Source organism: Hordeum vulgare, chromosome 2H (assembly GCF_904849725.1).
Source record: "Hordeum vulgare subsp. vulgare chromosome 2H, MorexV3_pseudomolecules_assembly, whole genome shotgun sequence".
Lineage (NCBI taxonomy): Eukaryota > Viridiplantae > Streptophyta > Magnoliopsida > Poales > Poaceae > Hordeum > Hordeum vulgare.
The window spans coordinates 63,478,835-63,550,923 of NC_058519.1; the positions used below are offsets into that span (position 1 = coordinate 63,478,835).

Genomic DNA, 72,089 nt, shown 5'->3' on the forward strand with positions numbered 1-72,089 from the left:
GGTAATCATGAATTTTCAAAATAACAAGGCCAAAAGAAAGTTATCCCTACAAAAGCATATAGTCTGGTTATGCTCTATCATCATTGCACAACGAATTTAAATCATGCACAACCCCGGTATTGGCCAAGTAATTGTTTCACACCTTTACTTTCTCAAACCTTTTCAACTCTCACGCAATACATGAGCGTTAGCCATGGTTATAGCACTATAGATGGTGTGGGGTGTGGTGGAGGTTGCAAGACAAAAAAGGAGAAGATAGTCACATTAACTAGGCATATCAATGAGCTGTGGAGATGCTCATCAATAGATATCAATGTGAATGAGTAGGTATTGCCATACGAATGATGCACTAGAGCTACGAGTAAGTGGAAGCTCTTCAAAAGAAAACTAGTGGGAGTGCATCCAACTTGCTTGCTCACGAAGACCTAAGGCAATTTTGAGGAAGCCTATCATTGGAATATACAAGCCAAGTTATATAATGAAAATTTCCCACTAGCTATATGGTGGTGACAAAACGAGAGACTCTCAATCATGAAGATCATGGTGCTTAATATGCACAAGTGTGGAAAAAGTGGTAGCATTGTCCCTTCTCTCTTTTTCTCTCATTTTTTTAATATTTGGTGGGCTCTTTGGCCTCTTTTATTTCCTCACATGGGAAAATGCTCCATTAATGATGATCATCACACTTTCAACTCAAAACTTAGAGTAACTATGACTCTATATGGAATGCCTTCGGTAGTGTACCGTGGCAATGATCTAGCATGGCATAGACATTAATGGAAACATCTTGCTAGCTATCTTACGATCATGCAATGGCAATGTAGACGTGGTGGAACATGTCATGGTGGTAGTTGCATTGCAATATATCTTGGAATGACTTTGAAAAAGCCATAGTAGGTAGGTATGGTGGCTGTTTTGAGGGAGGCTAATGGTGGGTTTTGTGCACCGGCGAAAGTTGCACGGCACTAAGAAGATAGTGATGGTGGAAGGTGAAAGTGCATCTAAACCATGGACTCAACATTAGTCATGAAGAACTCATATACTTGTTGAAAAAGTTTTATTAGTAATCGAAACAAAGCATTCAACGCATACTCTTAGGGGAAGGGTTGGTAGGTATAAACCATCGCGCGACCCCGACCGCCGCGCAAAGGATGACAATCAATATACTAATCATGCTCAGATTTCATCACATAGAGGTTCACCATACGTGCATGCTACGAGAATCACTAACTTCAACACAAGTATTTCTAGATCCACAACACCTTACTAGCATGACTTCAATATTACCATAACCACAACTCAAAACTAATTGAGATGAATCAAACTTCTCTAACTATTCAATGCACATGAATGTGGAAGTTTTCGTATCCCTTTGGATAACGACCCCTTTTGAGACTACTTTCAAAGCATAGATCAACTACCAAGCCACGCACCGCTGTGCTCTAGAAGGTATAAGTGAAGCACATAGAACAAAAGTGTCTAGCTCAAAAGATATAAGTGAAGCACATGTGAGCTAAATTGTCTACCAAAAGATATAAGTGAAGCTTCACAAAATCACGGTGAGTGCATGTCTCTCTCTCTAGGTGTGCAGCAAGGATGATTGTGACACAACAAAAATAAAAGACTCCTACGATACAAGACGCTCCAAACAAAAACACATAACATGTGGTGAATAAAAATATAGCCCCAAATAACGTTACCGATGGATTGAAGACGAGAGAGGGGATGCCTTCCCGGGGCATCCCCAAGCTTAGGCTTTTACGGCACCCTTGAATCTCTTGGGGTGCCTTGGGCATCCCCAAGCTTGAGCTCTTGCCACTCTTTATCTCTTTGTCCATAAGAACTTCACCCAAAACTTGAAAACTTCACAACACGAAACTTAAACAGAAACTCATGATAAGATTAGTACAAGAAAGCAAACCACCACTTCCTTAGGTACTGTAGCAACATTAAATTCTACTTGTGCTGATGTTGGGTTACTGTAATTTCAATCTTTCATGGCTAATACCCCCCGATACTATCCATAGTTTCATCAAAATAAGTAACCTACACAACAAAAACAGAATTTGTTAACAGTAGACCAGTCTGTAGCAATCTGTATATTTCGTATACCTCTGGTACTTCAAAAATTCTTACAAATTACTACGGTCTGAAGAATTTTCGTAGTAATCAGCAGCAAAAAGAATCAACTCAAAATCTCTTACAGAAAAAAATGAAAATTCTTTTCGTGAGCAGAAAGTTTCTGTCTTTTCCAGCATGACCACACGATCATCCCCAAGACTAATCATAACGGTTTTGCTTGGCACAAACGCAAAAAGAAACACAAAAAACACAATCATAACAGAATTATGAAAGTGTGGAAAACACAAAACAGAAAAAGGATAGATTCGTTGGGTTGCCTCCCAACAAGCGCTTTTGTTTAACGCCCTTAGCTAGGCAAAAAGTGATGGAATCACGTATAGTCAACGTTGGTGCTCAAACCATAAGTATCCTTCATCATAGATTCATAAGGCAATCTTATTTTATTTCTAGGAAAGTGCTCCATGCCCTTCTTTAAAGGAAATTGAAATCTAATATTCCCTTCCTTCATATCGATGATAGCACCAATAGTCCTTAGGAAAGGTCTACCAAGAATAATGGGGCATGAAGGATTGCAATCTATGTCAAGTACAATGAAATCCATGTGTACATAGTTCTTATTTGCAACAATAAGAACATCATCGATCCTCCCCATGGTTTTCTTGACAGTAGAATCTGCAAGATGCAAATTAAGAGAACACTCTTCAATCTCATGAAAACCAAGAATATCACATAAATACTTTGGAATCGCGGGAAACACTAGCACCCAAATCACACAAAGCATTGCACTCATAGTTTTTGATCTTGATTTTGATAGTAGGTTCCCACTCATCATGAAGTTTTCTAGGTATAGAGACTTCTAGTTCAAGCTTCTCTTCAAGAGATTTCATCATAGCATAGACGATATGCGCGATAAAGGCTTTGCTTTGGCTATAAGCATGTGGAGAGTTTGCAATGGATCGCATCAAAGAAATGCATTCAAACAAGGAGCAATTATCATAATTGAATTCCTTGAAGTCCAAAGTGGGAGTTTCATTACTACCCAAAATTTTGACTTCTTCTACTCCACTCTCCACACCTTTACCATCAAGATAGGTGGTCTCCAAATCATTGAGGCATTTTTCAACCAAAGTGAATTCATATCCAGCCCCTCCATAAGTAGGCTTGACACACGAAAACAAAGATGCAAGAGGAGAAACACCAAGCACTTTAAGATCTTTGTGTTTTGCATCACTAGAACGCACCCTTTTAAACCATTCATGTCTAGCGTGAATTTGGGCGGTTCTTTCTTTGCTCTCATTCATGGAGATACGCATAGCTTTCAAAGTTTCATCCAAGTTGACCTTGGGAGGAGCGCATCTAACTTTCAAAGCATCAATATCACAAGACATCCTATCAACGCTTTTAGCCAAATCGTCTATTTTGAGTAGTTTTTCCTCTATGGACGCATTGAAAATATTTTGAGAGTTTTTGAACTCTTTGATATTACTCTCTAGATCAGAGGGTAATTTGTTATGATTTCCATAAGTTTTGCCGTAGGAATTTCCATAATTGTTAGAGGAGTTACTAGGAAAAGGCCTAGGAACATGGTTTCCTCTAAAAGCATTATTGTTGCCAAAATTGTTCCTACCAACAAAATTCATGTTCAAACTAGCGTTGCTACTCTCAATCAAAGAAGATAGTGGCATGTCATTAGGATCTATGCTAGCATTTTTACTAGCAACCAAATTCATCAACTCGTCCAACTTAGCACTAAGCGAGTTAATCTCTTCTATAGCATGCACCTTTTTGCTAGCAGGCAACCTTTCAGTGTGCCACTGAGAGTAGTTGGGCATGATATTGTCTAGGAGTTTTGTAGCGTCTCCTAACGTGATTTCCATGAACGTTCCACCTGAGGCGGAGTCCAAGATATTGCGAGAAGCGAAATTCAAGCCAGCGTAAAAGATTTGTATAATCATCCACAAACTCAAGCCATGAGCGAGACAATTTCTAATCATAAGTTTCATCCTCTCCCAAGATTGTGCAACGTGTTCATGATCAAGTTGCTTGAAATTCATGATATCGTTACGTAAGGAGATGATCTTAGCCGGCGGAAAATACTTGGATATGTAAGCATCTTTGCACTTATCCCAAGAATCGATACTATTTTTAGGCAAAGAAGAAAACCAAGTTTTTGCGAGATCTCGCAACGAGAAAGGAAAATTTTTCAACTTAATCACGTCATTATCCACATATCTTTTTCTTTTGCATATCACAAAGCTCAATGAAGGTATTGAGATGGGATGCGGCATCTTCACTAGGAAGGCCAGAGAATTTCTCTTTCATAACAAGATTCAGCAAAGCTGCGTTGATTTCATACGATTACGCACTAGTGGCGGGAGCAATCGGAGTACTAATAACATCATTATTATTAGTGCTCGAGAAGTCGCAAAGTTTGGTGTTTTCAGCCATGATGACTTCAACAAACAAACAAGCACACAAGCAAGCGAGAAAACCGGCAAAGGCAAAAGAAAACGGCGAAGGAGAAAGGCAAATGAAAACGGCAAATGTGAAGTGGGGGAGAGGAAAACGAGAGGCAACTGGCAACAAAAGTAAATGCAAGAGAAGAGTTTGTGAGACCTACTTGGATAGATCTTGATTTCTCCTCCCCGGCAACGGCGCCACAAATACTGGCGTGTTGACGGGAGATTATTCTTGTCTTGATTTCCTCGGCAAGCGATCCTCCTCCCCGGCAACGGCGCCAGAAATACTTCTGCTACTGCAACAAAAGACCTTCCAATGGCGCCAGAAATAGGCACGTCGACGGGAGAATACTTGGCTTGATCCTTCTGCTGCGGCTACTCCTTAAGGGACTTCCTGGGCAAGTATGCAAAGGATTTCCCCCGTATCCTTGGAGCCTTGCACTGGTGTTCCCTCGAAGCGGAAAGGGTGATGTAGCGTAGCGGTGGTAAGTATTTCCCTCAGTTTGAGAACCAAGGTATCAATCCAGTGGAGGAGTATCTCAAGATCCTGCACAAACACAAAAGCTTGCTCCCAATGCTATGAAGGGGTTTTCAATCCCTTATAGATTGTTTGCCAAGTGAGAACTGAAAGCAACAAAGTAACAAGGCAAAGTAAAAGCGGAGGTGTAAATGATGGATGTGAATAGACCCGGGGGCCGTAGTGTTTACTAGTGGCTTCTCTCATGAAAGCAAGTAGACGGTGGGTGAACAAATTACTGTCGAGCAATTGATAGAACCGCGCAAAGTCGTGACGATATCTATGCAATGATTATATCTATATGCATCACGTACAAAACAAGTAGACCGATACTTTCTGCATCTACTACTATTACTCCACACGTCGACCGCTATCCAGCATGCATCTAGTGTATTAAGTCCATAAGAACAGAGTAATGCCTTAAGCAAGATGACATGATGTAGAGGGATAATCTCAAACCAATGATAAAAACCCCATCTTTTTACCCTTGATGGCAACTACTTGATGTGTGCCTTGTTGCCCCTATTGTCACTGGGAAAGGTCACCACATGGTAGAACCCAAAACCAAGCACTTCTCCCATTGCAAGAATCATAGATCTAGTTGGCCAAACAAAACCCAATACTCGGAGAGACTTACAAGGATATCAAATCATGCATATAAGAAATCAGCAAAGACTCAAATATATATATCATAGATAATCTGATCACAAATCCAATATTCATCGGATCTCGACAAACACACCGCCAAAGAAGATTACATCGGATAGATCTCCATGAAGATCATGGAGAACTTTGTATTGAAGATCCAAGAGAGAGAAGAAGCCATCTAGCTACTAACTACGGACACGTAGGTCTAAAGTGAACTACTCACGAGACATTGGAGGGGCGATGATGATGATGAAGAAGCCCTCCAACTCCAAAGTCCCCTCCGGCAGGGCGCCGGGAAGGGTCTACAGATGAGATCTTGCGGAAACGGAAGCTTGCGGCGGCGGAAAAGTATCTTCGAGGCTCCCCTGATTTTTTGCTGAATATTTGGGAATATATAGGCCAAGGATCTAGGTCAGGGGGAAGCGAGGGAGGCCACAAGCCCTGACACCGCTGCCTCCCCCTGGTGGCGGAGTGGGAGCTTGTGAGATCCCTGGAGCCCACCTGGCTTGGCCCAGAGGCCCCCTGATCTTCTTCCGTTCGGGAAAAAAATCATTTCGGGGTTTTTATTCCGTTTGGACTCCGTTCTAAAATCAGATCTCAGAAGAGTCAAAAACACAGAAAAAAACAGGAATTGGCACTTGGCACTGAATTATTAAGTTAGTCACAAAAAAGATATGAAAGGTACATAAAACATCCAAAGAAGACAAGATAACAACATGAAACCATAAAAAATTATAGATACGTTTGAGAAGTATCAATACACGACCTCTCAAGCCTTGTCGTTTTAGTGCATATGCCGCGTCCCGAGGAACCAACCCCGACAGGTGTGCCGCATTGAAGCGGGTTGACCACCACACCGCCTGGCCTGGCCGCGACTATATAAGCCGCGCTCAGACATCGTGTAGAGCATCAGACCTTCCTCCCCCCCCCCCCCCCCCCCGCGTCTTTCCTTCTTTACATCCTCTACGAGCCAAGCTGGCGGCGAGGCTGAAGTCCCAGTTCTCCTTGCCAGGCAGGCGGCCCTGGTGGGAGCTCGTCGTATGGCGGATCGTACCGCCTCCGCCCTCGGTCACCGGGGCCATCAGCATCCACGACGGCGGGATCCTCCGGCAAGGAGGAGGATCATCCGGAGTAGCGGCGCGTTTGCCTTCAGAGGCAGCTATGACGGACAAAGACTTTGTCCATCAAATGGGTATCATGACGGAGCATTCGATCCGTTAGATGGTACTGGCGCCACCATCATGAGTACGCGTGAAGGACGAGCCACTGTCCTCGCCACGGGTCCGCATCAAGAACGAATCGGCATCCTCGCTCCGAAAGTTTAAGGACGATTCAGCGTCCCCCTCGCGCAATCGCGACCTCCAAATCGACGGTCGCGTGAAGCGGGAGCCTGTGTCCTCCCCCCCCCCCCCGCATCCACCGCGTGAAGCCCGAACCTCCATCACCATCGCACAATCGGTACATGTGAATCGATGGGCCATCGTCGCCACCTCGACGCCCCCGCCCCATGAGGTGCCACCTATGATCGCCAAGGCGTGTGGTCGCATCCTCCACTACCCAGGAGATGGAGGCTTCGGCGGCACCTTTAGCTCTCGAGTCGTGGTGTCCGAGGCCGAGCGCACGATCCAGCAGCACGCGAGGTACGACGGACACAATGTTGGTCGCCGCTCCGCATTCGCCAAGACAGACATGGCACCGGAATGGGTCTGCAACGACCTAGACCTTGCCGCGGCGTGGGCGCTCGGCTGCTCCTTGATCACCACGGAGACGGGCGACATGCGTCTTCACCGCCTTGACAGCGAACTTGCCAAGATAGGCGAGCAAGGGTGGTCGCTGTGGTTGTTTAGCGGCTGCTCCGCCAACGCCGGTCGCTACCAAACTGGCGCTAGGGCTCCAACGGCCATGTCATCAGTGGTCACGTCGGCACTCCGCACGACGCATCAGGAGGCGGAGCGGCTCCTCCGCAAGCGGTAGGCAGCCGACGAACAAGGCTGTCGTGCGGCCCTCCGGCATTGTTCCACCGCTGGAGGGACCAGGACAACGACGACGACGACACGGACGGAGACGACGATGCGGTAGGACAGGGCGGTCACGCGTAGGAGGTGGTCGTCCGATATAGGGTTTAAGTTTTTTTTCTCGTTTTTTAGTTAAACGGTCGAAATATCGAACTTTTTATATAAATTATCTCGGAACTTGAATGAAATCCACCCTTTTCATCGAATTTCCTGAGGTTGGTTTTAATTGTTGGGCGGATGTGTGTGTGGCTACGATTGGATGTCGTTCTTCCGCATCCATATGTGTGGACTAGTCCCCCTATCTGTGGATGGACGCGGAAAAAAATGCCGGTTGTCATTAGACATGCCCTAATACCATACGTTAATCACACTCATTTTATGGCTTGTGGTCGATGACCTATAGGGCCCAAGTACATTCAACACTCATGATCATTTACGCTTGTGTGAATCATAACCATTGAAATGACTAATAATTCAAAACCAAACTTATCCCCTTCTTCATTGCGTAGTCTCGTATCTAGGCATAACTATGGTCATTAATTTAATATCACAAAAACGTGTCACGCGTTTTTTGCGTTTTAGTCGATTCTCAAACCGTATATTTTGCTACAAGATTCGTGCATATAGTGTCCTCAGCCCTTTATATCTCCCGCTCTCTTTCTCCTCCGATCCCGTACCCTCCCTCCTCTCTATCCCTAGCGCCGCCTTTACAGGCACCTGCACGCCATCTGCTCTCAATGAGAATACACGACTAGCCAATCCCCCATCGCGACCTTGCCCCCTCCGCCCTTGGTTGAGCTATCAGGCGAAATCCTGACCTCATCGACGACTATGTGGCGATGGTGGTTAGCGACGGTCTTGACTCTGTGGAGTTGGTGGTCAAGGGTGGTGTTGGCCGTGTGGCTATTGTGGCGACGGCGCCGTTTCCGCCGTCTAAACGGTCAAGAGATGGGTATAGCCGATTCCTTCCTTCTTACTTTTTTCAACCACATACGCAGGATTTTATCACCATGTTTGTCGTCACTCATCACGGTCAATATGTTCTTTTCATCATGCGCGTGTCTACAAAAATTTATGCGCGTGTTTATTGGACCATGGTTGCAGTAGACTGCTTGAAGGAATTCCTCTCCCGATTTCTCCAAGGGGAAAAGATCTGCTTTGCATGCAGAAATTATTTGCTAATCGATGTGCCCATCTATTACTTGAACTATTATTAATTGTCTTCGCTGGATTCTCTTGTGCATCCTCCCTGTCCTTGTTTGGCAACAATTAAATGTTTGCGAGAAAATTAATACGGAGCCAAAACATGGCCGAGGAAATCTTTCTTCATGTACGAGTAAGTTTTTAGCAGATTCAGGTAAGTGTAGCAAAGCTCAGCTAGGGGGTGGGGCGCAGTCAGTCAGAGGAGTGATGAGCGAGGGAGACGAGGCGAGGAACCACGTGAAAAAGAGAGACTTTTTTTGACTACACGAGCGCTCGCCAATCGCCGCGCCCCTGCCTGCCTGCCACCCCGCGCCCGCCCGCTGTCAAATCCACCGCCTCGCTCCTCCCGCCCGCCCGCCCGTCCTGTCCCGTCAACCGACCGCTCCGCCGTCGACAGCCCTCGCCTCGCATGACATCGCCGTACGAGTAGCCGCCGCGCGTGCCGGTTTCGATCGATGGGGAGCGGTCGCGTGGACTCGAGAGAGCTGGCGTCGTCGCCACCGCCTGGGTTCGGCCCCGCCGCCGCGCGGCCGGCTCGGGCCCATTCCGCAGGTCCGCTCGCCCGCCCCTTCTCCTTTTCTCGCTTCCGGCCGTAGTCCGGCTCGCCTTCGTTGCTCCGATCAAATCCTTCCTTCTCCTCCCCGACTCCTCCAAACCCAAACCCCCGTGGCGTGAGCCGCCGCGCCGGCGCCAGGCACGGGTTCAGTTCCGAAGCGGCCGACTCGTTCGGCGTGCGTGACGGACCTAGCTACTGCCCTCCTTTCTCTCGGTTCCTAGGATGCGCGCAAGCTCTTCCCAACCTTTTCGTTTCGCATAATGCACAAAGTTAGTAGTATTTCAAAGTTGGCGCCCTACGGCGAGTTGATGCGCCAAAGGTTCAGAGTTCCTTCCTGTGATGGCATGCTCTACCTTCTGGGAAGCGATAGCCGGGGTTTCCAAAACTGAAATGTGCTACTCTACCTACCCCTTTTACTATTCCTCAAGTATGTATGTAATTCCTAGGCAGGTAGTAATAGCTTGCTTCTGAATAATGGTAAAATTTGATTGGCCCTGACCTCACCTGCTGCCTGTAAATCCAGGCTGCATTCAAATGTTATCATGTAATTACTTCATCTGGACAGAGTGTTGCTTCAAATTATGATGAAACAACGCTTTCAGCTTCATTCTACTCACCGCTTTCATGCTTGCAGGTACCACGTCCGCTGCTCGTACCGGCATGCTGGTCGACGTGAAAATACAAGCCGGCTACGCTGATCTTGAGTCTCTGCGAAATGCTGGGGTACTTTGTGCATTCCTTTCTTCCCTGAGACGAATATGTTCAGTTTTTGACCTAGTTCCTTGCCCTAATCTTGTACTGTTATTTCTGCATAGAAGTTAAACACGGGTTCTGAAATAGCAACCATTTAAAAGAATCGATTGTGTACTCCCTGATGAATCGCATACACTGTAATTCAACACTCTGACTACATACCTTCTTGTTACAGAATAGAAATGCATCCCCTGCGAAAGGCCGAAAGAGGAAATTCGGTGTTGATGCAACCAAAGGTGAATCCGCAGGTGTTAATGCAAGTAACACCGGGGAGCACCTGCGTTCCTGCAGAAAAGGCAAGGGTCAGGGGAAACATGCCAGGTTGGTAGACAAAGAAGGTGCTACTGGGTTGGGGAGAGTTCAAACACCAACCGGTGTATATGAAGATGAGTGTGCTTTCTGCCATTCATTTAGAACCAGTGAGCCGGTAATATCTTGCATATCATTTACATACATCAAGTAAAAATTGATCTGTTCAAGTCTTGTTATTTGTATTGGCACTAAAACATGTTCACTTTTCCTATGTCAGTTGCATGGTCCGATGGTACTGTATCACAATGGAAGGATTGTGTCCGCTGACGACGGCCACCCTACTAACGCCATATATGTCCACCACAAATGCATGGTTTGGTAAGTTTCTTTATACACTATGTTTAACTCTTCATATTTAACTTATTTAGAATCATCATACACAGTGTTCATCCATCCTTTTCATTCTTTACCCATGTCCGTGAAGGGCCCCAAAAGTAAAATCCAATGGGGATACTTTCGAGAACGTGGAGGATGAAATCAAGCGTGGTTCAGGATGGGATTGCAGCAGATGCCAGCTCAAGGGAGCAGCACTTGGTTGTTATGTCAGGGGGTGCCCCAATACTTATCATGCCCCATGTGCATTGCTGATACCAGAATGTCGCTGGGATGAAGTAAGCTTTTGAGTATACCTTGTCCTTGATCCATTTATAAACACTGATGTTCTGACATGTCTAGTTTTGATTTTGAAGGAGAATCGCTATGTTTGGTGTCCCAAGCATGCACCACCTGATGAGATGAGCCCGCCAACAAATGAGAGCGCCATTCTTTCCCCCGTCCTTCAAAAGTACGCGATCTTTCTTCAACCTTCATCTAACTTGATTAATCCTTCATTTTGTAATTCAGTGTTCTATTTGGTCATTTTAGCCAAAGTCTAGCTAAAGAAATTTCCGCCGATTGCCAAATGGAAGATAACCAAATTGATGCATTACTGGGCAATGAGATGAGCTCACCAATAATTGAAAGTGACATTCCTTCCCCTGTCCTTCAGAAGTATGTGATCTTTCTTCAACCTTCATGTAACTTGATTAATCCTTCATTTTCTAATTCACTGTTGTAGGTAGTCATTCCAGCAATTGTCCAGCTAAAGAAATTTCCATCAATCGCCGAATGGAAGATAAGCAAATTAATCCATTGCTGGGCAATGAGATGTGCTCACCAATAGTTGAAAGTAACATTCCTACCGCTGTCCTTCAGAAGTACGTGATCTTTCTTCAACCTTCATGCTACTTGATTAATCCTTCATTTTATAATTCACTGTTGTATGTAGTCATTCCAGCAACCGTCCAGCTAAAGAAATTTCTGCCGATTGCCAAATGGAAGATAAACAATTTAATCCACTCATCACATCAAATTCTCCTTTGCCTGGACAAGTGCATAGGTGTGCCATCTTTCTTCACCCTCTTTGGAGAGGGTTCCGTTCGTTTGATTAATCACTAATATTTCAATTTTTAGTTGATTTGTTGTATTTTTTTGTTCCAGACAATTAGCTAAAGAAGGAATATCCGCCCTTCATAGAGGGCAAAATCTACAAATAGATCAGCCGAACACCTCGAGTTCTTCCTTGCCTCAGGGGTATGCGTGGCGGAGGTTACTAATCAGATGTTCAATCATCATTCATTAATATTCTTCTATAATTTTCTCTGTATTTCGTCATTACAGCCAATGTTCAGACAAAGAAGGAATTTCTACTAATTACCAGAGAGAAGAAAAGCTAGTAAACCAGTCGAGCATCCCTGTGGATCAGTGGGTTTTGCTCGGCGTAGCTTTAAGTGCATCAGAAAAGGTAGTATAGAGTATACTTTCAGACAATACTTTCCTTTTAAAGCTTATAGACATATCTGAACAACAATAGCAAACACCTGTATGAACAAGTAATGCAGCAATACTACTTTATGGTCAAATTTTAATTATACTATATATTTTCCTGGTTTTTGAAATAAGTTCTGTTCCATATCAACCAGGATGCCTTGAAGGAATTTGCATCCTTGACCAGTTCGATCTTGGCTGAGGAATGGGACAAAACCGTGACTCATGTTATTGTGGGCAGAGATGCTGGTTCCGCATGTGGCAGATCACATGAGGTCCTGCTGGCGATACTGTCTGGGAAATGGGTTCTCGCAGCCGGATGTTAGTATTAATCCATCTTACATCTCCCGTGTTTGTACTATTGATGATAACTGTACTACCTCCAAATTCATGTTACATACTACTTAACGTAACAAGCTGTTAGTACATTTGCACTTCCATTTATCCATGTGTCATCTAAAGCTTATCCTAGCTCGGCAGAGAATATTATTATCCCTGCACTAAAGCAGTTCATGTCATATTCCTGTCTTAGGGGTTGTGGATTGCTTGGTGAAAAGGATTCCAGGTCCAAAGCCTTGCTTGGCAAAGCTGATTCCAAGCCCGGAAATTTCTTATGAGGTGAAATTCTTTGATGGTTTGCGCACATCAATTGATGGACCAACGAAAGGAAGAGCTAGAGCTGCTGAAGGGGTATGTATACATGTCTGGCAACAATATATTCTCTATGAATTCTAAATAGTGAACAGAGAGAAACGCATGTGATAAAAACTGATTGTAGTTTGCATAGTCCCGCAAAATCAATCAGCTAGTACAAAATAAACTAACTCTATCATACAAAAGCTACAACTAATTTTATTTATCTTGTATACGGAGCGGGACGGATCCGGACACCACTCTACACCCCTGCTCATGCATAAGTTCAGGGAATTGGCTTACAGTTTTTTTGTGAAAAAGTTTCCTACTGCAACCAAGTTTAAAATTGCATTGAAATGTTCATACAGAGGTTGTTCGATGTCAAAGGCTTAAAGTGCATCTTTAGAGAAATCCAGGTGTCGTGTGGTCAGTATATTCCAAGAGTATTTTTTTACAAGTTGGGGTGCTAGACATATTTCCATATTTTGATCGCATCCACATTCAACAAAGCAATTATCTTCTGCAACGGTCTCTTTCGAAGTGCCATTTCCCCAAATGTGGTGTTTTGGAGTGGCATACACCGTAGTTTGTTTATTTTATGATGCACTTCAATAGTCTAAAATGAATGCATTTCAATTATTGTCTAATAGAAGCACTATTGGGAATACCTTTCAACAGCCAAATGACGAGAATATGATGTTTTGCAGGCACGAAAACTGTTCTCAGGACTGCGTTTCTGCCTCAGCGCCTTCATGCACCCAGAAGACAGAAAGAACATACAGAATCTCATAGCAGCTGGTGAAGGGCAAGTACTGGAGGGAATGAGCCCAGACTGGTTACGTGAGAATCTGAACAGAAATCCAGCAGAGGTGTACTTCATCTACGACGGCGGCCCTCCAAGGAAGCCCACTTTGGATTTTGATCTTGAGGTGCAGGAGACCGTCGAGTATGTGGAATCGGGAGCGCAGGTGATTAGACACCAGCAGCTGTTCGATGCTATCCTGTCCTACGATCGACGGATCCTAGAACCTATCAGTTTCTTCACCAAGATACGTAAGTGAGGGGCGCGCTTTGGGTGATGGCTTTTTGCTCGCGGTACGACAATTCTTTTGGTTTAGCCCCCCACACGAGGTGTGAGGGGGGCTGTTTAAAGTTGACACATCACATACTCTACTCACCCATTAGGCTATAGGGTGATGTCTTTGTTGTTGTTGTTTTGGTGTCAGTTTACTCACCTCTTCTAGTGCTTGTGCCAAACGGTTGTTTCGTGATACTGAAGGCGTCAATTTCCATGTGCTAAGACGCTTGCTTGTTTACCGGCCCCTTCCTGTAGAAGGCTATGCATGTCCGTAATGTGCTAACGGACAAATTTTGTTCTCCATGTTGCCAGAATGTCCCTTTGGAAGGACAATAAACGGCCTTCCTGCTGGGTATCTGGCCAGGAAGTTTTGAACCTGGTGCATACGCTAGAATACAGCCTCCAGGGTTGTTCTCATCTGCTAAGTTCTTGATCAGGAAATTAAAACCTTCCACTTGGTGAGGTTTCATCTGTTCTGGATGCTGAGGGTTGACTGACAGAGCACCAGGGACAACTTGAAGAATATTTCCTGAAGGATTGGTAGTTTCCTCCTGATAATTGCAGCTTCTGGGTTCTGGAAGGTATCTTCTGTATGATGTGGCTCCACTGATATGAAATATAAAGGGAATTGCTATTTTTAAAATAAATAAAAATCTACATGTTTTAACAAGGGGCCTATGGATAGGATTTACTTAGTCTGAATTTGAACTATATCCCAGTAAAATCCTCTTTTAAACAGAGAAAGTAGAAATTAACAGACGAAAATCAACTGTACTCTTATGTGATCAAGAGCCAGAATCCATGCATCACCTGCTGCTCGCATGCCCATTCGCGAGACAGACCTGGCACGGCATCATGTCCTGGCTGCGTCTCCCGTCGCCGGTGCCCGACCAGGACGCCACACTCCACGACTGGTGGCTGCGGGCTCGTGATGCTACGCCTCCACTGCTCCGCAAAGCGTTGGCCTCCGTAGCGCTCCTGATCCCTTGAATGATCTGGAAGCATAGAAATGCGTGTGTATTCGACCATGTAACCCCTTCCTTAGTCGAGCTAGACGCTGCGATAAAGGACGAGTCCAGAAATTGGGCTAAGGCAGGAGCCAAAGGGCTTCGAGTCACCCTGTCTTCCTCCTGGGACGTCCATTGATCCGCTTGTAACACTGATGTACTGGCCTCTTAGGAGGATGTTCTCCCCCTCCCTTTTCAATGCAATGAAACGCAAAGGCTTTTTGCGTTTTCTTGAAAAAAAAATGAAAAAAAATCAACTGTACTTGTCAAAAGTTGCAACATATATAATGGGTATGGGTGTTCGTATAACAAATTTGATTGTTCTGTCAATCATCAAAGACAAATAACCGATGAACTAAATTTGAACCATAACATCCAGAAATTTGATTGACCAGATGCTACAACTAGTTGACGCAGAGATGCCAAATGAAGTTGTGTACTTTGAATCTTTCAGTAATTATCTTTTTTTTCTTTCGGAAAGGGGATTACCCCGGCCTCTTGCATCACAAGGATGCACACAACCAATTAGCTCTATAGTATTCAAGACAGTAAGTTGGACCGATTTGAATCAGAAACTCCATACCTTTTTGGGATAATTGCATTTGTGCCCCTAGTTGGGTCACACTCGACTGATTTGCCCCTAATTTTTCAATAATTGCGGTTTTGCCCAGCTCACTTCACTCGCCTTGTGTTTTTGCGCTTACGTCACGGTTCCGTCCAGTCATGGTTCGCCACATGGCGACTGTTAACTGGACGGAACCGTGACGGAAGCGCAAAAACACAAGACGAGTGAAGTGAGCTGGGCAAAACCACAATTATTGAAAAATTAGGGGCAAATCAGTCGAGTGTGACACAACTAGGGCACAAATGCAGTTATCCCTACGTTTTTCCACTGCAACTCAAAAATATTATCAGTGTGTTGCTGGGTCAAACAACAAACACCTCACACAATGCCCGAATCATCTTTCATCAAGAAGTCATGGTAACAATCAGTCAATCATTCACTACTTCAGAACTAATCTTCTTCGATAGAACAATAGTGTGATCACTTCCTTTTTTTTTTTAGAATCGTGTGATCACTTCCATTGTCTGGTAAGATAAACGATGTCGGCCAGGCTCATCGAAAGGCAAGTAATGATAGACAACAACACAAAGCAAATGTGTGAAGGGACACAACTAAGAAAACCAGTAGTATGATGATGGTAGGGCATCAGAATATGTGTTTGAAAGCGAAAAAGGATTGGATGCAAATACAAAACTGGCTGTTTCCAGGCAACCAGTAAGATCGTGTGCTGAGTAATAAAATGCAAAGTCGGGTCACATAACTGACCTCGGGCATTTTGTGGAGACAACATTTACATTATTTTTGTTTTGATACACCAAGTAGAAGAAGAAATAGGGCTCGACTAGTATGTACTACAAATATTGTATGCATAGGGACTATTTGCTGAGAACCATTTCATTACCGCAGGCATCAAAACCCTTATCAAGGGAGCTAGGCACTGAGGTAATCCATCATTTATTGAGATCTAAATTGATAAAAGGAACAAAGAAAGGGAAGATAAATAAAGACATTTGCGAAGTTTATTAGACAAATACCTTCCAACATGCCAGTGAAACCGACATGTCCTTCCAAAGGTCATTCAGCTCGTCAACTAGATTATTGATGTGATTATAATTTCCATTTTCTGTGGATTCACTTTGTATGATCTCACAATATATTTCATAAGAATCTACAACAGATATCTTCATGTGTCCTTTACGTTGGACATCTTCGCCAGTCATATGCGAAATAATAAACCATTTCCTCAAAAAGAAAAAGAAAAAGAAATAAGCAATCACTTTTTCCTCTTTGAAAATATAATACATTTTCTGGATTTTTTTGTGATGAAAATATAATAAATTTTCTCTGTAATCCAACAGAGCAAAACAAGATTTTCTTTTTGTGCATTTTTTCTTACAAGTATAATGAAAGGTCAAGTTTATTTCAAAAATATTTTCAGAATTTTTGAACTTGTTATTGAATTGTTAAATTTCTTTTACATATAGGATGTATATACACCCAGGATGTAAAAGTTCCCCTCCCATGTTACCATGGGTATGATGATCTCCAACATCGTACTAATCCAAGATAAACGCTAACAACTTGTTGCGTTGACAAGGTTAGCAACGGCCACGATACATTTGCGTCCTTGAAAATATGAACATCCATGTCCCGGTATGTACGTTTCTCCTGTATATTTTTTTTTTTGAATTGTTTGTATTGCTTACCACTTATGTCACGTGGTTACTCTCTGTCATTACATGTTCGCTCTTCCTGAGGCATAAATTCCCTCGAAGTACACGGTCAAAAAGAGATATAGCTTACCTCATAAAGCTAAACAACAGTTAAAGCATCGCACGCCGCGGACATCTCACAAAACCCCGTACATACAAGTGCAAGCCACGGACGATATTTAACGATCAAGCGACATAGTTGTCCTTCTCTTGCCGCATCGCATCCACGATCTTGGACCATTTCGTGCGGGCGGTGATCACCACCAGCGTGCTGGTCTGGCAAGTCAGCCCGCAGATCAGACCCGACCATAAACCCTGTAAAAAAAGGGTACACCTGTTCATTGCTCCAGCTCATTATATTTCAAAATGGAGTTCGAGCTGCTCGCTACCCCACATTCCGCAATGGCAAGGGTGTGGGAGCTCTCAGTTAATTACTACCTTGGTGTAGAAGTTGAGCTTGAAGGCAAAGAGGATGGCCAACGGCATGCCGATGAAGTAGAACGCCACAAGGTTCGTTAGCGCCGCCAGGTGCTGCCATCCGCAGCCCCTCGCCACCCCTGTCACACGCCAATTTATTCGTCAATTTGTGGAATTGTTTAGCACGAGCATCGCCATTCCGATCTATGATTTCGTATCCGTGGTATGAAATTATCTCTGCAGTGCACGAAGGTGATTCTTGAAGATTGCTTTATGTAGTTGGCTGATGGATCTTTCTCACCTGACAGCACGCCCTGCGCGGAGTCGAGCACGATCGAAATCATCATGAGCGGGGTGATGGCCGCGAATTCTGCCGCGATCACCTCGCTCCCAGTGAAGAGCCTCGCCCAAAGGCCGTGGCCGATGCCCAGAAGCAGGATGAAGGAGAAAGCGAGGAACACCGACAGCTTCAGTGTCACCGCGACCGCATTCTTCGCCATGTCCACGTTCCCGGCTCCGATCTCATTGGACACCCGGGTGCTGCAAAAGTCTCAAACAATGAAATAACAGGCTGTGCTCACAGCTACAAAGAGAAAAAATGGAATCGTGCATATACCTTACAGCGGCACTGAATCCGTAGGTGATCATGTAGGCGATCGCCTCCGTGCTCGAGCTGCATTTACAGGTTCAAGTCGATTTGTAAACGAATCATGGGTCATGGCATACGGATAACATGATGGAACAATGCTTCTGAAGCCCCATCGGACAGTATTGAAGAATGAATGTACCACATGGCGATCAATGATGTGCTCACTGTGGAATTCGGTAGCAAGCCGGCGATAAGAACCAGAAGCTCAAACGCCCAATACTCCAAGCTGCATGCACTCAACAAACTCAAAATCAATAGAGAAACTACAAGTGTGTACACGCGTGGTTGATAATAATATTATGTATGAAGTATAATATATATGGACTGACCAAACCATGATGGCCGAGGGCGCAGCGAGCTTGATCGTCGGCAGCACGTACTTGAACGCGTCGGCGGAGAAGCCCTTCCACGTCTCGCTCAACTTCTTGGACCACATCACGTACCCAAGCAGCATCAGGCAGGAGAACCAGAAGGTGATGGAGATGGCGGCAGACGCGCCGGTGAGGCCGAACCCGAGCACGTTCACCAGCAGGTGGTTCAGCGGGACGTGGAGCCCGAACGGCACCACGGAGCAGACGACGAGCGGCATGACGACGGACTGCGTCTGCAGGTACCGCAGAAGGCACTGAAGGAAGGAGAAGGCGAACAGGCCGGGGATCTGGTACCGAATGAACACCGCGGCGGCGCGGGACACCTCGGGTTCCTGATGCAGGCACAGAAGCAGCGGCTCCGTGAACAGCCACAGGACGGCGATGACCACGGACACCGCCGCCGACATGATGACTGACGACTGCAGGTACAGTCCTAGCATGCGGTATAGTTGGGCGCCGTAGGCCTGCCCGCATAGCGTCTCCAGGGCGCCGCTCATACCGGTCTGAGAATGTTCAACATTTTTTGCATGCGAGTTAGGAATTAGGTGCAATGCGACAATGTTGAACTGGGACTGTCTATTCAAAGTAGCCTGAATTTATTTTTCATGCAAGTCACCTTCTTTTACTGTGTTTTACTCCAGTTTTGTCTCTAATTACATATGGAGATTTGCACAAGTTTCTGACCGTCATGTCTAACATGTATTTCTAGTGTTAGTTAAAATCATGTAGGTAAGTGATCTTTCTAGTGTTAGTTTATGTATACGAGCGTGATTAAAATTACAATATGCATGCATAAAGAGTAATTAAGTAGTATCCATATATGCTTGTACAACAAATCAATTTTAACTTCAAGAACACGGGGATGAGTAGAAATAAAACGCACAACTTACAAGACACTCTATAAAATTATGTTGGGAAAATCTAATGGGCTTCCTACGCACACATGTTCTCCCGTGCAGCGGCCGCGCGCATGTGTCAGATCTTAAAAGTACGGAGACGATTTACCAATTAGCATAATGTAGTACTGGTTAGTTTAATAGGAGTATAAGAAGGAATCTACTTTATGCATTTACACGCTGCTGAGTTATACTAGCTATTTGCATTTTAAAAAAGATTTATCTTCCAAACCGTTATCTCAATTAATGATTCGCTTTCACCACTGACTTTATCGCGACGAGATCTTCAAAACTAGATCCCATGTTAATATGTTTCGATAACTTTTGTTTTCGTCGATACTTACCAGATTATTATGACTTACTTGTCATATTATTTGTTGTATACTTCCCACATTAAATTAACTTGGTTATCACGTTCATGAATGAGTAAAAACTTGATTCATTATACTTGTGCTGGTTCAAGCATTTGCTTGTCTATTATTAGTGTTTTAATAATCATTTTTTAGCTTTACAGAATACTGCAATACTTAAAAAGTATAAAATTATTATCACGGTAACTATGTATAATTTTTATGACAATTGTACATCCGTAAGATGACAACTATGATGACATAAATGTGGCAACTAGGAACGACGAAAAAGAATCAACGAAACATGTCAACATGGGATCTTATTTTGAAGGTTTTGTCGAGACAAACCTAACGGTGAAGGAGAATCTCCAATCAAATTATTAATTTATGAGATAAAATATTTTTAAAATTGACAATAAATATGCATAAAATGTTGACTAGGACTGGAAAATGTTTTGCATGCAAGCGCTGCCAAAATGCTTCATCATTGAGATGCATGCAACAGTACAATGCATGCAGCAGTACAAGAGCCGTACTTGTATAATTTTTTAATTCCCAAACATGTGCTTAAACGCAATTTGCGTCGTGGTCAGTGAGCCGCCGCCGCACGGGAAGGCAGCCGTGCGGCGCCGCTAGGTAGTGAGCTCCAATTATATTTTGACTAACTTATAGACAGATGTATGACGTCCGTGGTCCTTTTTTCTTCTTGGTACGCAAGATCATAAATCTATATCTATTAATAAAGGAAATAGATATTCTTAATCCGTCATGCTATTTTATAAGATACCATGATGCTTTTAACATTAAATCCATAGTATATATTAAATGTTTTTTAAAATACTCATATCTTCTAAACCGTAACTCCCAATTTAACATATTATATATCTTGCACACACATTGCACGGAACTTGCATGTACACATCCAACATTGTACTGAATGTTCACACAACACAATAAGAGCATCTACAATCCAAGCCCTCAAATCCGCCCCCAAACGCTTGGACCCGGCCAGGGATCGGACACAAAATTGCCACCCAACCGGACAACGCAAATCTGGCCCAAGCGTCCGGACTGACCGACGCTTCCCATATCCGGCCAATATATGGAGTGAATATGGAGAGGCCCGGAGGACCCCCTCCCTTGCTCGCCGTCCTCATCTGGCTTTGCTGATGTCGTGGCTGCTAATACTATCCGCCAGCATGTCCATTGATGATACCTCAGCAAAATCAGTTAGGGTCCCCAGTTTGGCGCCGGATCCTTGCAAGATGGATAACCTTGCCCAGAATGAGTGTTGTCGGAGGCAGCATGAGGAGGTAGGGAAGATAGCGGTGATGAAGGCAGCTCCGAAAGCGATCATGGCGGCCGCTGCCGAGGACATGGACGCAACACAATTTAATAGCTGCCTTCGTCGCCGCTATCTTTTGTTGCGCATATCGTTGGATCGTATTAGTAGCACAATAGTTAAATTGCGAAGCCTATTGTAGGAACAGATATTGCATGACATGATAAATAATGGCTAGTAGTCTTTGCAATTTAGGACGTAAGATGTTTGTAGTTGGGAAAACGTCACACACTAAAAAGAAGAAGAAAGTTGTGAAGCCTAGAGGTTCGGCATTCACACAATTTGAGGATGTTTTGTTGTGTGAAAGTTGGTGCAACACTAGCATGAATTCGATTTGTGGTACCAAGCAAAAAGATGAGAAATATAGGGATTTCTTTTGGAAACTTTACCATAAGCAAAACACTACGTGAAGCCACATCCAATATGCACAAACAATGTCCCGTGATCACTTCAACATAGATGGTCGTCCATCCAAGGGGCCGTGAATTAGCAAATTTATTGGTTATTACAAACAAGTTGTAGGCCAGAACCAAAGCGGCATCGGAGTTCAAACCAATGCAACTTTCGCTACAACTTTGTACCATCAAGTGGAGAAGAAGCCATTCACTTTTTCGCATTGTTGGTTGAAATTGAATGGGAAACCAAGTGGCATACCGTGCTCAAGGATATTCAAAATGGCACGAAGAAGATGAAGTAAAATGATGGGTCGAGCTTGGATCGATTGATGAGGAAGGAGAAGAAGAAAATGGTGCGGCAAACATACAACCAACCGTGCCAAAAAAAACCAGCAAGTGATGGGGAACAAGTGGGAGAAGTAGAGGGTGGTGCGTGAAGGTGCGACAAGGAAAATGTCCGCCACTTGGACATAAACTCACTATGCTAAGGAGGTGAAGAAGCAGAAAAGATATAAGATGTTCATTGGTGTGCAAAGGGAGAAGCTGAAATTCGACCGTGAGAGATTGATCTTGGAGAAGAAAGAGAAGGTTGTCAAATGGGAGCTTGAGAAAACAGTGACAATTTATGATCTTGAGCTCGAGAAGGAGACGTTGTGTCTTGCAAGAGAGAGGGAGGAGTCAGAGATCATGTTGCAGGACATCAACCTCTTGGATGAGGAAGGGAAGAAGTAGTTGCTCCGCATGAAAAAGAGGATCAATGACCACGAGACTTAAGTCATTGATTCATTCATGTATCACTTATCTGCTTATCTATGTCTAACCTATTAAATTTTATTTTGGCATATATATAATTTATTCAGTCTACACTATTTTTGTATCTTTGAATATATGATGAATTTATGTTGTATGATCGTCATGCATGGATTTGCGTGAATTTGAGTATTGAGATTTGGGAAGTGTGGCCGTGGAGAGGGAATACGGGATGCTCCACCATCCTTTTTTCTGACGCCGGCAATACAACCCACACCCTCAACAGTTATAAAGTAAGAGCATCTATAGTCGAGCACCTTGAACTGTCTTAAAATGCCAGTGCACACGACCTGGTAACTGACCGGTCAAAAAAATACGACCCAACCGAGCGTCTTAAACAGATCCCAAATGCCCGGGCTATCCAACACCCCTCATATCCAACCCAAATATAGAGCATCTTCGGGCGTGATCGTCACGTCGACTTGGCCCAACCTAGCCACCCGTGTCCCACAAATGCCACCACCTGGAGACAACAGTCAATCCACACTCCATTTCACTCTCCTCTTCGCCCACTCCACTTACAATTCTCTCGATCTGAATCGATGACCGACAATGGCAGCGACGCTGGCGTCGATGGAGAATTTGGTGGCTCCGACGAGTGGCGAGTCTGTTGCGCAATGCGGAGCTTGGCAATGTGGAGGAGGTCACCCTGCGCATCGTGCTGGGGCTGTCATGGCTCGAACAAGGCGGCAGTAGCGGTTCCTCTTCCTCAGCGTCCGTCCCTCGTCGACCGTCCCACCCATGGCGAGCTCCGCCACTCCGCTCCCAATGTCCTTGAGGTACGCCACCCACCGCCAGCAATGTGGTTTCCATCTGCTCCTAAAGTGTTACGTGAGCACCGCTCAGTCCTCATGCTCACGCCAGCGCCGACGTGAACGGGGACACTTGAGTCAGAGGCACGAGCAGCCCGCCGCAAGCGACAGCGGGCGGGGGAGAGGGTGGCGGGGGAGGCGTCAACCGTGCTCTAGGCACGTGCGAGCGCGCCAGTCGATCCCCGACCCGTGATCCTCGCATCGGTCCTCCACCGCTCTCTCATGACGGCGAAGATAGATGTGCGGCCCCTCCCTCGCAAGAATGCCAAGGCGCTCCGACTCACCATCGAATTGTCAAAGCGCGAGGCCAACAAGGAGGCGGTAGCCAAGGCGAAGGCAGCCCGCCATGCAAAGGAGCAGGATCGCGTGAGGACTCCGACCCGACGGACAACTCCACCTCCAACGCCGCACACTGACGCCTACATGAAGGAGGGGCACAACCGTGCCGACGGTTGAAAGCGGAAAGCGCCAGCAAGAAAATGGTAATTAACTTCACCCTTTCCTATTTCATGTACTCCCTCCGTTCCATAATATAAATCTTTTTAGGATTCCACTAGAGGACTAGATACGGATGTATATAGACATACTTTAGAGTGTAGATTCACTCATTTTGCTCTGTATGTAGTCCCTTAGTGAAATCGCTTAAAAGACTTATATTTAGGAACGAAGGGAGTATGTATTATCTATGTTAAAATAGTTTATAGTGTATATAGATTTGCACTGTCCGCGATGAACTATGGTCCTTTTGTCTAGCGATAAAATAATGATCCGATCAACTATGGGTTGATTGAAATTTATATGCAACGTTGCATGGGTTTAAAGTTTTGGATGTGAAGGACGCATCGATGAAAGCTAACATATGAGACGTGATCGGTCACTGCCTATGAACAAGTCTAGATGCGTCCGCAGACTTTTGAGGGTCCGAGTTTGCTGTCCGTGACCGTAGATGCTCTAACGCCGCTCCGGCATCGTTTCCAACTTTCGTGGCGTTCATAGCTTGACCCCGAGCCTCGCTGATCTTCATCGCGGCTGTACTTTCAGCCCTTTCAGGCAGCTTAATCCATCTCAAAACTTCGGCACGACTACCAAGGCGACTAATCGAACAAGAGATGTATCGATCACACAACATCTGAAGGTGTGCAATTAATAATTTGCGATCTAACTGAACTCAGACAAATCAACAGCGTGTGGTAGCAGGCAGAGTACGTACGACGAAGGCCTAGCCGGTGACGGTGGCCCAGGAGTTGCCGAGCGTGGCGCCGGCGAGCTGGACGTTGCCGAGGTGGCCGGAGAACATCACGGACACCAGCGGGATGCTGTAGTAGGACATCTTTAGTCAGGACCATCGGCACCGCGAACCGCAGCTGCGCCCATGCCTCCTCCTTGTTGATCAAGCGGCGTAACCACGCCGGCGAGCAGGGCCTCGCCTCGCCGCCCTCGTCATTGGCGGGCTCGCACGCACCGGGCGGCGGAGCCGAAGACATGCCGGCCCGCCGCACGAGACGAGATGGGAGAAGAGCGGTGTGTGTGGTGTGTGGCGCCGATGGCGATCAACGAGATTAGCTAGCGATGTGGACTGCAGCGGGTGAGCCGCCGCGGTGGCTGCGGCGCATGGAACCCGTGGTGGTGGAGAAAAGGGGCATCGACAACGGAATCATACTACTGATAACCAACGATCGGGATGTTTTGGAGCGTCCGATTGAGCCAGGGAAACGTGCATGATTTTTCCAAATTGAAACCTGCTTCCCAGAAATGACGGAACTCCATTTTCTGTTGTTTTTGGTAAGTCATGATTTGCTGCCATAAAATAAATATATAGAAATTAATGCTTCCGATAAATAAATACGTTCAAAACTCTATTTTCATTTTCTGGTACGTCGTCATTGCTTTCAACAAACAAATATAAAAAATTAATTGAAAGTGGCTAAAACTCATCTAGCTGAGATTTAGTTTGATCTTATTCACATGACATCATCGTATTTTGTAGTTGGTCTTTTTGTTGCCACAGCCCACCACTTCCTTATCTGTTGCCATCTGGTCTTTCATTTTATTGGGCTTGCATCTATTGTTTGTTGATGCACGTTATCACATTTACCTGGTCCAATAAATGTCTTATAGAGATAGAAAAAGACAACCGCATAAAATGGGAATCAAATCAACATCCTTGTTATTTTGTTTTTGTTTTTAAGAATCAACCAACATCCTTGTTGAAAGGCTGGTTACGTATGACCATTCCGACTAGAAAACACACATCTTCCAATAAAAGTACCGCGCCTTATATATCTAAGATGTAATAATTTATTCCTTTTTAGTAAAAAATTATCTCTCCGTTCCTAAATATAAGTCTTTCTAGAGTTTTCACTAGTGGACTACGTACGGATGTATATAAACATACTTTAGAGTGTACATTTAATCATTTTGTTCCGTATGTAGACATCTAATAAAATTTCTTAAAAGACTTATATTTAGGAACGGAGGGAGTACTTGATTCTAGCTTTTGCATGGTTCCATGTAGCCGGCCTGGGCAAAAGGATTCACTCATCATAAAAAAGAACAACATGTATATTGAAACAAAAATAGCGCGAAGGAATGCTGATAGTTACAAAATGGTATTTTTATATTATTTTTTTAGTCAAGCATGCATCAAATTTTGTGTGTATTGCGTCATCACATCACGACAGTTGCACATGGGTCGCATGCCTTGCGAGTAGAATGATTCTTTTTTCGAAGAAAGAAAGAATACATGCCCGACACTAGTTGCACATGTTTTGAAGTGCTCGCAATTGTGCATGGAATGTGTGACGTGCAGTTGCGACCCTTTTTAAAAACGAACAGTTGCGTCCCTATTGTAAAAACTTGCAATTGTGATCCCTTTAAAATCTTACAGTTGCGACATCTCTTGAAAAACAACTTGTAGTTGCGATCTCATTTGAATCTTGTAGTTGCAACCCTATATGAAAAACATGCAATTGTGACCCCCCCTTGAAAAACATGCTGTGGCACCCTCCAATTGAAAACTTGCAGCTACAACTCCATTTAAAAACTTGCAGTTATGAGCCTCTTGAAACTTGCAATTGCGAATCCACTTGAAAAACATGCAATTGCGACTCAACTCGGAAACTTGTAAATTGTGATCCCATTTAAAACTTCTTGTTGCGACCTCATTGAAAAAACGTGCAGTTGCGAACCCCTTGAAAAACATGTAGTTACGGCCCTATTTAAAAACATGCAGTTGTGATTCACTTGAAAAACTTGCAAATTGTGATCCCATTTACAACTTGTAGTTGTGACCTCATTGAAAAAGCTTTCGGTTGCGACCCCCCCCCCCTCTTGAAAGACATGCAACTGTGTTGAACACTTGCAGTTGCGATGCCAATCGAAAAACATGCAGTTGTGATTCAATTGTAAAAGTTGCAATTGTGGTCCCATTTAAAGTTGTAGTTACGACCTCATTGGAAAAACTTGTAGTTGCGACCCCCCTAGAAAAGCATGTAGTTGCGGCTCTGATTTGAAACCTTACAATTGCACCCATATTGCATTTGAAATTTGCGACCACGACACCATTTGAGAACTTGTAGTTCAACAACATTTGGAAACTTGTCGTTGCACCTATTCGAAATTTGCCGTTGTGATTGCCATTCCATTCGGAAGCTTGCATTGCGCTTTTTCATAATTTGTAGTTGTGATCCCATTTCAAAACTTGCAGTTTGGACACAGACTTAAGACTTAAAACCGATAACATATGAGAGCAAGAGCAACACGTAACAAATATATATAAATGGGAGCAAATCAAAAATAAAATAACCACATGAGAAAGGAGAAATAAAAATACAAATGGAAGGAAAGACAAAAGCCACATAAAATTGAATTTTTATAATAAAAATTAATACATAAAATTAAAGACATATAACAAAACAAAAATGTGACAAAAGTTAAAAAATGAAAGTCTGAAATTACAACCTATCCCTCGAGCTCCTAATGGGCTGGCCCAAATAGTAGCAGCCATCGATCACAACCTAGCGATACAACAAGGGACCTTTTATGTGCCGCATTTTATGGCGAATAACCTGCACGACGGAGAGAAGGCGTGCGACTGGGCCGGCCCACTGAGAGGCAATCGAGGTCTATATGCATCGGTCAAATTCGCAAAAAGCAGAAGTGAGGCAACGAGGAATCAAACCCGGGACACCACTTTCCACCACAAGTGCTGCTAGCCACAAGAACAAGTCGCTACATGTGAACAATAACGCACCATTACAATATTTAAGAAATTACTATTGCGGGTATCCCCTTGAGTGTTATTTTCTGTACATGTAGCGTAGCATATGTAGTTTTGAAAATTGAACACAATTTGGAAAACACAAAAATAATTTTTGAGGAAATGTGAACAAAACTTGAAACTTCAAACATATTTTGAAAATTTGTGAAGATTTGGGAAAACAAGAACAAAATTTGTGAAGGTAATTCGCAAAAACTGTACTTTTTTTGAAAGTGTTTATTTTGAAATTGTGCAAGCATTTTCTGAATTTCTGAACACGAATTCAACAACAGTAATATTTTTTGAATACATGAACAAATTATGAAATTCTGAACAAATTTTGAAACCGCAAACATATTTTTAATTTTTGAACAAATATTCTAAAAAGATGGAACATTTCGTCAAATTTCGAACAAGAAATTATAAGTACGAAGTTTTTTATTATTTATAAAAAAATGGAAAATGGAACATTTCTTCAAATTCCGAACAAAAAATTGGAACCGTGAACATATTTAAAATTTGTGAACAAGTTTTGAAACCATGAACATTTTTCGAATTTTGAATAAATTTTGAAACCTTGAACAATTTTTCGAATTGTGAACAAATTTCAAAAGAACAGGAACATCTTTTGAATTCATGAATAAAAATTTAAAATTGTGATCTTTTGAAAATGATAGAACATTTTGAAATGCTATTTTGTTTTGAAATTATGAAGCAAAATATTAAAATAAGAATATTTTAGAAATTCCCGAACATTTTTTGAAACAAAAACAGTTCTACAAAAATGGGAACAAGTTTTGAAAAAAGAGAATAAAAATAAAATTCCAGTCCAGTAGCACGTTTTTTCGTTTTTTGAAGAAACATATAAAAGGAAAAAAATAACTTGAAAAAGAAAAAGAAAATGAGAGAAAATAAAAAAGGAACAAGGCAGAAAAGAAACATAATAAAGAAAAACGTAAAGAAAAATACACAAAAAAACAGGGATAAAACAAAAAAGGAAAAAAAAACCTGATTAAGAAACCTTCTAGATGTTTTCTGAACCAGAAAAAACTCGGCCGAAAACCTTAAGAAGGTTTCCAAAACCAGGATCGCTGGAAGGGATTAAACGGGCTGGCCTAAGTAGATATCTGAGTTGATGTCCTTGTGCAAAAGGTCGACAACTTGTCGGTTTATGCCGCGAATAGGATTTTCTATACAATAACTCCCGCATTAGCATATGTCACTGCTACTCACTTGAAAAAAAAAAAAAACTACAACCAGCCGATTGAGACACACGAATCATAATGAACCAACCAGACATCTATATAAGTGAATGAGACCAAATTTGGAACTCATCTAGCTGAGTTTCCGGAAAACCAAAATTAATTCTTCATAGACATTTCAAATTTTAGGCAGATTGTTTCCTTACGGAGCAAAACATTCAACCATCATTATTCAAATTTGCAGCCATTGCAATTATTTTGTGCTTCCACTTTTGCATCCAATGCAACTAATTCGCTCTTCCACATTGTTAGTAATCGTGTATGTTACTAGTTCGCTTCCTTGACAAACATTTATACTTGTGTTCATTGAAGAATTTTCTTCTGTGGTACATGAAATCTACTTTTACTTATTTCAAATATATGTCCTATGTGACGTGATATTTTGTTTCAAACATGCTTCCATCAAAAAGGAAATTAATCCTATATGTTGCGGGCATCGCGATCCATTCTGGGGCTAGATGGTTAGAAGGACAATGCTATCTCCAGCCAATCAGAGTTCAAGTGTTAGAATTGACACTGATGCTCGCATTATTTCTGAATTTATTTTAGAACTTTCGGCGATGTGCGAGGAATGGGAGGAGACGTACCCGTCGATTATGACCCAGTCTTTCGAACGTGCTCATAGGGGTAGGTTGTGCGTGTGTGCATCATAAGTGTGAGTGTATGTGCGTATGTATGAGCATGTATGTTTGCACTGTGCTAAAAAGTATCCTTAGGGCATCTATGCGGACCATCCGTCCGAATGTGTTTTGCCGTCCAACTCGGTCTTGTATCGGTCCACTCGGTGGTCAAGATGCACATTTTCCCGTAAATTTGAATCAAACTGGGGGGCTTTGCAGGAGTCCGGACCGTCATGATATAGGACTCTAACACCTCGGACCCACCCAAATCCACCCTTCGGGTCCCATTCTCTTCCATTCCACCCTTGCTTCCTTCTTGTTTTGCATATGCACCCTCCTTCACCGCCGTTGTACCACTTCGGTCGTCACCCTGGCATTGCTCGGCGTCCTCAGCCCCCACCAACGCGCCCACTCTCGTAGTACCACGATATCGTCCATCCAGGATTTGTCCACATTAAGGTACCCTCAACCCCCTGTCGATGCCATGCATGGCGGACACCATGCCAGAGTCTTCAGTCAAATACCATATTTTCGAGCTTCATGTCAATTTTTAGAGTAAGGATGTTAGGGTACTAGGTGAAGGAGGACTTGTTCTTGTGCGATGAATGGTTGGTCGTATCAGCGGACTTCGTAAGCAGGAGTAGAAGGGGGCGTTTGGTAGCGTGTGCATGGCTCGTTTCATGACCGAAAGCACATTGCGGCCTATGACATGCACATCATCCATGAGCACATTGTCAAGTCCTCACCGTATCGACGATACACAAGACAAAACACCATCACAAACTATTGTGGCACGGTTGATCGCCTGGAGACAATGTGGACATTGCATGCGTCAACCATGGAGATCATAAGTATTACTTCTTCTTGATATACATGTTGATTGATTCATTCACTCATTGTCACTTATTGTTGTTGTGCACATTGTGTAGCCCGCACGCACTGACGTGATGTACTACAAGTCACATGGTAGATCATTCACGCACATGCATTATTAGGTGAAGCTCATGGGACAGTATGTGTAGGACAACGTGTGACGTAACTGGTGCTGATGTAGTTGAATTTGATCTATCCATGTAAAACTTGTTGAACATGTGTTTAATCTTGTTGAATTTGAACTATTGTTATATAGACATATTTGCATACCATATATGGATGATTTGTGTTATTTTCTATTAGAACTTTGATAAATTTCATCATGTTTAATGAAAATCGTCCGATTTGTTGAAATCCGGCTCGAAATGTATGCGGATAGCGTTGGATGACCTACCCCCTCGTCGATGTCCATGGACTTGTACCCCAGTATGTGGACGGATGCGGTGTTGGGTTCAGGCCAACCCTAATGCACGACTCGATTTTGCCCGACCGTGTCCATTTGGATCGAAACGAACACAAATTGCGGCCCAACGTGCGACCAAAAACCTATGCGTGTCCGTTTTCTATCTGTCATGGATCCATTTCCGTCCCGAATTTGGGCCACGTTTGCATCCAAATGGATAGCGCATAGACGGGTGGGACACACGCCCTTGTCCTCCCCTGGCCCGCTCGTTCGGGACACAACACGCCACACCTCCCCTCATTTCTAGAACCCTCCGGCGAAGAAGAAGAAGTAGACAACAAAGTCGAGGTTAGAGCTCACACCGACGAAGGTCGAGTGGTTCAATCGAGAGTCGGCCAAGAGAAGAGCCGACGACCCATTGTGTTTGAGAGGAAAGTCGGGGCCTAGTATGCCCTCGAGGCTGCCGCCACAGAACATAAGGCCGTTGTTGAGGAAAATGTGGACCTCCTCGCTAAGGCCATTCAACAAGCGACAATGCACATCCTCCTCATGCTAGGGTTGTGCCGACCCGCACCGACCATTCTTTCGGCTGTCGCCATGGCCGTGGTGAGCACATGCTCGTGGGTCGTTTCCGCTCCACAGGGTCAATCGTTGAGCTCCTCAATAACTCATAACTCTGCGTACAACCAGTGTTCGCCCGACGCATGCTCCGACCCGGTAATCCATGTCGTCGGACGGCAGCGTGACCGCACCGGCCATGCCAGCCCAGCGAGCCGTCATCGAGATCAACATCATGCCTGGGCCGGGTGGCACTAGCCATTTGACAGCCGGGATGCAAAGGAAGCAGTCGTGGTGGATTCCTACGACCAACTATCCCAAACTCGCAAGTTGTTCGACGAAATGCCCAATCCAATGGCCCCGAAAAACGACGCGACTTCTCCAATTTCATGGAGGATGTCCTCTACGAGGACCATGGCGAAGCCTTCCAACACGAGATCCAAGGCCAAGCCTTCAATTTTGTTGAGACCCAAGGACAAGACGGGCGCGACCAAGATGGGGTCGACCACTTCTATGACGACGAAGAAGAAGAGGCCGACGAACATGGCAACTCATGGCATCAAGACATCCATTGCGAAGAGGAATAAGATGGCGTAGACATCGAGGATGAGCCATTTGTTTTTATTAATGAGCTCAGCCCAAAAAGCCAATACACAAAATAGGAAGCAAAGCATTCACATCAGATTATACACCAAAGATGTGGATATGTTGATTTGCAAGAGTTGGAAGGAAATAGGGCAAGATCCCAAGGCCGACGTCGAGCAAAAGGATGCCGTTTTTGGGGGTAGAGTTAATACAACTTTTCATGAACGTAGGAAGTTTCCTCCCTACAAGATTGCAAGCACGTGTGGCATCAACTCAATGCAAACGAGATGGGGGTTCATTCAACAAGAATGCAACAAGTTTTGTGTCGCACTTGAAAGTGTTGAAGCCCGTCCAGTGAGTGGCCTAGGTGTGAACGACTTGCTATGAACTCCCGTCTCTTTGTTCCAATGCCATGTTCATGTTTGTTGCATTATGTGTTGGTTCATATACTTTGCGCCTTTGCTTTGATTGTGCGGGCATTCCAATGTTTGGAAGCCCTCAAGGTCCGTCATGGGAATAAGTCATTCACCCTCACCCATTGTTGGAGGCTCATCGAAGATTGCTCCAAGTTCAAGATCAATATGTCGCTCTCAAGAAGAATGGAATAAAGGCGTCCGTGGCCGAGGAAGGAGATGGAGTGAAGAGGCCGATGCGCAATACCAACTCTAAGGTGATCGAGAAGCGTGACACGACATCTTTCACCTTGCAAGACACTTCGCAAGGAGTGATGACCCAAAATGAGGCAAGGGATGAGAGAAAGCGCCAAGAAAAAGAGGAGCGAATGAAGGCCTACACGGAGATCCAAATAAAGAAGCTCAACATGGAGGAGGCCATCAAGAGGAGGAAACTCGACATGGAGGCCATCCAAGTGAAGAAGTTCGAAATTGAGGCCATCAATCAAACAAAAAAGCAAAAGAGGTGGCACTTTTTTTCATGAATGTGGACTTGTCTAAGATGTCCCTGAAGAGGCGAGTTGGTTCGAGAAGAAGAAGGAGGAGATGCTCGATCTAGATGATTGAGCCACGACCGCGAGATACGTCATTTTGTATGTTATTTGTGTGTGACGGCATGGACTAGGGATGCTAGACAATAACTTTGTCTGTTTTTTATGCGCTGACATGTATGTCGGTCGCTGGCATTTGTATGCCGGCCTGAAACTATGAGGGGGTGAGCGGTTAGCCTGATTAGGACTGGGCGTTTGGTATAAACCGATAATTCAGTTTTTCATTAAATTTTGGTGTACTAAAATGAAAATAAAAAATGATAAGAAAAACTAGATACCCAAAATTCGGTTAACTCATAAATTCGATGCGGTATTCGGCTTATACAAATAACAACTTGCTTTGAGAAAACTATACTCACAAGGTTTCGGTCCGGTGTTCGGATAGGTTAGAGTTGCACTTAGGTTAGAGCATCCACAACAAGGACTTATTAATTTGAACACCTAAACGCCTGTGGCGTCCGTTCTAAACCCTTATTTGTCCGAGTGTACAACCACACTTTTCAAATAATCATCCCAATTTCCAGTCATTTTAACAAACACTTTGTATGCGGAACGCGCTGAGGCTTAAGGAGCTTTTTGGTTCCCAGCCTAAGATTGCCACACCTAACCTTAGTCATGCCATAATATTTTAGGCATGTGTTTGGTTCATTGCCACACTTGTGGCTTGCCACATTTTCATAGGTATATGGTCCACATGTCATAGACTTATTTTTTTGCTAAATCTTATCACATTTGTGATGTTCATTTTGTTAGCCACACTTTTTATGACAGCCACATTTTGCCTAAAGTTAGTTGTGACAAAGTTAGTCGTGAACCAAACATGCTACGCAGCGAAACGCACGGGCCAGCACGCCGGCAACACAGGGGGCTAGCACCCGGGCTGCTTGCGCCCACCCGGCTGCCGCGCCCGACAGCCTCGGCCGCGCCCTCACCCGCACGCCCGCGAGCCCGGCGGCCCTCACGGCTGCTCCCTCACCCGCACGCCCGACCGCGGCTGTGCGCGCGCGTACGACCGCCCGTTCGCCCGCCCGCGGGTGCGCGCGCACGCCGGCCCGTGCTTTCTACGCTGACGGATCCAGCTGAATATAACAGTGTCCAACAGTGCAATTCTTCAATAATTTTTTATTTTATTTCTTCTTCTTCTATGATATACTGTATAGGTTATGTGAAAACCTCATGTGGACCATGAACCATCCTGTCCATCCACTAGATCCGCTAGTGGCTACGAGCTAGGTAGCACGCACCGTGGCTACGTGGGAGGCTCCCCCCGCGCCGACTGCGTGTCCGTACGCTCGCGGCTACAACGACATCCAACAGGCCTGCACGTCCCTCGCGACTATGCACACGGCGGTCAGCATGCCCGTGGCCGGCATCGTTGTGCGCTTTATGGGAGGGAGATCAGGGATGAACAAGGGTTGGCTCGCTCCAGGTGAGACCAAGCGGGATATCCGGATGTGCGTTTAATAGGTGCCGATCAATTCGAACGTATAGAAATGAAATAAGGTGTGTAGTTGATTTTTTTTTGACCGGACGGACATTTCTGATGTCTACAATAAAATGGGGGTCGGCTGTAGATGCTCTTAGCATGTTTGCGCTTGATATGAAATCGACAGAATGCAAGAGAGGACCTAATAAACTTATTTCCACGCCAGCGCCAGCAACTAATAAATATGGTGCGGGCGTGCCATCGTCCCTCATCCTTCCACCATCAAGCGCGGGGGTCAAACACGACGCGGGAATGGCGCGGGCGTGTCATCCTTCCATCCATCCGTCCTGGGGGTCAAACACGCCATCTAGCACGAGCGTTGATAATTTCTGATCTGGTCACTCGCATCAAGCTTGCAACGTGTGTAGCCTTAACCCGTACACATATGTCACCTCAAGTCTACGCACGTTCTTCACTCTCCGCCGAACGGTCGACTAGAAAACTAGTATTCACTATTCAGTGCAAGTTGATTTCGTGTGGACGTCCGATTTTCACCCAAATCATGAGGTGCAATCGCGATCTAATGGAGCTTCGACAAATCATGAGGGAACTATCAGAAGAGGTGCAATTAATACGCGATCTAATGGTACTTCATGAGTGTGTGGTAGCACCTTAAAAAAGAGGGTGTGGTAGCAGAATACGTACGACGAAGGCGTAGCCGGTGACGGTGGCCCAGGAGTTGCCGAGCGTGGCGCCGGCGAGGTGGACGTTGCCGAGGTGGCCGGAGAACATCACGGACACCAGCGGGATGCTGTAGTAGGACATGTTGGTCAGGACCATCGGCACAGCGAACTGCAGCTGCATCCATGCCTCTTCCGTGTCGATCAAGCGGCCTGACCACGCCGGCGAGCAGGGCCTCGCCTCGCCGTCCTTGCCGTCGGCGGGCTCGCAGGTAGTACCGAGCAGCGGAGTCGAAGACATGGCAGCCCGCTGCGCGAGAGGGGAGATGAGCTCGGTTAATTTTGTGGTGTCTGGTGCCCATGGCGATCAAAGAGATATAGCGATGTGGACTGGAGATTAGCAGATAGTAGCGGGTAAGCCGCCTTGACCCCTTTTTTATGCGGTGCGCGCGGGCTGCGGTGTGCGGAACTCGTGGTGATGGAGTAGAGGAGAAAATCGGGCATTGTACATACTACTATTTTGGATTTTTCTATGAATGATGCACATTTAATGCTCCAGTCACTACCCGGGTCCCACGTTCTTCGCCGAGGGTGAAACTGCGGACACTCAATAAACAAATATATGTTGAAAACCACACTCGACAAACACGGATTTACGGTAACTACGTACCTTTATCGACAGTGGCTCACGACGAACACGCACCAAACAGCAAATTGGGCAGACTTCGAGAGCCACTCTCGGCAAAGAGAAGCCACGTGGCATGGCCGTTGGGAACTCACGGCGCGTTACTTGATTTAATTATACCGAGAGCAGCGATGTCGTCCTCGGTAAAAACACGTTACACAAACATTTTTGCATCTGACATGTGGTCCCAATGATCACATTTATCGGTAAAAGTTTTAAATCATTTGCTAAATATTCAAAATAAATAATATGACTATGTCTATGTCGAGAGCTGATCTCGACAATGCCCTCGGTTCAACGTGATCCATGGTTTTCTCTTTACCGAGAGAAACCCTCAGTACAAGGTGAACCCTAGATCTAGGGTTTTATCTTTACCGAGAGCCACCCTCGGCAAAATGTGAACCCTAGATTTATGGTTTAACCTTTACTGGGAGCCGCACCGACAGACTCTCGGTAAAGGTCTACGGGACAATTAAGTTCCTTTCCCGTCGAGCTTTTCTTACTTGGTTCCATTTTCCATCGACCGGCACCCTCCCCTCCCCCTCCCGCCCGACGCCCCACTCCCCGCCCGACGCCCTCCCCTCCCTGTCGGCGCCCCACCCCCTTCCGGACAGCGCCTTCATTTTTTGGTGAGCTTGGATGAATGTTATATGGATGAATGCTAGATGGTTAGATGTTTGCTAGATGTTATGAATACTACATGTTGGATGAAATGTTAGATGAATGCTAGATGGTTAGATGTTTGCTAGATGTTATGAATACTACATGTTGGATGAAATGTTAGATGAATGCTAGATGCATGTTAGATGAATGCTACATGTTGGATGAAATGCTAGATGTTAGATGAATGCTAGATGATTCTATGGTAGATGTTAGATGAATGCTAGATGAATGTATGCTACCGATCTCCCCACTTTAGGAGAAGTGTAGTGAATGTACTTGTTGATGTAACCTCGGAGTATAACTTGAATAGAACTTGTGATGTTGCTTTTTCATATATCAATCATTATGCTTATGTTGCCTATGTTTTGCTTGTGCTCTTCTAAACTTTTGTTGCTTCTCCTGTTATGCTTGTTCAAATCATATTCTTCTATTGGTAGATGAGGTGGTATGCTGTGTGTAGAGGGAGGTCTCCTGGAGTGTACGATTCATGGGAGGAATGTCGCGAACAGGTCAACGGTTACAACAATGCCGACTCTAAAGGATTTCCAACTAGGCAGTAGGCAGAGGATCATTGCTCCCAGCTTTGGTGCAGCACGAAGCGCGATGATTGAGTAAGAAAGGGTGTATGTCAGACTTGGTTTGGTGCACGAAGAATCTAATAATCTTCGTCTAGTTCGTCGTTATTTTGGTGTTGATGATATCTTGTGCACGGTTAGTATACATTGGGATAAATGTTATTTCTTTTCTATTGTTGTCTCACTTTGTTATTCTTTTTATAACTCTGATTAAATATGTTTCGTGATTATTTTTCCGATGCTTTAATAAAATGTGAATGATGGAGCTCATGGATGCGAACTTGATGCACTTACATGCTATGTTCATACCGGTGGAGCTCATGGAGTTTATGTTTACGTATTTGCACTCGTGAACTTGCTTTTGGCTCCGAATTTGTTGGATATATATGTATGCACTTGCTTTTAGTTCAGGCGACCCCTTTTCCGGGAGTCTCTCTCGGCAGTAAGTATTTTTCCGAGTGTAGCTCTCGAAAATGTGTCCCATTGCTTCTGTTTTTAAGCTCTTTCTTATCTGATCCCTGCAATTGAAAACAACTACACTACAATTTCTCTATATATGTGCAGTGCAGTAAATGTTATCATAATAATTGAATGTGGGAGATCCTAGCTCCCTAGAAATTCATCAAGTAACACATCACACATAGGCATAATTTAAAGTACTCCACATATATAGGCGAATGTTTCATACTAGGACACATGACACGCAAGTTCGCTACTTGTGAAAGTTCACAACTTGCAAAACATGTGCACATCACATAGAGGTTCACATATTCATACAACCATCTTGAGGAAGAGGAGCGGCATCATTTCCATCGGGTTAAGCTCCTGGAGGAGGAGGAGGGGGGGGGGGGAGGGGGCATCATTTCCAACGCCTTGAGATTGCATAAGAACCTATAATAGTATAGTCACATTAGCATTGTTCGTCGCTAAATAATGAATGGGGCTAAATTTAGAGAATTTTCTACCTCTAGTTTTTTCTCAAGAAGCTTGAAACTTTCGTTCATTTTTGCGCTCTCCTTCTCTCTTTTCTCCTCCTCAGTCTGGCGCCTTTGCTCCTCAACGTGTCGCCTTTGCTCCTCTTCAGCAACCTGTTGTTCCAATAATTCTTGTAATATGCATTATAGTCATATAGGTTGCAAGGGTGGTATTTCGAGGCATGGGCATAAATGAACGGTTATGATGCTAATCTTGAGATGCGTGATCTTACGTGACGCGGCGGTCGGGCGACTCCGTATGGAAGGAGTTGAGCTTGTGCTCGACGCGCGTATCTCGTGGAGCTTGCGATGCGAGGAGGTGGTGATCGCCTCGTTGCAAAGGAGGTGGCGGCCATGGCCCTTCCCCTCACCAGCAATGATAAGCAGCTCTGGATCAAGTGGCTTGGTCGTGGGTTCGGCGTCCTGCCAGTGCACCTCCTGGAAGACCTCTCTTAAGGTCTTGTACCTCTCCTGCGCCGACTGGCTGCAGAACTCGGTGCCATGCTTCCCCTTGTGGCATTCTTTCCAGGCCTCCAAGATGTGGGCCGAGCAACCAAGCTCCGACTCCTGCAAAAGTAACCATCAACCTTAATGAACGGAGATGCACTATGCGAAAAAGTTAACATCTCATTCCACATACCATGTGTTGCTTCAGAGTGGTTAGGTTCTGGCTCCCCTGGACATGTGACGGGCCTGGCATTCTGGCGCGTTTGTTGCCCTTCTCCGCATGTTGTGCATGCCATGCCGGGTCACACCACATATCAGCCAGGGCCTCCCAACAATCTTCCTTCATCCAGTTTTCCATCGGCTAGTCAGACAACAACGAATCATTGACTGATGCATCAAACAAGCGGCGGATGACTCAAATTACTTGCCGATAACCCACAAGTATATGGGGCCGCGATAGTTTTCAAGGGTAGAGTATTCAACCCAAATCTATAGATTCCACACAAGGGGAGCCAAAGAATATTTGCAGGTATTAGCAGCTAAGTTGTCAATTCAACCACACTTGGAGATTTAGTATCCATAGAACAGTGATCAGTAGCATAGTAATATGATAGTTTTGATAGCAGTGGTAACAGTAGCACCTGTAACGGTAACAGTAACGGTAACAATGATATCAATATTGCAGCAGTTGTAACAACAGTAGCAACGGTTGTAACTTAGCAAGCACAATATGTATAAAACTCGTAGGCACTCGATTGGTGATATTGCTGGATAATATTCATCATATAACAGTTAGAACAGAGGATGACACAGAACTAGCTCTCGTTCATCGATATAATGTAGGCATGTATTCCGTAAATAGTCATATGTGCTTATGGAAAAGAACTTGCATGACATCTTTTGTCATACCCTCCCGTGGTAGCGGGGTCCATAAGGAAACTAAGGGATATCAAGGCCTCCTTTTAATAGAGAATATGAACAAAGCATTAACACATAGTGAATACATGAACTCCTCATACTACGGTAATCACTGAAAAGAATCCCAATTATTGTCACTTTGGGGTATGCAGATCCTAACACGTAGTAGGTGCATACAACTGGCAAGATCGGATCAGGAACATAGATATAATGGTGAAAACATAAATAGTCCATATCTGAAATCATGGCACTCGGGCCCTAGTGACAAGCATTAAGCATAGAAAAGTCATCGCAACATCTATCTCCGAACATAATGGATACTAGGAATCAAGCCCTAACAAAACTAACTCGACTACATGATGTATATCATCCAGCTCTTCACCGACCAGCAAGCCTATGAAGGTATTACTCACTCCCGACGGAGAGCATCATGGAATTGGCGATGAAGGAGGGTTGGTGATGACCAAGATCGAAGATTCCCCTCCCCGAGCCCAAAACGGACTCCAGATTAGGCCTCCCAATGAAGAACATGCGGCGGCGGTGACTCTGTATCGTGAAACACGATGAAACTTCCTCTCCATTTTTTCTCTGAAAATAGGATTTTATAGCGATGGAATTAGGGTCAGCGGAGCCACGTTTGCCCCACTAGACACCAGGCCGCGCAAGGGGGTCCTGGCGTGTCGTGATGTCTAGCGGGTGCGTGTGGCCTCCCCTCTGGTGGGTCTTGGTTCCATTATTTTTCATTTATTCCATAAAAATTCACCATAAAGTTTCATTCTATACCGAGAACTTTTATTTCTGCACAAAAACAACACCGTGGTAGTTCTGTTGAAAACAGCGTCAGTCTGGGTTAGTTTCATTCGAATCACGCAAATTAGAGTCCAAAACAAGAGCAAAAGCGTTAGTAGATACGATGGAGACGTATCAAATCCCCCAAGCTTAACCTATTGCTTGTCCTCAAGCAATTCAGTTGACAAACTAAAAGTGATAAAGAAAAAATACGAACTCTTTTGTTCTTGTTTACATATATATGTTTAGAGGGCAACTAGGTTTTCAGCATTCAGCATAAATCATGACTAATCATATCAACAATAACCCTTAGAAACTATATTAGCTCATATCAATGTCATAATCAACTAGCAAGCAATTATAAGATAACTCAAAGCCAACACTTGGTCAAAACAATCATGATATAATATGACAACAATGGTATCTTGCTAGCCCTTTCTGAGACCGCAAAACATAAATGTGGAGCACCCCCAAAGTTCAAGCAGCGACTACACATTGTAATTCATGATAAAAGAGATCCAGTCATGCTGCAAACAACGACTAACTAGACACAATGCATGAGGATGACAACAATTCTCTCAGGTCTGGTACTTATTTGAGAAGGTGATGACTCAAAGGAAAAATAAAATAACATGAAGGTAAGTAGAAAGTCCCTTTGTAGAGGGAAGCAAGGATTTGAAGTGGTTCCAGAGCTCATAGCAAATATTAGAGATAAATTATTTTGGGAGGTACACCCTTCCTGTCAATGTTACAACCAAGACTTATCCGTATCTTCCATGCTAAACAAATTAGCGGCGGTTCCCAAGCGGTAACAGTAAAGGTTTAGTCCCCCTCCACCAACAAACACACTCCACGGATAGGCGAATCCACGGGTGCCTTCCATACCAACAACAATCCAGGGGAGTTTTGTTTAATTATTTGCGATTTATGATTTCGGGATTGGGAGTCCCTTTTTACCAGCCCCTCTCGTGCAAGGACGAGTGAATAAACACACATCATGAGAATAACCCGCTTAGCATGGAAGGTACTGATCGCCCCCTATCGCTCCATGAGCGTTCCAAGCACACAAAAAGGAAGGTCATTTGAAATATTATAGGTGGCACATGCAAATTTACTTGAAACGACAGGGTAATACCGCATATAGGTAGGTATAGTGGACTCATCTAGAATAACTTTGTTTCAAGGATTTTGATGCACACGCAGTATTCTCGCTTAGTACAAGCGAAGGCTAGAAAATAGGATGGGAAGCAACCAGCTAGAGAGCGAAGACGGTCATGGACATGATTTATGAATAATCATCGTTGCATACTAGCATGAGTAGGATATAAACACCATGAACATAAATATCCTGGAGGCTATGTTGCTTTTGATTCAACTACACGCGTGAACATGTGCCAAGTCAAGCCACTTGAACATTCAGAGGATGATACCATATCATCATACTACATCGCAACCATTTTAATGCATATTGACATCCAAGATAAATCATTATCCACTCCTAGATACTTAAGCATGACATGAACAACTATAATCTCCAATTGTTATTGCAAACATGTTTGGTCATAATACGCTGAATCATGGATACTGGTCTAAACATATTTACAAAAACAAAAACAAGTTGAGTTCATACCCGCTTTTCTCTACCACAGTCACTTCATCAAATATCGTCATTATTTCCTTTCACTTGCACGATCGAACGATATATGAAAATAATAAAAGTGTAAGGGTGTCGTGGACTAAGCTGGAATCTGCAACATTTTATTCAAAAGGAGAAGAAAAGGTAAAATGGGCTCTTCATTAGATCATAACAATGCATATGAGAACCACGATGAAAACTTTTCCATGGGTATAACTCAAAGTAAGGAAAATAAATTGAGAGAAACACACTAAAATATTTTTGGAGTTTTTAGTGTTTCAAGAAGAAAGCAAATTAAAGCAGGAAACGGGAAAAACTATTTACAGATGAAAGCTCCCAACAAGTAAAAGAAGAAAAGAGAAATCATTTTGGGTTTTCTGCAAGTTTTTCAAACACACAAGAACAAAGCAAGAAAATAAATCTAGCATGGATTATACAATGCAAGAGTGTGAACACCGACAACGAGAATGTACAAGCATGAATGTAAAGTCGGTGAAAACACGTACTCCCCCAAGCTTAGGCTTTTTGCCTAGCTTGGTAATCACCACCCGTAGTAGCCGCCGACCTCATTTCAAAGTGTTTGGGCGGTGTCAACAGACAGTAACACTCTTGGGGCTCCTGCTGAGCTGCTGCCTGGGCGCTCCGGTAGGCGATAATGTCCTCACGCATGATCATGTATCCATTCCTGGCAATAGAATCAAACAAAGAAGGTACAGGAAACGTGATAATACCTCGGGTAACCTCACTAAAAACTAAGTTACATCGGAGGTTATCCAAGGAATCATCACTGTTAATAAATTGGTTATCAACCATAGACTCCCGATCTAGATAAGCTTGTGGTAAAAGATAGCCATCATGACGAAAAGTGACGTTAATGCGTTTCGCTAAGCGAGTGGCATAAATACCACCATGGATTTTACCCTTAGATCTGTTATTGTGTAAACGTCGAGAAATAATAACTCCCAAATTGAAGATGTGATCATTATGAATTGCTCGGTGCAAAAAGGCAAGGTCAGGAGTGCTAAGGATACTACCTTTGCCCCTAGCCAGTTAAACACTTCATGATAAATAAAGCAAAGTAGTGCACTGAAGGAAACTGCAGGCCCGGGTTTGTGGCTTTCGACACGCCTCTCGTCTCACCGACTCTAAAGGTGAGTAGGAAATCCTCAAACTCAATCGGTTTGGGTTCTCTTAACTCCCCGTGAGAGGGAATTAAACATATCTCACAAAATTCAGTAAGCGGTATTTGACGGATTTAAGCATATAGTTTAAACCGTACTGAAGGTGGATCATGCCTATTTAGAAAATATAATTTTTGAACAAAGTGTTGGGAACGTCGCATGGGAAACAAAAATTTTCCTACGCGCACGAAGACCTATCATGGTGATGTCCATCTACGAGAGGGGATGAGTGATCTACGTACCCTTGTAGACCGTACAGCAGAAGCGTTAGTGAACACGGTTGATGTAGTGGAACGTCCTCCCGTCCCTCGATCCGCCCCGCGAACAATCCCGCGATCAGTCCCACGATCTAGCACCGAACGGACGGCACCTCCGCGTTCAGCACACGTACAACTCGACGATGATCTCGGCCTTCTTGATCCAGCAAGAGAGATGGAGAGGTAGAAGAGTTCTCCGGCAGCGTGACGGCGCTCCGGAGGTTGGTGATGACCTTGTCTCACCAGGGCTCCGCCCGAGCTCCGCAGAAACACGATCTAGAGGAAAAACCGTGGAGGTATGTGGTTGGGCTGCCGTGGAAAAAGTCGTCTCAAATCAGCCCTAAAACCTCCGTATATATAGGTGGGAGAGGGGGGGCCTTGCCTTGGGGCACAAGGAGCCCCAAGGGGGTCGGCCGAGCCAAGGGGGGAAGGTCTCCCCCCCCAAACCGAGTTGGACTTGGTTTGGTGGGTGGGAGTCCTTCCTTCCCTTCCCACCTCCTCCTTTTTTTCTTTCTCTTTGATTTTTCTTCCAATGCGCATAGGGCCCTTTTGGGCTGTCCCACCAGCCCACTAAGGGCTGGTGCGCCACCCTCAAGTCCTATGGGCTTCCCCGGGGTGGGTTGCCCCCCCGGTGAACTCCCGGAACCCATTCGTCATTCCCGGTACATTCCCGGTAACTCCGAAAACCTTCCGGTAATCAAATGAGGTCATCCTATATATCAATCTTCGTTTTTGGACCATTCCCGAAACCCTCGTGACGTCCGTGATCTCATCCAAGACTCCGAACAACATTCGGTAACCAACCATATAACTCAAATACGCATAAAACAACATCGAACCTTAAGTGTGCAGACCCTACGGGTTCGAGAACTATGTAGACATGACCCGAGAGACTCCTCGGTCAATATCCAATAGCGGGACCTGGATGCCCATATTGGATCCTGCATATTCTACGAAGATCTTATCGTTTGAACCTCAATGCCAAGGATTCATATAATCCCGTATGTCATTCCCTTTGTCCTTCGGTATGTTACTTGCCCGAGATTCGATCGTCAGTATCCGCATACCTATTTCAATCTCGTTTACCGGCAAGTCTCTTTACTCGTTCCGTAATACAAGATCCCGCAACTTACACTAAGTCACATTGCTTGCAAGGCTTGTGTGTGATGTTGTATTACCGAGTGGGCCCCGAGATACCTCTCCGTCACACGGAGTGACAAATCCCAGTCTTGATCCATACTAACTCAACGAACACCTTCGGAGATACCTGTAGAGCATCTTTATAGTCACCCAGTTACGTTGCGACGTTTGATACACACAAAGTATTCCTCCGGTGTTAGTGAGTTATATGATCTCATGGTCATAGGAACAAATACTTGACACACAGAAAACAGTAGCAACAAAATGACACGATCAATATGCTACGTCTATTAGTTTGGGTCTAGTCCATCACGTGATTCTCCTAATGACGTGATCCAGTTATCAAGCAACAACACCTTGTTCATAATCAGAAGACACTGACTATCTTTGATCAACTGGCTAGCCAACTAGAGGCTTGCTAGGGACAGTGTTTTGTCTATGTATCCACACATGTAAATGAGTCTTCATTCAATACAATTATAGCATGGATAATAAACGATTATCTTGATACAGGAATTATAATAATAACTATATTTATTATTGCCTCTAGGGCATAATTCCAACACAAAGGAATTAGTGAGGGTATGGCATTGGTCACACTCATCTGCGCTGAAGTTGGTCAACCTAGCATTTGCCACAAATTGTGCAAACTCATGTTGGAATTCAGCTTGTTCCATGAAGGTAGTGTGTGTGAGGGAGTCCGGGATTAAGGGGCCCTTGGACAGTTGGCCCATTTTTTACAGGTCGACCTAATGGGCCGCAATATTGAAGGCGATACTGCATGACGACCTCATATTCAAGAGGGAAAGCTCTGGAGACCGGCGTGTCGTCCAAGTTGAGTATGCTAGATCACTGCCTCTATCTCCGGCTGGAGGTTGGTCGTATGTAACCCTAGGAACCGTTGGTGTCTATATAAACCAGAGGGTTTCATCCACATAGACAGGTCGACTCATCTAGGGTTTTAGCTCATAAGATCTCAAGGTAAATCAACTCTGTAATCCTCATACACCATCAATATAATCAAGCGGGACTAGGGTTTTACCTCCTGAAGGTGGCCCGAACCTCGGTAAATACCGTCTCCTTAGTCCCCTGCAACCCATCGATCTAAATTCCACAGCTCGAGACCACCTACCAGAGATCTGCTGATTTTGACACCGACATTGGTGCTTTCATTGCTAGTTCTACTATAGTATCGCCGACAGTATTGATGGTCCGCTTAATCGTAAGCGACTGAATCTGCAATGGGGACATGTTCGTCCCCGGGCAGGTTCTCACATTCGACAGCTTCACGCTGCATACCGACCCAACCGTCTGCCTCGGCGAGATCGGAGGCTTCGTCCCCGATCAGGAGATAAGGTTCGAGAAACTCGAGTTCTCCGCCGACTCCGGGGGAGATATTTCCCCCGCTAAGATCACAGTTTCGTCCGATGAGCTCCAAAATCCCAAAGCCTTGACTTCGGGTCTCTTGCCCGGCCATGACCTTGGTCCCTTCTTTGTCAGAGAACTATTTTTGAGCCCGGACTCGATCTCAGCGCCCGGGCAGCAGCAAACGGTTATTTCCAAACACGCGTGTATCTCGGAAGCTATGGAGGTCAATTCGGAAAACCATGAAGAGATCGATCAGGACAACCTCTTGATGTTAAACGAGACGCTCGACTAGATCCAGTCATTGAAAATCACGGACGGCCCGAACCCGACCTATACTCGGACCGGTCCAAATGCGGATTATGAGGACATTTATGGCCCACCCACCACCCACGTGGTAGCCACCATCGAAGACTTAACCGACATGTTGGATTACGCCTCCGAGGAGGTTGAAGACATGGATTATGAGTCCGATGACCCCGCCCTGGTAAATGCCCCACGCTGGACTGCCACCCCCACCTACGACGTCCACATGGTGGACACATCCAACAACAATGCAGATCATACCCTCATACCAGAAAACGACGATAAGTCCAGGGAGAAGCCATCAAAACGCCGAAGGCAGCATAAACAAGCCAAGGCAAAAAAGGGAAGGGGGGCCATAGAGGGCACCAGGGAGAACACAACTCCGGAGGATCCCGGTAAACTCAGTGTTCCCGAGCAGCCATCGAAGGACCCGAACAAGCCCGAGGTCCAATCCCATCCCGATGTGTTGGAAATATGCCCTAGAGGCAATAATAAATTAGTTATTATTATATTTTTTTGTTCATGATAATCGTTTATTATCCACGCTATAATTGTATTGATTGGAAACACAATACTTGTGTGAATACATACACACAACAATGTCCCTAGTAAGCCTCTAGTTAACTAGCTCGTTGATCAAAGATGGTCAAGGTTTCCTGACCATAGGCAAGTGTTGTTACTTGATAACGGGATCACATCATTAGGAGAATCATGTGATGGACAAGACCCAAACTATGAACGTAGCATATTGATCATGTCGTTTTATTGCTATAGTTTTCTGCGTGTCAAGTATTTGTTCCTATGACCATGAGATCATATAACTCACTGGCACCGGAGGAATACCTTGTGTGTATCAAACGTCACAACGTAACTGGGTTACTATAAAGATGCTCTACAGGTATATCCGAAGGTGTCTGTTGAATTAGTATGGATCAAGACTGGGATTTGTCACTCCGTGTGACGGAGAGGTATCTCGGGGCCCACTTGGTAATACAACATCACACACAAGCCTTGCAAGCATTGTGACTTTGTGTAAGTCACGGGATCTTGTATTATGGAATGAGTAAGAGACTTGCCGGTAAACGAGATTGAAATAGGTATGCGGATACTGACGATCGAATCTCGGGAAAGTAACATACCGAAGGACAAAGGGAATTACATACGGGATTATATGAATCCTTGGCACTGAGGTTCAAACGATAAGATCTTCGTAGAATATGTAGGATCCAATATGGGCATCCAGGTCCCGCTATTGGATATTGACCGAGGAGTCCCTCGGGTCATGTCTACATAGTTCTCGAACCCGCAGGGTCTGCACACTTAAGGTTCGGCGTTGTTTTATGCGTATTTGAGTTATATGGTTGGTTACCGAATGTTGTTCGGAGTCCCGGATGAGATCACGGACGTCACAAGGGTTTCTGGAATGGTCCAAAGACGAAGATTGATATATAGGATGACCTCATTTGATTACCGGAAAGTTTTTGGCATTACTCGGAATGTACCGGGAGTGACGAATGGGTTTCGGATGTTCACCGGGGGGGGGGGGGCAGCCCACCCCGGGGAAGCCCATAGGCCTTGGGGTGATGCACCAGCCCTTAGTGGGCTAGTGGGCAAGCCCAAGAAGGCCCCTGTGCAGGAGAGAAAGAAAATCAAAGAGAAAAAAAGGGGAAGTGGGAAAATAGAGAAGGACTCCACCTTCCAATCCTAGTTGGACTAGGATTGGAGGAGGAATCCTCCTCCCCCCACTTCGGTCGACCCCTTGGGGCTCCTTGAGCCTCAAGGCAAGGTCCCTCCCCTCCCTCCTATATATACTAAGGTATTAGGGCTGATTTGAGACAACTTTGCCACGGCAGCCCGACCACATACCTCCACGGTTTTTCCTCTAGATCGCGTTTCTACGGAGCTCGGACGGAGCCCTGCTGAGATAAGATCACCACCAACCTCCGAAGTGCCGTAACGCTGTCGGAGAACTCACCTACCTCTCCGTCTCTCTTTCTGGATCAAGAAGGCCGAGATCATCGTCGAGCTATACGTGTGCTGAACGCGGAGGTGCCGTCCGTTCGGCACTAGATCGGACTGGATCGTGAGATGGATCGCAAGATGCTTCGTGCAACGGATCGCGAGACGGTTCGTGGGACGGATCGCGGGACGGATCGTGGGACGGATCGCGGGACGGTTCGTAGGATGGTTCGTGGGGCGTATCGAGGGACGTGAGGACGTTCCTCTACATAAACTGCGTTTCTTAACGCTTCCCGCTGTGCGATCTACAAGGGTACGTAGATCTGAAATCCCCCTCATAGATGAACATCACCATGATAGGTATTGCGTGTGCGTAGGAAAACTTTTGTTTCCCATGCGACGTTCCCCAACACGATGACCCCGACGATTTAGACGATGACAACTACCTCCCTCCTCACAACGCGAAGGACAACTTTGAGGCCGAAGACGATCCATGTGAAGCAGCTCGAGTGGCCTTCTTGTAGTCATGATGTTCTTCACGGAATGACTTCCACCAACTTGCTTTCCTACTTGACAAGCACTACGAGGTTCATGGTTTGGTGTGATCTCATTGAACATGTCTTTATCTCTGGTCATGTGATCGGTGCATCCACTATCGTGAACCCACTCCTTTTCATCGACCATGTAGTCCCTATGGTTCTCCATAAGACTAAGGTTCCTCATGGTCTTCACATACTCGATGTCAAACTCTTCATCTTCATCGTAGTAGCCATGCTCCACATTGTTGTTGTCGGACGGAATATCCTCGTCATAAGAAATAAGAATTTCATCTGAATTTTGACTATGACAATGTTCATATTTATGCATTCGAATGGGCTCGACAATGACATTGTTAATGGTAATGACATCTCCTTTAGCATGCATGAGGTCATGAAGATAAAAAAGGCATTTATCAAAATTAGGATCGGTTGGCTTCATTTTGTGAAAGATAATGCATTTATAAAAAATGATCTCAAGATTTTTCAGTGAATAGTCGGGATATCTTTTCTCTAATTCTTTCCAAAAGGTGTGAGCACACTCCAAATTTTGCAATTGATTAAGAATACTTCTTGGCAGTCCTCTAATGATTAGATTTACAGTTTTAAGATTCCCAAGCATATCAAGTTCTTCATCTTGAGAAGGATGCAAAGGATCAATGGGAGGCTCATAGGAATATTGTGACAGCCCGATGCCGACGTTCCAGAAGATTCCCCTGTTATTTTTGTTTCCGTCGTGTGATTAGTTTTATTTGTTGCATCATCATGTAGTTTGCATCATGGCATCTTGCATCATCTGTTGCGTGGTGTGATCTGAGTTGTGATTGCTCTCGGTGTCTTTGGTGCAATAGGTCGCCGCCCTCCCACCTCTTTTAATTGTTTTGTGGTTGCGTTCAAGTTTTCGTTTTTCCCCTTTAAAAAAAGGTTCGTCTTCTTTTAAAAAATACTTTTATTAAATGTGGAGGCAAACCCCTTGGGTTTCCTTTATTTTTTCCTTTTGTTTATTTTAAAAAAAAAGTCTCATTTTCTTTTCTCCTTTAAAAGAGCTGGGTTTTACTTTATTTTTCAAAAAAAGGTTTCATTTTTATTTGTTTAAAAATGCCCAATCTATTTTATAGTTGGGGTATATTTTTCAAGGAGCCAAAATCATTTTTTTATGTTGTTAAATCTTTTTCTTTTAGAGTGTGATTTCTGTTTTTAAAAAGGGATAGAAAAAAGAAAAAAAAGAGAGGAGGAGGCCCACTTGGGCCGCAGCCCAGCTCCCCTGCGTGACCTAGCGCCACGAGCCCGAGCCCCCTCGTCCCTCGTATCTTGTCTTCCCCTACGCACAGTCATCCCCCGTGTTCGTTCTCCCCTCGTCCCGTGCCTCTCTCGTCCTCCCAGCATTCCTCCCGATCCCCTCTCCCCCTCTGCCCAAAGGAGCCCCTGTCCACACTAGCGCCGAGGTCCCTCCCCCGCCATGGCCGCCGCCTCCCGCAAGGTCCCCTGCCGCCGCCTGCTCCACCCCGCGTGCCTCTGGCAGCCCCGCGCTGCGCCTGCGCGGTGCTCCCTCCTCCAGCCCGAGTCCCTGCGCCCCGCCGGCTTGCTGCGCCTCCCTGCCGCCCGTGCCGCTGTCTCCCGAGCCCCTGCCCGCGTGCTCTGCCCCGCGCACCGCCTCGCCCGGCTCCTCTCGCCGTGCCTCTGCCCAAGGTGCGCCGTGCCTGCAGCTCCCATGCCCGGAGCCAGCCTGCGCTGTGCTCCCCTCGCATCGAGCCGCCAGTGCCCGACCTTGCGAGCCTCTCCTCTCCCTGCCCGACGTGCTCGCCGAAGCTTTGCCCGAGGTGCAGTTCCCGTCGTCTTTGGCTTCTCCCGCGCCGCCGACCTGCCGGATGTCGCCGAGACCGCCGTTCCCGCGTGCCATGCCGACCCCGATGCCTTGCTGATGCTAGCTGCTGCTCCGTGTTGCTGATGGCGATGCGCCACTGCCGCTGCTGCGTTTCCTGTCGTAGTTGCCGAGCATGTGCTGCTGGCCGAAGATGCTGCCGTGCTTGCTTGCCTGCTATGCCAGATGTATTATTGTTGTTGCCCTGTTGCCGAGACTGTTGTTTGCCTCCTGCAGATCCCATCTTGCGGCTTGGAGATGCTCTTGTAGGTTGCTAGCAATGGCTGTGCTTGCCTGTTGCCGATTTGCTGCTGCTTTGCTAGCTGCTGCTAGTAGATGCTCTGCTGCCTAGTGCTTTGCTGCTGCTAGCTTGCCTTAATTGTTGCCTGCTAGCTGGTTTTGCTAGATGCTAGCTGTAGCTTGCCGTTGCCTGATGATATGCTTGCTTGCGTGTTGCTGTTGCTCGTGCTGCTGTAGATGCTATTGCTTGCTTGTGCTGCCGCTTGCCGTCGCCGCGTGCACCATCCCCTCCTTCATGGAACCGACAAGATCGCGTGTACAACTACGTCCTCGACGACCCTTGGAACGTGTTCGACTCCCGACACCGAAGACCGTGTATCGATGCCAAGCGAACGACTACCGTCGATGAGACCGGAGTACCACGACTTCCACTACTTCCACGATGACCTATGTTTTCACCGCTCCGAACCGAACCCCTCCGATTCACACGCTGCGAAGGTATACCGATGGGACGTGTCGTGTACCGTGTGCATGTTGTATGAGATGTTCCGTATGTTGCACCATATGTTTTCCCGTTACACGTTGTCCCTCTTATGTTGTTCCCGACACATGGGAACCCGGTAACCGGGATCACCCCATCTTTATTTAGTGTTCCCGCACGCGCTTCCTATACGTTGGCACGATATCTCGACGAGTTATCGGTATAGGAACATTGTCGTGGCTTCGTTTTCGTCTTGCCGCCATGGTTCCCTGTCGCTCGCCATGGCGACATTTGCTTCTTTCTCTTCTTGCTTGTGTTTTTGAACTCACATGCATGTCACATTCATGGCATAATTATCTTGTGTTGCATGTCTCTTGTGCCGTAGCTCCGATCTATGTTTCGCGTGTTACCCGACTAGGATGTCATGTAGAATCACCGCTTCACCCCTTGCCATGTTAAACAACATTTAATATTGCCGTGTAATTTAAGGGAGTGAACTAATAATTAAACGTGGAGTTTCGTCTATATGCAACCCGTTGCATATCGAGCTTCACTTAATGTGTAGTGTTTGCGTGAGGTGAATTGCCATGCCATGCCTTGCATCATTGAACTGATCATGCATCATAGTAGGTTGTGCATCATGTTGTGCAACGTGTGGTGAATATTTGTGTTGATGTTTGTTTCCGGCTTGCTCCGTCTCGATAGAGTTTCGCAAGCGTGTCGGAATGTGAGGACCCATTCGACTACGTTGGTTCGCCGACTTCACGGAGTTGTTCTTCTTCCAAGCGGGATCTCAGGCAAGATGACCATTTCCCCAGATACCATTACAATCATTGCCATGCTAGTTTTATCGCTTCTATCGATTATGTCTCGTTGCCTACCACATGTTAAATATCAGCCTCTCAACAATGCCATGATTACCTTCAACCTGTTTGACCTAGAAAACCATTGATTGGCTATCTTACCGCTTGCTTAACCATGTTGTTAGTGTTGCTAGTTGCAGGTGTAGTTGCTTCCATGTGATAACATGGGTTCCTTGTCATATCACCATATTAAATGCTATTTAATTTAATGGACCTATATACTTGGTAAAAGGTGGAAGGCTCGGCCTTTCTAGCCTGGTGTTTTGTTCCACCTTTGCCCCCTTAGTTTCGGCTACCGGTGTTATGTTCCATAATTGAGTGCTTCTAACACGATCGGGGTTGTTATGGGGACCCCCTTGATAATTCGTTTTAGATTAAAGCTGGTCTGGCAAGGCCCAACTTTGGTACTACATTTTCCTAATAGCTAATGAACTGCATAGGGAGTAATTAACCCGAGGTTAATTTAATCAACCCCGGACCAGTGCTCCTCATGAGTGTTGGTCCCACCTGAGAGATGTCCAGCGCCCCTCTGGTCACCCGGAGGTTTAGCGATCCCGACGTCTAGCTCATCCGTCGTGTCCTAAGAACGAGATACGCGGCTCCTATCGGGATCGTCGACATGTCGGGCGGCCTTGCTGAATTAGTTTTACCTTTGACGGAATATCTTGTGCATCGGTATTCCAGTGATGCTTTGGGTAATCTCAGAGTTGAGGTTTTCCACTAGGGAATCCGATGAGATCGCGAGCTTCGTGATTTAGGATTTCTATGCGGCTTGTGGTAATTTGTGTTGGACTAGTTGGAGCACCCCTCCGGGGTTAAATCTTTTCGGAAAGCCGTGCCCGCGGTTATGTGGCAACGTGGAAACTTTGTTTAACACTGGTTCTAGATAACTTGAATTTAACTTAATTAAAATATGCCAACTGTGTGCGTAACCGTGACTGTCTCTTTCATGAGTTCCTTCTCCGATCGAGGACACGGTGGGGTTATGTCTGACGTAGGTAGGTGATCAGGGTCATTCATTTGATCATCAGTAGTTCACGTCCGTTATGCGTAGATCATCCCCCTCTTATTTATTGTACTCGTAAGTTTAGCCACCTCATATAAGCTTAGCCGCTGCTGCAACCTCACCACTTAACCTTACCTCACCCATTAAGCTTTGCTAGTCTTGATACCTTTGGAAATGAGATTGCTGAGTCCCCTGTGGCTCATAGATTACTACAACACCAGTTGCAGTTACATGTAAAGGTTATTTGACGCGAGCGCGTTGATTGTTCATTTGGAGTTGCTTCTTCTTCTTCTTCATCATCGATCTAGGATGGGTTCCAGGCCGGCAGCCTGGGATAGCAAGGATGGACGTCGTTCTTCTTTTGTCGTTTGTTTTCGTCCGTAGTCGGACCCTGCTCTTCATCATGATGTTTATGTTTTGTACTGCTGTGACTCTGATGTAGCTTGTGGCGAGTGTAAGCCAATTCTATTATATGTCTCTTCTTTTCAGTACATGTACTTGTAACGATATCCATTCTTGTGGCACGATGAGATGCGATTCTATCCCTGACGAGATGCTCGTGCCAAATTGAGGATAGGGTCGCATCTTGGGCGTGACAAGTTGGTATCAGAGCAGTACCGACCTAGGAGCCCCCTTGATTGATCGAACTTGGCCGAGTCGAGTCTAGTGAAAAACTGCTTTGAGTCTAGTTATATATCGAAGAGTAGGATTCTTTTTTCTCCTCTTCTATGCTCTGGTGAGGAATCTTGACGTAATATTTTAATTCTACTCCTCTTCTCACTCAAAAATTTTCTAGGATCACGCGGATATTCTTGAAATCTATATGATGCTGATGTGACGGAGTTCTGTCTTGGTGCCTCCTGTCTGACTTGATTTCTTCCGGGGAGTTGAGCTCCAGGGGATTCTCGAGCACATTGTTATCATCCAGATTTCTTAGTATCTCAGGACGAAGGATGTTCGTAATTGCTTCAATATTAGTAGTGGCGAGATAACCCCGATGTCCCCAGTACTGGTGCAGATTGTTCGGGAGTACTGTCATACTTTGTATTGTTGTGATCACGAGGGTCTGTTGTAGATGAAGGTCCGAGATTCTGGTTGTGTGTTGACGGATGTGATACAGGTGACGGGTTAGTATAGGAGTTGTGTGAAATATTACTCCTTGTATCCGTGTACCAGATTGCGTGACCAGATATTTCAGGAATTCCTAGGTGGGAATTCAAGTAGTTGCTTATAGGACAATCTTCCAACAAATGCATGATGTTAGATTGGAGTTCGACATCTAGTGGATTCGTTTGTTGACGGTTGACTTACATCGGTTCTCGTTGTGTCTTAAAGAGTCCTTGTAGCTTGCTACGACTCGGGGACGCTTCGTATGTTGGGTGCACTGCCTTGCACTTGATGTCTACTATAAGGATCGAGCCCGTGCGATCCTGTCCACGAAAATATCAGACAAAATCTCTCTCATGAGTTTGTTCTGGCTTGTTTCATAAGCCTCTCCCTTTGTTTTGTTGATTATGGTAATTCGTGTTGCTTCGATGTCAAGTGGTGATTTCAGATCTTTCCTAAGTGGTGTTCTCATATTTTTATGAGAGTATTAATTCTTTTGCTCTATCAGTTATCTTATCAATTCTTGTCAACCGGAGTCGCCTTATTAATTCTTTTCCAACCGGTGTGCTTCTCTTCAACTGAATTCAATCCTCTCTAATTGTTGCAGATCATTCTCTCAATTCTTTCTGGAGTTTGTCTCATCTGTCCCAAGTTGTCTTTGTTTTTCCCCGCCCTCCCACCCTTTTCTTCAGTGATTCAATTTTCATCCAAGAGTTTTCTTCTCATTGTGCTTCTACTGTCTGTTCTTTTCTCTCTTACCCGGTGATTCATTGCGTAGATTTTCAGGAATTCTAGTTCATCATTCCTTCAATCTGGTTATCTTTTTCCGGTGAATTTAATTCAGCTATCCGTGTTCACTATATCTTATTTATCCTTGTAATTGTTTCCTTTGTTGGGAATTCTTATCAGCCTATGTTGTTTATTTATTCCTCTCTTTTCGATCCGAAGCGTTGAAGTTATCTCAGTAGTTCTTGTTTCCAATCTTTTCAATTATTTCGACGTGCTAACCTCATCTAGTTCTCTTTATACCGGTGCAATATCTCTCTTCTAAGCAATCTTTTCTAACGGTGGTTTCTTTGAGTGGCCCCATAACCCACAGGTTCTTTCCCAGGATCTTTCCTGGCTCTTTTAATCTTTTCCGGAAATCTCTAAATCTTTTCAACTATGACGTAAGTATGATTTCCATCAGTCATATTACTTCTTCAAGATCTATTTGTATTCATTCTCTTATTTGGCTCAACCTTTCATTCTTCTCTATTCCGGAGTGTCTCAGTAATTCTTGGTGTTGTTCTTGTCATCATTCTCAGCTTGCAATTCGAAGGAGTGTTTCTCTCAGTCTTGTTCCATTCTTGTGAAGATTGTCATCTCAGCTTCGTGTTATCCTCTCATTTGTTCCAATCATGAGAATCCATTTCTCGCTATCCGGTGCTTCTCTGAGTTGTTTTCATTCTCGATCCTCCAAAGGACATCATTCGAGAAGATTCTTCGTTCTCAGCTTTCACCTTTCATCCTCAATTCTTCTCAACTGTTGTCTCTTCGTTCGTCTCTTGATTATCCGGTGTCTTGTTTAAGTTTTTATCTTAGGTGGATCATGATCTCTTCGTTATCTTGCATCTCAATTAATTCTTGGTATTCCCATTCAATTGTGAATTCTTACCGGTGCTTCCTTCAATTTTGCCTCAAGTGGTGCTTATCTCTCTATCTCTTCAAGATTCTTTCAAGAGGAATAAGTTGTATGCTAAATCCGTTGCTTGTCATTGATTAAACTTGATGAAGGATAAGAATAACATAATTCTTATTCTTGTTCATAGTAATCTGAATTCTTCTTCCAGAGTGGCTCATGATATCAATTCCTTTTTCTCAAGTGTTCTTATCTTTTCTTTTCCGGAGTTCCAAGTTCTATCAAGTATCTCTTTGTGAGGCTTCATCTAAATCCTGGCAAGGTCATAATCTTAGTCTTTTGTACCTTGATATCTTTGCATCATTCATTCGTATACGGAGGTCCTTCGTGGTGGTTCATCGTGATATCAATTCATTCTCAAAGTGTTCTTCAAGATTCTTGTTGGAGAACCTCAAGTATCCTTTCCCTTGCATTTATATGTGCAATTGTTCATCCTTTATCCTTTGAGGTGGTATTATAGCATTCTTGTTAGTGTAGGAGCCTCGAAGAGTTTTCCTTTCAAGAATGAGATAATTAAACCCACCAATTCTTTGATCATGAGATATTTCCACCCATGATTTCTTCATTGAGCTATCTTGGTTTAGACTCCACCTAAAGCTTTTCCTATGGATTGTTGCTATCATGGTGCTTGTCATTAATCCTAGTTCTCAAGGTACCCTCTTGGTGTAAGAAGTTTTGATATCTTTACTTTCATCTATCATTGGTTCTTGTAGTGGTTGGTTGTCACCTCATGGATGCTGAGTTGATTTTCTTAAGACCACTACTGTCTTCTTCTTCGTTGTTGGTTTTCCAACTGCTACGTCAATTCTTTGTCCGGAGGCTCTTCAATCCTATTGTGATAATAGTTGTCATTCTTTTTCTTCATTCTCTGCTTCCGCTTGAGCTAGTTCTTATTCTCTTGTTCTGGAGGCATTGTGATGTTGCTCTTTTGGGTCTATCATCTTGTTCTATCAAGTTCATGGTGCTCCCTTGTTCTATTTAGTTGTTTGTTATGAATATTGTCTAATTCTCTCTTCTTATCGAATTTTTTGTCCCATTTTCCTACCGAAGTGCTGCCGAAATTTTCCGTGAATTCTTGCTTGCTTCTCATATCATTCCTCATCTCTTTGCTACTTTCAAGGATTGTTGGTGTCACTCGTTTGTCAAAGAAGCGACTAAGTTTTTACCTCTTGTTTTTCTCATCCTCTCCCCCTTTCATTCTTGGATCTCGGGGCGAGATCCTGTTGTAGTGTAGGAGAATTGTGACAGCTTGATGCCGACGTTCCAGAAGATTCCCCTGTAATTTCCGTTTCCGTCGGGTGATTAGTTTTATTTGTTGCATCATCATGTAGTTTGCATCATGGCATCTTGCATCATCTGTTGCGTGGTGTGATCTGAGTTGTGAGTGCTCTCGGTGTCTTTGGTGCAATAGGTCACCGCCCTCCCTCCTCTCTTAATTGTTTTGTGGCTGCGTTCAAGTTTTTGTTTTTCCCCTTCTAAAAAAAGGTTCGTCTTCTTTAAAAAAAAATCCTTTTATTAAATGTGGAGGCAAACCCCTTGGGTTTCCTTTATTTTTTCCTTTTGTTTATTTTCAAAAACAGTCTCATTTTTTTTCTCCTTTAAAAGAGCTTTTATTTTTATTCTCTTGTAAAAAAGGGTTTTATTTTATTTTTCAAAAAAAGGTTTCATTTTTATTTGTTTAAAAATACCCAATCTATTTTATAGTTGGGGTATATATTTCAAGGAGCCAAGATCATTTTTTTATGTTGTTATATCTTTTTCTTTTAGAGTGTGATTTCTGTTTTTAAAAAGGGATAGAAGAAAAGCAAAAAAAGAGAGGAGGAGGCCCACTTGGGCTGCAGCCCAGCTCCCGTGCCTGACCTAGCGCCACGAGCCCGAGCCCCCTCGTCCCTCGTCTCTCGTCTTCCCCTGCGCGCCGTCATCCCCTCTGTTCGTTCTCCCCTCGTCCCGTGCTTCTCTCGTCCTCCCAGCGTTCCTCCCGATCCCCTCTCCCCCTCTGCCCCGAGGAGCCCCCTGCCCACACCAGCGCCGAGCTCCCTCCCCCGCCATGGCCGTCGCCTCCCGTGAGGTCCCCTGCCGCCACCTGCTCCACCCCGCGTGCCTCCGGCAGCCCCGTGTTGCGCTTGCGCCGTGCTCCCTCCTCCAGCCCGAGTCCGTGCGCCGCCACCGCCAAGGTCCCGTGCTGCGGCCAGCCGGCTTGCTGCGCCTCCCTGCCGCCTGTGCCACCATCTCCCGAGCCCCTGCCCGCGTGCTCTGCCCCACGTGCCGCCTCGCCCAGCTCCTCTCGCCATGCCTCCGCCCGAGGTGCGCCGCGCCTGCAGCTCCCATGCCCGGAGCCAGCCTGCGCCGTGCTCCCCTCGCATCGAGACGCCGGTGCCCGACCTCGTGAGCCTCTCGTCTCCCTGCCCGACGTGCTCGTCGGAGCTCTGCCCGATGTGCAGTTCCCTTCGCCCTTGGCTTCTCTTGCGCCGCCGCCCTGCCGGATGTCGCCGAGACCGCCGTTCCCGCATGCCATGCCGAGCCTGATGCCTTGCTGATGCTAGCTGCTGCTCCGTGTTGCTTATGGCGATGCGCCGCTGCCGCTGCTGCGTTTGCTGTTGCTGCGTTGCCTGCCATAGTTGTCGAGCATGTGCTTCTGGCCGAAGATGCTGCCGTGCTTGCCTGCCTGCTGTGCCCGATGTTGTATTGTTGTTGCCCTGTTGCCGAGACTGTTGTTTGCCTCCTCCTGCAGATGCCAGCTTGTGGCTTGGAGATGCTCTTGTAGGTTGCTAGCAGTGGCTGTGCTTGCCTGTTGCCGATTTGCTACTGCTTTGCTAGCTGCTGCTAGTAGATGCTCTGCTGCCTAGTGCTTTGCTGCTGCTAGCTTGCCTTAGTTGTTGCCAGCTAGCTGTTTTTGCTAGATGCTAGCTGTAGCTTGTCGTTGCCTGATGATATGCTTGCTTGCGTGTTGCTGTTGCTCGTGCTGCTGTAGATGCTATTGCTTGCTTGTGCTGCCGCTTGCCGTCGCCGCATGCACCATCCCCACCTTCATGGAACCGACAAGATCGCATGTACAACTACGTCCTCGACGACCCTCAGAACATGTTCGACTCCCGACACCGAACACCGTGTACCGACGCCAAGCGAACGACTACCGTCGACGAGACCGGAGTACCACGACTTCCACTACTTCCACGACGACCTATGTTTTCACCGCTCTGAACCGAACCCCTCCGCTTCGCACGCTTCGAAGGTATACCGATGGGACGTGTCGTGTACCGTATGCATGTTGTATGAGATGTTCCGTATCTTGCTCCGTATGTTTGCCCGTTGCATGTTGTCCCTCTTATGTTGTGCCCGACACATGGGAACCCGGTTACCGGGATCACCCCATCTTTATTTGGCGTTCCCGCACGCGCTTCCTATACGTTGGCACGATATCTCGACGAGTTATCGGGATAGGAACGTTGTCGTGGCTTTGTTTCCGTCTTGCCGCCATGGTTCCCTCTCGCTCGCCATGGTGACATTTTCTTCTTTCTCTTCTTGCCCGTGTTGTTGAACTCGCATGCATGTCACATTCATGGCATAATTATCTTGTGTTGCATGTCTCTTGTGCCGTAGCTCCGATCTATGTTTCGCGTGTTACCCGACTAGGATGTCATGTAGAATCACCGCTTCACCCCTTGCCATGTTAAACAACATTTAATATTGCCGTGTAATTTAAGGGAGTGAACTAATAATTAAACATGGAGTTTCGTCGATATGCAACCCGTTGCATATCGAGCTTCACTTAATGTGTAGTGTTTGCGTGAGGTGAATTGCCATGCCATGCCTTGCATCATTGAACTAATCATGCGTCATAGTAGGTTGTGCATCATGTTGTGCATCATGTGGTGAATATTTGTGTTGATGTTTGTTTCTGGTTTGCTCCATCTCGATAGAGTTCGCAACCCTGTCGGAATGTGAGGACCCATTCGACTACGTTGGTTCGCCGACTTCACTAAGTTGTTCTTCTTCCAAGCGGGATCTCACGCAAGATGACCATTTCCCTAGATACCATTACTACCATTGCCATGCTAGTTTTATCGCTTCTATCGATTATGTCTCGTTGCCTACCACATGTTAAATATCAGCCTCTCAACAATGCCATGATTACCTTCAACCTCTTCGACCTAGCAAACCACTGATTGGCTATCTTACCGCTTGCTTAACCATGTTGTTAGTGTTGCTAGTTGCAGGTGTAGTTGCTTCCATGTGATAACATGGGTTCCTTGTCATATCACCATATTAAATGCTATTTAATTTAATGGACCTATATACTTGGTAAAAGGTGGAAGGCTCGGCCTTTCTAGCCTGGTGTTTTGTTCCACCTTTGCCGCCTTAGTTTCGGCTACCGGTGTTATGTTCCATAATTGAGTGCTTCTAACACGATCGGGGTTGTTATGGGGACCCCCTTGATAATTCGTTTTAGATTAAAGCTGGTCTGGCAAGGCCCAACTTTGGTACTACATTTTCCTAATAACTAATGAACTGCATAGGGAGTAATTAACCCGAGGTTAATTTAATCAACCCCGGACCAGTGCTCCTCATGAGTGTTGGTCCCACCTGAGAGATGTCCAGCGCCCCTCTGGTCACCCGGAGGTTTAGCGATCCCGACGTCTAGCTCATCCGTCGTGTCCTAAGAACGAGATACGCGGCTCCTATCGGGATCGTCGACATGTCGGGCGGCCTTGCTGAATTAGTTTTACCTTTGACGGAATATCTTGTGCATCGGTATTCCAGTGATGCTTTGGGTAATCTCAGAGTTGAGGTTTTCCACTAGGGAATCCGATGAGATCGCGAGCTTCGTGATTTAGGATTTCTATGCGGCTTGTGGTAATTTGTGTTGGACTAGTTGGAGCACCCCTCCGGGGTTAAATCTTTTCGGAAAGCCGTGCCTGCGGTTATGTGGCAACGTGGAAACTTTGTTTAACACTGGTTCTAGATAACTTGAATTTAACTTAATTAAAATATGCCAACTGTGTGTGTAACCGTGACTGTCTCTTTCATGAGTTCCTTCTCCGATCGAGGACACGGTGGGGTTATGTCTGACGTAGGTAGGTGATCAGGATCATTCATTTGATCATCAGTAGTTCACGTCTGTTATGCGTAGATCATCCCCCTCTTATTTCTTGTACTCGTAAGTTTAGCCACCTCATATAAGCTTAGCCGCTGCTGCAACCTCACCACTTAACCTTACCTCACCCATTAAGCTTTGCTAGTCTTGATAACTTTGGAAATGAGATTGCTGAGTCCCCTGTGTCTCACAGATTACTACAACACTAGTTGCAGGTACAGGTAAAGGTTATTTGACGCGAGCGCGTTGATTGTTCATTTGGAGTTGCTTCTTCTTCTTCTTCATCGATCTAGGATGGGTTCCAGGCCGGTAGCCTGGGATAGCAAGCATGGACGTCGTTCTTCTTTTGTCGTTTGTTTTCGTCCGTAGTCGGACCCTGCTATTCATCATGAAGTCTATGTTTTGTACTGCTGTGACTCTGATGTAGCTTGTGCCGAGTGTAAGCCAATTCTATTATATATCTCTTCTCTTCAGTACATGTACTTGTGACGATATCCATTCTTGCGGCACGACGAGATGCGCTTCTATCCCTGACGAGGTGCTCGTGCCAAATTGAGGATAGGGTCGCATCTTGGGCGTCACAGATATTTAACATACTTGCGCAAATGGATTTCATCAAATATCTCAATCATTTCATATTTCCATAGTCTAAAATATTCCCCATCAAGAATAGGCACTCTTATACTAATATTCCCCAAACTAGGCACATATATTTCCTCCAATGGTGTTTAAACCAAGGTTTTTGAGACCTTGCTCTAATACCAATTGAGAGATCAATAGAAGAGGTGTCTAGAGGGGGGTGAATAGACTACTTGCATAATTAAAATCCTAGTCTTTTCCCATATTAATGGTTGGCAGATTTGAGCGATTCTAACAAGTCTAGTGCACCCTACACATGCTAGTCAACAAGTATGGCAACGGAAAGTAAAGACTTTGCACATGTAGTAAGGAGTAGAGTTTAGAACGATCAAACGCGAAGATGTTTACACGACAATTTTTTGCATGGTTCCGATAGGTGGCGCTATCGTACGCCCATGTTAGCGGAGACTTCAACCAACGGAGGGTAACCGCTGTGAGAATCCACGAAGGACTCCACCCACAAGGGGTCCATGAAGAAGTGTCCTTGTCTATTCCACCACGGCTTCCATCCACACACGACTAACCTCACTCACGGTAGATCTTCACGTAGTAGGCGATCTCCTTGCCCTTACAAACATTTGGTTCAACTCCACAACATGAAATAGGAGGCTCCCAAGCGACACCAAACCAATCTAGGAGGCACCACCCTCCAAAAGGTAATAGATGTGGTAGAACGATGAACTCCTTGCTCTTGTGCTTCTAAAGATAGTCGCCTCAACACTATATCACTCTCTCTCAGATTTGGCATGGGTAGGAGAGATTGATCTTGTGGAAAGCAACTTGGGGAGGCTAGATATCAAGGTTCAAATGGTTCGAATGGAATCTCTTGATCTCAACACATGAGTAGGTGGTCTCTCTCACAAAAATTGATCTGGCAATTGTAAGTGTGTTCCGAGTGCTTCCTCTATGAATGAGAGGTAGGTGGAGGGATATATATAGGCAACCTACAAAATCCAAGTGTTACACCATAATTGATCTACTTGGTGACACCAAAGTTACAATCTCGATGTTAGCAACTTGCTCAACAGGTAGCAACTTTGAATCTCGGTGGAACCGATATACACAGCTCGGTAGAACCGAAAAGGTGACTAACGGTTAGATGGCACAACTTGGTGGCACCGATACAGAAACTCAGAAACTCCGATTTTTGTGTACCGAGCAACAGAAGGTTGGCCACCCAAAATCGGTAGCACCGATGTAGAATCAGTTGCACCAAAAAGGTAGGGTTTGGCTGGGATCTATCTAAGTGTAAAATTGGTATGGCCGAGTGAGAAAAGTTGGTGGCACCTATTTTCCATATTTGGCTTAGGAGAAATATATTTTGTGGAAGAGTGGCTGAGTATTTTTGGTGACTATCTCTAAGCGCTTGAGCAACCAATTCATCATAATACCTCATCCCCTTTTAATAGTATTGGCTTTCCTATGGACTCAAATATGATTTCTCACAAAGTGTAAAATGAATAGTCTTCTTGCTTGAAGCTTTAGCCAATCCTATTCCTTCCTTGCATCAAAGGGGCATCTCCAAACAATCCTATAGCCAAAGCTCTCTATGGACTATACTTGAAATATACTAGGTAAAAGTGTTAGTCCAAGAGACAATGTATGTTGCCATGAATTATCAAAACCACCAAGGGAGCATATGTGCTTTCAATACATAAGATAAATTATTATCCACACTTTGATATTTAACCATGGCATGAGAAGCTATAATCTCTTGTCATCATAAACATGTTCACTCGTGATATACTGAATCAAATTTAAACGAGCTTAACATATTTACAAAAACGGAAAACAAGGAGATTTCACACCAGCTTCCTTTACCACGACCACTTCATCAAATATCATCATTATTGCCTTTCACTTGCACAACCAAATGATGTGAAAATAATAATAGTGCAAGTGTGCCATTGACTAAGCTGGAATCTGCAAAACAGTTTATACAAAGGAGAAGACATGGTAATATTGGCTCTTTTGTTATATCAACAATAATGCATATGAGAGCCATTCAAAATTTTCATCATGGTCTTCTCCTTTCAACAACTCAAAAGAAAAGAAAAGTATTTCAGAGAAACACACTGAAATATTTTTATAGAGTTTTTGTTTTTTCGAAGAAAGCAAACAAACAAGGGAAAAACAAAAGCAAGAAAACTACTTACATAGGAAAGCTCCCAACAAGCAAAGGAAATATTTTTGGGTTTTCTTTTAGTACTACAACTAATTAACATGAAAGAAAATAAAATAAACTAGAAATAGTATTGGATTTTTCAAAGTTTTTCAAACCACAAGAAGAAAGCAGAAAAGAAAGCTAACATGGATAGACAATGAAAGAGGATGAACACCAAAAAATTATATGAAGTGTGTGAACATGAATGTAATGCCTGTGGGAAGTACGTACTCTCTCAAGCTTAGGCGTTCGCCTAGCTTGGTGATCAACATCCATAGTAGCCACCTAGTCTGGGAAATCACTATGGCTGAGGCACTTGAGCATCCCATGCCTGAGCATCGGTTTCCGCCTATGCGACCTTGTCCTAGTAAGCGATTATGTCTGCTAGCATGATGGTGTATCCATTCCTGGCATGATAGTTAAACAAAGAGGGTGCAGGGAACACAATAACATCGCAAGTATTCTCGTCGTATACTAAGTTATAATGAATATGCCGAGGGGGTTTAGGTTCATGAGTAAACTGATGCTCTATCATGGACTGGTGATTAAGATAAACCTTAGGCAATAAGTAGTTAGTTGGGCGTATGGTGACATTAAAGTTCCTTGCTAAGAGAATGACATAAATACCACCATGAACCTTGCCCTTTGTTTCGTTTAGGTGCAAGCGGTGTGTGACAATTACTCCTAAGTCGTAAGTGTTATCACCATATAGCATGCGACGCAATATAGCGAGCGTGGGGCATTGAGACCACCAGTGTAACATCTGAAATTAAGGGATGTTATATAAATTAATTGAATGATTGATTGATTGAATCTGAGTGAAATTTGAAACTTTTGAATGAGAGTGTATAAGGGGACTTTCTCAAAAATTTCACTTTGTGTTTACCCCTTATATTCAAATCCATTTCAAATACGAAACCCTAGAGAGAAGATGAAATGACGTCTTCCATCTTTGAAAAGGGAATTGAAAATATATGAATTCCATGTTGGAAACATTTCAATTTCAGAAACTTTATGAAACTCAAGGAGTTTAAAGAGAGTAGATAAGATGACTTCTTCACATCAAAAGAAAGAGAGTTGGAAGTTTTAAAGAAATGATTTTTGAAAGTTCTTTCAAAGTTTTATGAAACCCAAGGTTTTCGTGTGAAGTTATTTGAATTTTCAAATTTCCAAAAAAACCTCTAAGAATATTTTTAAAGTGAGAGAAGGAACATGGCCCTCCAATTCAGGATTATTTTTGAAAGGCATTTGAGCAGTAAAACTAGAGGGATATTTTGAAAATATTTGAAATAGTATTTCAAATCCATTTTAGGCATATTCAGAAAAATCATTTTTAAAAGTATTTTGTTTGGTCTTGGAAAACTATTAATCTTTTTATTCTCTTTTTCTTGAGCATTTGAATATATAACAGTTTTATATTTGGAGTAGTATTTTTTTTCTTTTCAGCATTTATGCTTCTGTTTTAAAGAAAAACGGAAAAAGGGTTTGAAAAAGGAAACATTGCGTTTTCTTCAAGAAAGTTCTGCGCGGCCCACCTCCGAATCAGGCCCAAATGAGATCCACGTCAGATGTGAATCCTTTCGGATTGGGCAACCGACCCTTCCCTCTCTCTCTACCTCTCCACCGCTTACGCGTGGGCCCTTGCCCTATCCCACATCGCCTCGCTCGTCCCATTCTTTCCCCTCGCCTGAGCTTTCCTTCATCGGAGATCTTGCCGGATCAGATAGGATCACCGCGCTTCCCTTCCATTTGATGCACCCGAGCCCCAAGGCTATAAAATTCTATGCTCGCACTTTGTTTCCGCGTGAAAGTCCGTCATATCCATGCACCATCGCCACCTAGACACCTCACCGGAGTTCCTGCCACAACCGGAAGCCGCCGAGCTCGCGCCGCTCCACTTTGTCTACCCGAGCTCCACTGCCATTGCCAATCGACAGTGGAGCATCACTGCCATCTCCTTTCTTCACATACTGTTTATTTTTAGCATGTGGATTATCAATATCTTCAGCATGTTCTATTTCCACATCATTATCATTTCCTTTATTAGTATTCGGTTGAGCATCTATGTGAACATCATCATTATCATTATTGTTTTCATTATCACTAGGTGAATGTTCATTATCAGATTGTGTCTCAGCATCGTAGATAGAAACATCATTGTGATTCTAGGTAGGTTTTTCCATAACAGGTTTACTAGAAGCATGCAAAGTCCTATCATTTTTATTTTCCTTTTTCTTCTTCGATGGACTAGGTGCACTATCATTAATTTTCTGGGAATCATGCTCAATTCTTGTAGGATGACCTTCGGGATAAAGGGGTTCTTGAGTAATTCTTCCCCCTCTAGACATTACTCTAACAACATGATCATTCATATTCTCATTAATTTTGGCAAGCAAATCATTGTATCACTTAGCAACTTGATCTAGTTGAGTATGAACCATGGAATCATGTTTACCTAGACCCCTAACATCATTAGCAATTCTAAACATCAAGTCACCCAAGCGGTCTATCATCATAGCATTACGTCTTAATTGATCTTTAACATAGTTATTAAAATGTTCTTGCTTAACAATGTAATTATCAAATTCATCCATGGACTCACTAGGAGTCTTAGTATAAGGTATATCACTTTCATTGAGGGTAGAAAGAGAATTTACCTCTACTACCTGTGTCGGGATGTCAGGTCCATGTATTTCTTCGATAGGTGGTAAAATTTTAACATCTCGAGCTTTAATACCTTTTTATTTAATAGATATTTTGCCTTCTTGCATATCTTCACGACTGAGGAATAGAATACCTCTCCTGTTTTGAGTAAGTGTCCAATTATCAGCATTTTGTAAAATATAGTTCAATAATTCTTCAGCTTGTTCAACCATCCTTTCCCTGAAAACACAACTAACACAAGTATCTAGGTAGTCCCTAGAAGCATGGGTTAGTCCATTATAAAAGATATCAAGTGTTTCATTTTTATTAAGATGATGATCAGGCAAAGCTCTTAGTAGCTGGAGAAGCCTCCCCCAATCTTGAGGGACATTCTCTTCTTTAATTTGCACAAAATTAAAAAATCCTGTAAAACAACTTATTTCTTATGAGCAGGAAAATAGGTTTTAGAGAATTGATAAAGTATATCTCGGGGCTACACATACAACCATGAGCAAGAGAAAGGAAACATTCTTTATACTGGACTTTTAGCCAGAAAGTAAAAAAAGCTTAAGGATACAACAGTAACGCGTGTTTTCCTCATGAGTAAACAAAGCAGCTATATCGTTCAATTTAGTGAGATGTCGAACAACGGTTTCGGTTTCATAACCATGGAAAGGATCATATTCTACTATAGGGATTAACTCAGGGTCTACACAGAATTCATAATCCTTATCAGCAACAAATATAGGAGAGGTGGAAAATTTAGGATCATATTTCATTTTCTCCATCTTAGATTTTTTTCTTTCAGTTTGCATAGTAGTTTCTTCAAGTCATCTATATTTGCACAAGCAAGAAAATCCCTAGCTACTCCCCCATCCATAACATTGTCCTCGGGTAAGTTAGGAAATTCATATCTATTAGGAGAGCAATGTCTAAAGGGTGATTCAAAATCTTCATCAATTTTAGCATTTTCAAGTTCCTTAACTTTAGCAATATGAGCATCAAGTAATTCATTCATTGGTACAATTTCAGTTTCATAAAATATAGCAGTAGTATCATCGTTAATCTGAGAAGTAGCATCATCAAGTTCATGTAATATATCAAAACGAGGAAGAGGCGGTGGTGTGACAAGCTGATTCAAAACGGTAGGTGAATCAAAATCAGAGCTAGATGGCAGTTCCTTACCTCCTCTCGTGCGAGAGGGGACGATCTTGGTTCGAGTATCTTTCAGATTCGTCATAGTAGCAATTGGATATCATCAAGTTAACACAATAGATATAGATATGCTGCTCGGCAATGGCGCCAGAAAAAGGCCTTGAGAACCCACAAGTGTAGGGAATCGCGACGGTCTTCGCGGGTAGTATTTCACCCTGATTTATTGATTCGACACAAGGGGAGCCAAACGATATTTACTGGCCATAGGAGTTGAGTTGTCCATTCAACCACTCCTAGGATATATCTCTGCATAGAAGATTTTAGTAGCACAACAAATAGTAGTAGTAAAAGTGTCAGTGATAGGAGCAATTTTGTAGAAGTAGTGACAGTAGTAATTTTGTAGCAGTTGTGACAGTAGCAACAGTAGTAACTTAGCATGATTCAATATATGTAAAGCATAGGAACATGGATCAGCGATGGATAGATATGGATGAAATTCATCATGTAATAGTTACACACTAGATCGACAAATAACTAGCTCCAATTCTTCAATATAATGTAGGCATGTATTCCGTATATAGTCATACATGCTTGCGATAAGAACTTGCATGACATCTTTTGTCCTACCCTCCCATGGTAGTGGGGTCCTAATGGAAACTAAGGGATATTAAGGCCTCCTTTTAATAGATAATTAGAACAAGGCATTAACACATAGTAAATACATGAACTCCTCATACTACGATAATCATCGGAAAGAATCCCAATTATTGTCACCTTGGGGGATGCAGATCATAACACGTAATAGGTGCATACAACTTGCAAGATAGGATCTAAACACTTTCATATTCAGAGAGAACATAATAAGTTTAGGTCTGAAATTATGGCACTCGGGCCCTAGTGACAAGCATTAAGCACACCAAAGCCATAACAACATCAATCTTAGAACATAATGGATACTAGGGATCAAGCCCTGACAACTTAAATCGATTACATGATCAATCTCATCCAAACCCCATCACCATCTAGCGAGCCTACAAAGGAATTACTCACTCTCGATGGTGAACATCATGGAATTGTTGAATAAGAAGGGTTGGTGATGACGACGGCGACGAATCCCCCTCTCTGGAGCCCCAAACAAACTCCAAATCATACCTTGGGAGGAAGAAGAGGAGGTGGCGGTGACTCTGTCTTGTAAAATGTAATGAAATATTTTGTACGATTTTTCTCTGAAGATGTGAATTTATAGGACTGGAATTAGGGTCAGGGAGCCATGTGGGTCCCACAAGCTATCAGGGCACACCGAGGGTGGTGGCGCGCCCTTATGTGTGCTCGCCCATAGGCAACCCCCCCTTTGGTACTTCTTTGCTCCTTAATTCCTCATATATTCCAGAAATAATTCACAAAAAGTTTTGTCCAATCCCAAGAACTTTTAGTTCTTCACAAAAATAACAACATGGTAATTCTTTTGAAAACAACGTTAGTCCGGGTTAGTTCCGGTCAAATCGTGCATATTAGAGGGCAAAACCAGGGCAAAAGTATTTGGAAAAGTAGATAAGTTTGAGACGTATTAGCACCTTATTGAAATAAAAAACAAAAAACATGATTACCACAATAGCTTAATCATGTGAACACCCAAAAACAACAAGTATAAGTATTGGGTTGTCTCCCAACAAGCGCTTTTCTTTAATGCCTTTTAGCTAGGCATGATGATTTCAATGATGCTCACATAAAAAGTAGTGACTGAAACATGCAAGAGAGCATCATGAATCACATGGCAATCACATTTAAGTTTAAGCCACTTCCTATGCATAGGGATTTTGCAAGCAAACAATTCATTGTAGCAAGAATCAACTCGCATAGGAAGGCAAAACTAGCATGACTTCAAAACTTTGAACGCATAGGGAGGAAACTTGATATTATTGTAATACCTACAAGCATATGTTCCTCACTCATAATAACTTTCTGTAGCATCATGAAGGAATTCAACAATATAACTATCACATAAAGTATTATCTTCATAATCCACAAGCATAGAATTTTTATTACTGCACACACAAGCAAATTTCTTCCCATTCATAGTAGTGGGATCAAACTCAACAAAATAACTATCATGAGACACTTGATTGACATAACCACATTGAATATTAAAGTCGCGATGACGAGTTTCATGGTGTCACACCCTATTTCCAAGGTTCATTGGACCTTCTAAGATCACAGCAAGGCGTGGAGAAGTTGCTTACCAGTTGGAGCTACCTCCGAAATTTTTGGGCGTGTACAACGTCTTCCACGTGTCACAACTCCGGAAGTGCCTTCAAGCGCCGAACCGTCCAGATATTTATAAGGAAATTGACCATCAAGCCATAGACCTTCAACCTGACCTCACCTATCGCGAGAAGCCAATCCGCATCGTGGACGAAGTAGAGTGTTGTACCAGAAGCCGCACCATCAAGTACTTCAAGGTTCAGTGGAGCAACCACACCGAAGCAAAACCAACATGGGAGCATGAGGACTATCTCCGATCCGAATTTCCGCACCTTTTTAGCACCTAGCTTAGCAATCTCGGGGACGAGATTCTTGTAAGGGGGGTAGGTCTGTCACACCTTGTTTTTACCGCACTTCAACTGTAGCCTTTTCAAAATCTGAGTTTATTAAAAACTTTTTAAGCAAGTGCTATGAGTGCCATGATTGCCATTGTTTGTATGTATGATTGAATGAGTGGATCCAAAAACCATATTTTTTAATATGTTATTTTCAAAAAGTTCCTTTTCTCATTTTGGTTATTTCAAAACCTTGCTTTGGGTTTGCACTACAAGTCCCTGATTTCAAGGGAGTGCCTTCACCCAAAGATTGTATTATGGTTTTGGCACTTTTATAACTCTCCAATATCATAAAATAATTGTTTTATAAAATATATTTCTTTTTTATTTGCATGTCCTTTTCTATGGCGAGAAATGATATTTCTGTATGAAAAATCTCAGAAAATTTGGAGATACTCACAGGACATATAATTTCCATACATAAGATTTTCAACCCCTATTTATGTTCAAAATATTTGAGAAAATCCTTTAAAACCTATTCTGTCTATTTTGTCCTTTTGAAATATTTCTAAATACTTCCAATAAATTCCCATAAAATTCTAGGATGCTTTCCAAGCTATATTTGGTGGCCATGCCAAGTTTCACCCCATTCCAAGGTGGTTTGCTTCACCAAATAATCCTAAAACCCTTTCTGTCCAGAATCAAGTTGAAGCAACTCTACATAGCAAAGTTTGTCTAAATGGCTTGAAACTTTGGACGAGTGCTCAACACCCCAAATGAGGAGACCCTGCCAAAAATTGGAATTGTGGGGATTAATTTACCCAGATTCCCTTTTGAAAGGACATAAGTGCCCATTTCGAGGTGATTTCAAGTTTGCACTACCAAACTTGTCCGATGAAGCTCAAATTTGGTGGAGCATCGTATTTTTCCATCAAACCCAATCCTGTTAACTTTCATCATCAGTGGTGAAGTGTAGCTACCCCAAACACCCGTCGAACACCTTGTGCCAACTTGGTAAATCAGCTCTTAATTCACTCTACACCCACACCCTTTCCACCAAACTCTTAGTCCAAGCAGCCAGCACTACTCCTCAATTGCAGACAAGTGGCCACTTTCTGGTTCCAAGCAGAAGAGCCCCAAATCTCCATTTTAGTTTCTGGTTCAAGTTTGGCATCACCTCTTTAATCACTTCCTTTGACCAACAGGGAGACCCTGGGCTCTCAAACGGCTAGATATCATCTAACCCAACCCCAGGACACGCCAGGCACAACCAAAGCACCCAGAGCGCGCGAGCACGCCGTGGCATGCCAAAACTGCGCTCTAGGCGTGCTACAAGGCGCACCTGAGGCAAAGGTGGCCAGCCCCGGCCAGTTCACGCCTCCCCTCGGTGCCTCTCCACGTCCCCGACAACCCACCTGAATCAGGGCAGCCTCAGGGCCCCTCCTCCCCCTCTTTATTGACCATGGCGACGCGTGCCCGCGCGCGCCAGATTCGGCCAGGAGAACGCGGCCACGCAGCACGCACGCTCCTCGCCCTGTCTCTCTCTCATTGAGTCTCTGGTGTTGCTACTGCGTCAACAGACCTTCCCTGGCAACGGCGCCAGGGATCCTTCTGCTACGGGCTACGCCTATAGGGACTTCCTTGGCAAATATGCAAAGGATTTCCCCGCGGCCTTGGAGCCTTGCGTTGGTGTTCCCTTGAAGACGAAAGGGTGATGTAGCACAGCGGCGGTAAATATTTCCCTCAGTTTGAGAACCAAGGTATTGATCCAGTGGGAGGATCGCGTCAAGTCACAAGTACCTGCACAAACACAAAGAGCTTGCACCCAACGCTATGAAGGGGTTGTCAATCCCTTATAGATTGTTTGCAAAGTGAGAACTGGAAGAAAAAAGTAACCAAGCAAAGTAAAAGTGAAAGTGGAGACGATAGTTGTGAATAGACCCGGGGGCCGTAGTGTTCACTAGTGGCTTCTCTCATGTAAGCAAGTAGACGGTGGGTGAACGAATTACTGTCGAGCAATTGATAGAACCGCGCAAAGTCATGACGTTATCTAAGGAAATGATTATATCTATAGGCATCACGTCCAAAACAAGTAGACCGATACTTTCTGCATCTACTACTATTACTCCA

General features: G+C 44.4%; 2 protein-coding genes across 5 annotated transcripts; one reads left to right on the forward strand and one right to left on the reverse strand.

Moving 5' to 3' along the window:
* Positions 1–8,409: 8,409 nt before the first annotated feature.
* LOC123429569 (BRCA1-associated RING domain protein 1-like) lies at positions 8,410–14,300 on the forward strand. 3 transcript variants are annotated; one of them, XM_045113596.1, is made up of 14 exons: positions 8,410–8,673; positions 10,115–10,203; positions 10,409–10,660; positions 10,763–10,863; positions 10,970–11,156; positions 11,235–11,329; positions 11,410–11,535; positions 11,607–11,741; positions 11,813–11,923; positions 12,025–12,117; positions 12,205–12,328; positions 12,507–12,672; positions 12,884–13,041; positions 13,692–14,300. In XM_045113596.1, exons 1-14 carry the CDS (start codon positions 8,553–8,555, stop codon positions 14,043–14,045), a joined length of 2,112 nt encoding a protein of 703 aa, XP_044969531.1. In that variant the 5' UTR covers positions 8,410–8,552; the 3' UTR covers positions 14,046–14,300. The 3 variants fall into 3 exon arrangements, with proteins under 3 accessions (XP_044969531.1, XP_044969533.1, XP_044969532.1); XM_045113597.1 differs by lacking the exon at positions 8,410–8,673 and adding an exon at positions 9,309–9,476; XM_045113598.1 differs by lacking the exon at positions 11,607–11,741.
* Positions 14,301–17,292: 2,992 nt separating this feature from the next.
* On the reverse strand, positions 17,293–35,479 carry LOC123425008 (protein DETOXIFICATION 19-like). 2 transcript variants are annotated; one of them, XM_045108680.1, is made up of 7 exons: positions 35,082–35,479; positions 18,742–19,286; positions 18,552–18,638; positions 18,380–18,436; positions 18,065–18,303; positions 17,785–17,903; positions 17,293–17,661 (listed from the first exon to the last, which is right to left on the reverse strand). In XM_045108680.1, exons 1-7 carry the CDS (start codon positions 35,355–35,357, stop codon positions 17,533–17,535), a joined length of 1,452 nt encoding a protein of 483 aa, XP_044964615.1. In that variant the 5' UTR covers positions 35,358–35,479; the 3' UTR covers positions 17,293–17,532. The 2 variants fall into 2 exon arrangements, with proteins under 2 accessions (XP_044964615.1, XP_044964616.1); XM_045108681.1 differs by lacking the exon at positions 35,082–35,479 and adding an exon at positions 24,599–25,024.
* Between the last annotated feature and the right edge of the window lie 36,610 nt (positions 35,480–72,089).

Excerpts from the sequence above, each read along its gene's own strand:
- LOC123429569 (XM_045113596.1), top strand. The coding sequence starts at position 8,553 with ATGTGGCGATGGTGGTTAGCGACGGTCTTGACTCTGTGGAGTTGGTGG. Across the intron at positions 10,661-10,762 it reads CATTTAGAACCAGTGAGCCG|TTGCATGGTCCGATGGTACT; the intron begins GTAATATCTTGC and ends TTCCTATGTCAG. Across the intron at positions 11,157-11,234 it reads CAGAATGTCGCTGGGATGAA|GAGAATCGCTATGTTTGGTG; the intron begins GTAAGCTTTTGA and ends TTGATTTTGAAG.
- LOC123425008 (XM_045108680.1), bottom strand. The coding sequence starts at position 35,357 with ATGTCTTCGACTCCGCTGCTCGGTACTACCTGCGAGCCCGCCGACGGC. Across the intron at positions 19,287-35,081 it reads TCACCGGCTACGCCTTCGTC|ACCGGTATGAGCGGCGCCCT; the intron begins GTACGTATTCTG and ends GAACATTCTCAG. Across the intron at positions 17,662-17,784 it reads AGCTCAACTTCTACACCAAG|GGTTTATGGTCGGGTCTGAT; the intron begins GTAGTAATTAAC and ends CTTTTTTTACAG.